This window comes from Gymnoscopelus braueri (assembly GCF_963280865.1).
Source record: "Gymnoscopelus braueri genome assembly, chromosome: 14".
In the NCBI taxonomy this organism is placed as follows: Eukaryota; Metazoa; Chordata; class Actinopteri; order Myctophiformes; family Myctophidae; genus Gymnoscopelus; species Gymnoscopelus braueri.
Window position 1 is genome coordinate 43,039,713 of NC_137619.1, and position 72,089 is coordinate 43,111,801.

Consider the following 72,089-nt stretch of genomic DNA (forward strand, 5'->3'; position numbering starts at 1 on the left):
TGAAAGAAGATTATTTGAACTCTTATTCTGGGGTCTGTTTAAACGCAGCACGTAATAGCTGAAGACCGCCTCTGTTGACCGCTGTGTAAAGTATAGCCTATAAAAGGTATAATGGCATCAGTGAGTCTGCAGTACACATTTCAGTTCATATTGACATCATAACCGTTCACAGTGCATATTCCAGTCGGTGTAACTTGACATGGTGTGTATCATATCATGTGTCACTTTAGGTGCTCCAAAAAGGCTGTATAGAAATTGCTGATTAGACAGGAAAGCGGAACTGATCCCGGGTCAGCAGGAGAACAGCACAGCTAATTTCTCTGTTTGACCTCTGACCCCTCGGAGCTGTTGTGCAACCAGTGTGTGTGCTTTACAATGTGTTTTAACTGCGTGGCACCTAGGGGTTTGAGTACAGTAGTAGTACAGTCATTCTCAACCTTCTTTTTATTTCAAGGACCCCCATTTTGATACGCATGAGGCCACGGACCCCCATTTGACAACTTGTTATTTTGTGTTTTAATCTCTACGACACCAATCTACACCGTTAAATCCTTGATGCTAATTAAACTATGTGTAGAACCAGTGGTATTGTTTACAGACCCCCAGGCTCTTAACTATCAATCCTTTAGCTGCACGAGGCCACTAGGAGTCCCAAGACCCCACGTTGACAACCACGGGTCTAGTAGAGGGTCTGTGTGTAATGTAATGTCTGTCCGTGGCTAATCTCACAAACCACTCGACTGTCTGATCATCAGTGCCACATTTCTTGTGCATGCTGGCCAGTATAGGCCAAGGAAGTAACTCCAAGCATTTTGTTTCCCCCACATGTTTTATATATATATATTGTTTTATATATATATATACATATATTAAATAAACTTGTATGTGTGTGTGCAGGATGTCCAGTGTGGAGCAGCAGGGCTCCTGTCTGAAGCAGTGCCAGGCTGCCAGGGACCAGCTGGATGAGGCCATCAGCGGGGTGCAGAGAGCAGAGAGCCAGCTCAGAGACAACACCAGAGAGGTGAGACCCCTGATCCAGACCCCCCCCCCCCCCTGGATATCAGTCACACCAGACACTAGTTTTTTCACTAGTTTGGGTCCCGGGGAGATGTCAAATTTCTCTTTTGTGTCTCGAGCAAAACATTTGGGAACCGTTGCACTAGGATGTCACCGGACCTTTTTCTGATTACTGTGTCCAGGGTTCAGGGTAAAAAAACAAACAGAAATGGGACATTTTGTGAACGGCCTAAGCCCTATAAACGTTGTCTCAGGTCAAATGGCAAAAATAGGCGATTAACAGTGGTGCCAGTGTGTTATGTACTGTACTGTACTGGGAATGCCCCCGCGGCCAGCTGATCTAACATGTGAACCAGAAAGATAGTGAATTTGTCTTTAGCCCCCTGAACCCTCACCCCTGGTTACTGGAATCCTGGAGTTTCCCAGATGGTGTTACACTGTGTGCACCTGTAGACTGCACCACTGCCAGATGTTTGGGTCTGGTGACAAGCCCGATCCTTGCCAGTGTTGGACCACCGTTTACTGATATTTTGTCAAAAGAAAAGTGCAAAATTTGGAAATCAATTTGCGAAAACTCTGATTTGTTTCTGTTCGAGAACATTTAACTCATAAGCAAACAAATATAGGTTCAGTACACACTGCACACTGGGAGGCAAACTGCAGGTTGCAGATCCTGTACGGAGACTGTAGTTTAATGCTTGGGGTGTCAGCCGTGGAATACATTGGAGTCAATGAGAGCCAGGTGGACCAGCTTATGAACGGACACTTATTTCTGAGCGACTGCCACCTTTGTGAAATACTCGGCCCAGAAGTAAGCTTCTGAACGTCCCAAAGTATCGCGAGACTGTCCATCATCGACAGCCTGACAACCAAATCTTGCGATTCTGCCGAGCCAGAAACGATACCTGCCACTGTTTTTAGATGCCTCAATAAAATTATACAGTGTGCACGTCGAAAAACAAGTGATTGGAAAACAACCTGTGCTATGTCTTCTGTTATAGTCCTGAACTGATTAACCGACAGAGGCTCCACTCGTTCAGAAATGGTGTTTGTTCACTAGCTGGTCGAGCTCTCATTGACTCCAATGTATTTCAACTTCCGGATCCAGTTTTGCCTCCCAATGGCGCCTGACTGGGCCGTGGAACGTCCCTACCTTCTTCTATCATAGCCTTGGTTTTACATACGGTTGAAGAAGAAAGGTTGTGGACAGTTTGGTCATGGTCATGACCAGTATGGTTTTAAAAGACAGCAGGAACATGAGGTCAGGTGTCCGCCCGCTGTGGATAATGTCCTTTTATAGGACAGCTGATGTAGATGATGCACAATGAGGTCAGTTATACACAGGATAGCTCCTAATATAGCTGGCACCGATCAATACGAAGATGATTTGATCCGCTCCGGACATCCTGTTTCTTTCCATTTTTATGTCCGCCTCTCTCAAACCTTCGACCCACACACGCACACACACTCTTGCAGGGAATGAGCACAATTGCAAGCTTGCGCGAGGATTTGGTGTATTGCTTGACGTGGCGTTAATTCTTGTGAGAACAAGTTCACAAAATCCTGGAGGGATTGTACGCTTAGCCCAGAACACAAAGGTCTCTGAAAGTCACTGAAAAAACAATGGAGTGTGTGTGTAGGAAGAATCAAGAGGGTTTATCTGTCACTATTCATACAGCTACAAGCAGCAAAATGCAAGTGTGGTTAAGGTCCACAATGCTGTGTTAGCAGCAACACAAAACCATAACAACAACAATAAAGATATAAAAAATAATAAAGATAAAGATATAATAAAGATTATGTGAGGAATTTCTATAGCAGCAACAGGGAGGGGGGTGCGGGTAGCTTCGTGTCTTGATTGTATATGTGTATGTATGCGTGTGTGTTATGTCTTTGTTTTGTGTGTGTGTGTGTGTGTGTGTGATATGTAGGCAAACTGGTGACAATTTTTTAATTTGTGATTAAATCGCAATTTGAATCGTGATGCAAACAGCAGAGGGTGCGTAAAAAAGAAAATACAGGATCTTTGTAAGGGAATTGATAAAAAAAACTTTTGCTACTGTATTGAAAAGAGGATAAGAAGAAAATTAAAAGAGACAGAAAATACAGAATTTGTGTACGAGAAAAAAATCAATAAAATCGGTCAGTATTTTGTCTGGTAAATTTTCGTGAACCTAGTATCTTCAATCGTATTGTGAGTTGAGTGAATCGTTACATGCCTACATGATATGTGCTCATGTCCACACACGTGCACAGCTGTGTGTGACACACATACACACACATTATGAGTGTTCATCCTCCACCACAACAGACTATAAAGCCTGATTTATACTTAGTTGCGCGCTGGCGTTGCATGCCGTAAGTAGCAGATCTACAAGCTCACAACGCGGCACATTCGTGACGCGTTGTGAGCTTGTAGATCTGCCATTTACTGAGCACGACACCAGCGCGCAACTAAGTATAACTGAGGCTTAAAGCTGGGTTTACTGTCCAAACCACAGCACACCACAGCAGCTTGAGTCACAGCCTGGACCTGTATTATAGGATATTGTTATGAGCAGAGGATCGTGACCTAAGGAGTGGCGTGTGTGTGTGTGTGTCTTGTCGGCCGTATAAAGACTGCAGATGAGACTGGCTGCTCAGTCAGTGCGAACAGAGCAGTGTGTGGACTACTCTACTGTAGTGTGGTGGTGATGTGATGCGACGCTGTGGGATTAGCTGACAACAACTCTTAGGGACTAAATATAAACTCAATGGACTCTACTGTAGTCTAGTAGTGGACTGTGCTGCTGTAGCTTTATTCTGTTGTGAACTCGGTTGCCTTGCTGCTTCTCTTCACTCTGATCCAACTAGCGTCAGGTAAAGGTGTGTGTGTGTGGTCCTAAATGTAACATTTCTAGACGATTACAAACCTCATCCTATAATTATACTCTCCTCTGTCTCTCTCTCTCTCTCTCTGTGCCTCTCTCTCTGTCTCGCTCTCTCTCTGTGTCTCTCTTTCTTTGTCTCTGTCTCTCTCTCTCTGTGTCTCTCTTTCTTTGTCTCTGTCTCTCTCTCTCTGTCTCTCTCTCTCTCTCTCTCTCTCTCTCTGTCTCTGTCTCTGTCTCTGTCTCTGTCTCTGTGTCTGTGTCTCTTTGTCTGCCTCTCTCTGTCTTGCTGTCTCTCTGTCTGTCTCTCTAGGTGAGGGGTCAGCTACAGACGTGTGTGAGTCGTCAGTTGGAGACCCTTCGGTCCAGAGAGGTGTGGCTGTTGGAACAGATCAACCTGCATGAGACCCTGAAACAAGAAACTCTACAGCAGCAACTCACACAGTTACACTGGGTATGACTGCTTTATGACTGTTTAACTGACTGTTCGTGTCTGTCTGACTGACTGACTGAAATAAGAAACTCTACAGCAGCAACTCAAACAGTTACACTGGGTATGACTGCTTTATGACTGTTTAACTGACTGTTCGTGTCTGTCTGACTGACTGACTGAAATAAGAAACTCTACAGCAGCAACTCAAACAGTTACACTGGGTATGACTGCTTAATGACTGTTTAACTGACTGTTACTGTTTCTGACCGACTGAAACAAGAAACTATACAGCAGCAACTCACACAGTTGCACTGCTTTATGACTGTTGACTGACTGACTCACTGTTTATTCATTGACTGACTGGTTTACTGACTGACTGAATGACTGCTTACTGCCTGTGTGTAATAAACAGTTCTTCTGTGAAATCTAAGTTTAACCTTTGTAACAGCTGTACTTCAACAGGTTAACCTCACTGACCTGCCTGTCTGTCTGTCTCTCTAGTTGCGAGGACAATTTGACGTTATTGCTCATCAGTTGGAGTACAATAGCTCAAACCACCTGACCAATCAGCTCACAGCCTGCATGGAGAGGTACATACTGTGTGTGTGTGTGTGTGCGTGTGTGTGTGTGCGTGCGTGCGTGCGGTTAATTGTGTTGCATCAGCAGGTCTCAGTAAACCCTCTGAATACAATTACTGTTTTAAGGTGCTTTTGTTTCATAATGTCTGAGAGGTTTTATCCCTCTGCTTAACTGTCGGCTCACTGTGTGTGTGTACATACACAAACACACGCACACACATAATGCTGTGTGTTGTTGTGTGTCCAGGCTGTCATCTCTCAACCTGAGCCCAGAAGAGACTCCAGAAATGAGCTTCAGCGCCGACACACGATCGCTCAGACATGCTATTACCACCTTTGGATGTATTAACACACAGGTATATACACACACACACACACACACACACACTTGCGCCCACCACACACACACACACACACACGCCTGACACCGTCTTATCCAGAAGAGAAGATTTGTGTTAAAAAATAAATCAAAATTATTCAAAATCTTCCTTTTTTTTTTTCTCAAACATTTTCAAACATTGCAGATGTTTGGGGAAGGTCCCAAAAAAGTGAAGCAACATGGATAATGGCGTTCATCAGCTTACAGAAGTGAACAAAACTCTTTTCGGACGCTATTATCCACGATCGTGTACTTTTTGTTTCATGACCTTTAATATCCACTTCAGTAGTAGGTCCATTGTCATCATTGTTAGACTGCTTCCCATGTAGGATTATAATATAATATTTGCACTTTCACTTCTCTCACTTCTGCTTCTAATACTTCTTCCCTGTCCGTATGTTTCCTGTCAGTGGCTTCTCAGTCCTTCCTGTTCTTCTTGTTTTTCTTGGCTTGTTTTGATTAAAGACACAGACATATCCGGTTGTCTTTTCCTCTTTTTAGATGGCGCCATGCCGAGATCAGCTGACCAAAAAATCTTTAAAGGATCCCTGGCTAATAAGCCTTTATATGCCTTAATATATTGTAATTTCACAAAAAAACACCTTAAATATTTTAGACAAATGGACAAATGACATCATCAACTTGTGACGTGCGTTATCCCCCTTGAGTAAAAGATGAACAATTTATTTTTCTGTTTTTAATTTTTAGTTAGATAGGGAAATTATAATATATGATATATTATATAAGGCTTATTAGCCAGGGATGCCTTTAACCCATTTAGACCTGAGTCTGATTCTAAAAACGCCTTCTAAATCCTGACCTAAGTTTTCTGAAAAACTTCAAATATTTATTGAAGAATACAAAAATAAAAGGTATGTCGCTATATACTGTACAACAACTACACACAAAGGGGTTCCTGGATTAAAAGTAATGACGTATAATAACGTATAGGTGTTCCAGGGAAAATCTTTGTATGTTTTTCAAGATCAGCTCCATATTGTCGCTGTTGGGCAGAAATGTGAACAGTTTTTTTCCCCCTAACTAATGTTATATTTTGTTGCATGACAGTGATGTGCGAAAATAGCAGATCTACACATTTACAAGGCGGCTTATCATGACGTGGTGTGCGCTTGTAGATCTGTTAATTTGTGAAACATTTTAAAAAAAAATACCAGTTTGCATGGTAAAAAAAGAGCTAAATAATAACTACATGGATCCATTGGAACACAGGTTATTACTTTCCATATCCTGAAAGTCACGGCTTTGAACAAGGTTTCCACCTGACTGTGACTATATTATACTTACTAATGCTCACAATGGAACAGTGTCATTTCTGTCTGCACGCTCTGTCGTCTCAGTGGAGGACTGGTTGGTTTGAAAATGTTCCCACTGATGACATCATCAGGGGAGAATTTCAAACACGATTTGAAACTAAATATTTCCTTTTTTTTATTCATGCAAGAACAATGGCTTCTATTTCAGCCTGCTACTTTCCAGGAAGAGAAGGTTAATTTTTTTTCTATTACCTTGGAATCCCCATCGATGATGTCAGTGGTAGGCAGGTTTCTGAACTGTCCACAGCGCACCAATGAGAGACAGAAAAGGTTCCATGTGTACACTCAGAGTTACACACCTCCATTTGGTTCCATGTGTATATGGAATGGTGTATGTATACCATTTCATACTATTGGTGAGGTGTGTGGAGTGAAGTATCTTTTCTATGGAGGATCTTGGTGTTTTCCTGTCACATGGTCCAAACCTCTCCTGTTCCTGTTTCTTGTAGGCCATGGAGGTAAGCTCCGCCCCCTCCCAGAGAACCTGGCTCCAGCAGAGCTGCCCCGTGGTTGCTAAGAAACAGGTGGGGGTGCACGCACGAACACACACACACACGCACACACACACACTCTCTCTCAAGCAAACCTACAACATGCACATGTGAACAACAGGTGTGTTTTTTCTTGTCCTTTCTAGAAGATGGAGACAGGTCCTCTATCTGATTGGCTCGCTGGAAGCCGTACAGTAACAGCTGCTCCCATTGGATTCCAGTCCAGCAAGGACCCACAGGATTGGCTGATCGCCTACAGGGAGGACAAGGTCTGTCTGTTGTATTGTTGACCTGTCTGTGTGTCTGTCTGTATCAAGGTCATCTTTTTTTTTTATTATTATTATTTTATCACCATTTTACCCAAAAAGCTGGTGGACGCACCAAACGAAAGCCCCACAACAGCTGCAGTTTTTCAAGAAGGATTAAAAACAATCAAAGAGATAAAAACAAAATAGCAGATCTACAAGCTCACAATGCGCCGCAACGACGCATTGTGAGCTTGTACATCCTATTTTTTTGGTGAAGAGATTTGGTGTAGAGGGGGAAAAAGTGGTCCAAGTACAGAGACAACTCAGGTGCAGTTTACTAGTGCAAGTCTAGAGCAGGGGTCTTCAACAGGGGGTTCCGGGACCCCTAGGGGGTCCTCAAAGAACTACAGGTGTGATAGGAACCTTTTTTTTAAACATTAATCCCTTGAACCAATACCATCCCTATTCTGAGGGAAACATTAGCCGAAAATAACCGAGGCGGTTGTGAGCTTGTACAGTAGATCGGCAAAGTGGTTTGATGTAGAGGGGAAAATAAGTAAACCAAGTACAGAGCCAAACTTCATTTATTTAAGTGGTTAAATGTCTGGAATAAATAAAAAACGTTAATTGACACTGATGACAGTGCTGTCAAACAAGTCTATGAAAAAGTTTAATCTGCCACACGATTTTGTACAAGATGTAGTGGGGGGTCCCTGCTTCATCTCTCTCTCAGCTAAGGGGTCCTTGGCCTGAAAAACGTTGAAGACCCCTGAGGTAGAGGGTTTAAGTCGTTAAAGCTCTCAGTATGTCTGTTTTGATATTTATATCGGTCTGTGTGTTTGTACTGGTCGGTCTGTCTGTCTGTGTGTGTGGTGATGTTCTCTCTCACTGTGTGTCTGTACTGATATTCTGTATGTCTGTCAGCAGCAGCCTGTCTGTCCTCTGTTGGACTTCTACGCGTCGTGGGGCCAGCTGAAGGACCTGGAGGCGTGGCTCCTGAAGGAAACCACTCCGCCCCCCGCCGTCGTCACCAGAGAGCGAGCCGCCAGCAGCGCTTCCACCGCTAGCTCCTCCTCCTTCTCCATCGAGAAGATCGACGAATCAGAGTTCACCATGACCCACGACGACGAAGAGGAGGAGGAGGAGGGCGACTGGCTGGTCACCCCGGCGACCGGCGCCACGGAGACGCTCTCGGACGCAGACCGCTGGAAGCTGGTGTTCAAACCCTTCCAGGAGAGCTGGGCCTCCTCTGATTGGCTGCAGAGGAACACCGACTCCGCCCCCTCCAACAAGGTAATTCTAAATTATTTTAAATAAAATAGAATTATTTAATATAATTATTTATGAAATCCACCTGACAATAATGTTTTGGGCCGGTCACCGATTTCATCCAATCAGGAGAGAGAACGCGTTTATCAGCTTCACTTTTACATTGTTCCAGTTCCAATTTTGAATAATACATTTTTATTTGTATCCTGTATGAGTTCTCTCTCCTGATTTGTTGAAATTGTTATCCCATCAGAAAATGTATTTTCTGTTTACTAAAGAGCTGCAGAGACGGGGTGACCCCCTGTTACTGAACAAACACTAAAGCAATGATTACTATTAGAATATAGAGCTAATTAATACTAATTTTAACAAAACTATAATAAAAAAACGTAACTGTTAAAAAGCTTTCGCACACCTGACTGAATAAAAACATCTTTGTGCACGCAAGGCAACTGAGAAATAACCGCACATTTCAAGTTGGGCAGTTTGTGGGTATTTCTGTTTTTTGTTATCATTTCTTTAACTAAAATGTTGTTGTAATTTTATTCTAGTTTGTTATTGGTTAGTTTTTGTGTAGTATGATAACCCTGCCTTCCTCCTCCTCAGGCTGACTGCTCCTCCTGCTGTCAGACTCAAACCACCAACTCTTTCGAGATCGAAAACCTGGGCAAGCTCATGTGCCTCAAGACCCCGCCCCCAGGCTCTAGCCCCGCCTCCTCCTCTCCTCCCGGCTCCGCCCCTCAGACTCCCTCCCCCTCCCCGTCATCTCTTTCCTCCTCCTCCACCCCCTCCGCATCGGCCCTAGAGGCGTGGCTCCAGAAGACCGTTCCCATTGGGCAGAGCTGCAGGGCCAACGAGTGCTGCTCCAGCTACTCTCAGTGCGTGTGCGACGAGAACTGTGGCCGCCAGGCGCTGTCCGCCTGGCTGCTGAGACACGACGGACGCGACAAGAACGGAGTCTCCAGCAGCAGCAGTAGCAAGCCTCCCAGCATGCACCGCCAACAGCAGGAACAGAAGGTAGTCAATCATCTGCAACTGCAAGACATTAATGGAGCACCAAAGTCTGACATCATTTACGCATCCTACCTGGGTCGTGTTTTTTCCCCACATTTTGAATTCCCATAGTAGACATCTCTAATATCGCGGCATATAAGAACTGTGTTCCAAAAAGAAACAAATTAGCCAGGCGGTTTGACTCTTATGGATATGAAGCAAAAAAACGCCAAATTAATTACATTTTCGCCAGAAACAGACTGTATCAAATATGAGTGACTGACTATCGTAAACGACACAGAGCCACCTCCCTGACAATATCGCCGGGACAGTTTGTTTATTTTTGGACCACAATTCTTATATGAGACGAGATGACCCAATGTTATTCTCCATAGAGAATTACTTGCTTGACCCAGGGGATGAGCGAGTGACGTTAGGTCTTCGGTACTAGAATTAGAAAGTAATTGCAATTATAGCTAACCACTTGAGCCATGGATTAAAGTTCTCAGTCGCCACGACTGATTTCAGTAATTTCGATTCTATTGAAGTGGGTATGTCTTCTATGGAAGCAATGTCATTTACCGAACATTTTCCGTTATTCGTTATTTTAAGTTTAAATAGTATTTGATGGGGTCGAACCAGCAAAAGAATGCACGTTCAATCTCCCAGAAAACAATAATGATCTCAGGTATTACATAAAAGCTAAGGTTAAATCTGCAGTTTCTTCAACTGTGTGTACTGCATGGCTACCAAAACATCATAATTCTACACATTGTGCTAATCGTTTATGAAACGCAGCGTTAACAACAGTTACAACATGATGAAACGGAGGAATAAAACGCAAAACGATGCAATGAAACAGTCCAGATAATAATGAAATGAACTTTGGATGTGTTGCTTCAGGTTCAGGCCATCCTGGAGGCCTGGCTTCATCCCAACAAGACCTCCTGCTCCACTCCCATCCTGCGCCTCCTGCCTCCCTCCTCTCTCTCCACCTGGGTGGCCGCTGCTCCTCCCCTCCTGGAGGAGGAGAAGGCCAGCAGGGAGGAGCATCACGACGCCACCTCCCCCAAGGAGAACCCCTTCCAGAGCTCCCTGGAGGTGGACCGCTGGGTCCTACCAGCACCACCTCCTCCTCCCCAGGAGGAGGTGCAGGAGGTGGAGGAGGACAAGTGGCTCCTGAAGAAGAGGACCGATGCTCAGGTTAGAGGAGGTTCTTCTGCTCTTTACGGGGATGCAAACTACTTGTATGGCGCTTTTTAAAACGTCTTATCTGGTGACATATGTGAATTGTCGAGATCGGATGTATTTTTAAAGCGTGGTTCCTGGGGGGCGGCAAACTAGAAGTCTATCGTTGCTGTCGGGTGGTATTTCAATACAAAAAGAACATTTGTAAATTAATGCCTTATTTCATCAAACAAGATTATCACACAAAATTAGTGAAAATAGCTGATACGATGCCTTGTGAGCTTGGAGATGTGTTTTTAAAAGAACAATAAAAAGGCAATGCTTTTGGACATGCAAGGTTTCCACCCGACAGCATCGATATGTTACAGTGAATGTGAGAAAAGGATTTCTATTCTAATTTCTAATCTTAACAACTAAATTGGGGAGAAAAAGGGGTAAAAATAAATGAATGCATTAAAGATGAATGCATTAACAACCGTGTGTTTGTGTGTGTGCAGGGGTGTCTTGCTGTGCCAACAGTGTGCGATTTATTTTCCTGCATGAAGATTGGAGGAGACAAGGACAAATGGCTTCACCAGGCTCCTATACAGGTACAGGTACCACACCTTCAGTTCAACTCGAAAATATTAGGGTGAAGTGAAGACAATTTATTGAAGAAGATTGGAGCATAAAAACAGCATTAGAGCACCATAGCCCAGTTCCACGTCCCCCTAACCCCAGCAGGGCAAAAGAACCCAGCGCACCTCTGGGTGCCTCAGCATCGCAGACCATTCTTACAGCTGTCCACTCTAGCAGAGATGCTGTCCTTGAATGGTCATATTGTATGTACAGGCATGTGACACTTATAGACCACATCAATGGTATTGCTGAAACAGCCAAAAACAGAATAGTGAAGTGGAAAAAAATATACCTTGGAACAACTGTTGACCAGGTCCTAATGACAGCAACAGGAGCTTGTGACAAGACTCCCTGCTGTGAAGTTAAAACACTCTACGGTCCCAAATACAATTAGATACAACAGAAACGATTTTTGAACAGATTGGCATTCTATAAACTCTATAAACAATGTTGTGATGTTGTTGTGTCCACAGTTGTGAATGCTTGGAAGCCTGGAAGATGATTCCCTGCTGATCAGCGCACACATACCCGACCCTAGATGACCTTTTACTCTGGTGATCAACTGGGATCCGGTCCTCTCGTCCAATCAGAATCAGCAGGATGATGCCTTTAGAGTTAGTCACGTTTTTCACTGCATGGTAGCGGCTCGACTCGACTCGCTTTACTTGGTGTTTTCCCATGCACTTTTAGGACCGACAGTCCTCATGGCAACGTCCATACAGTAGGAGAGTGCTAAACGATGCTAAAGCTAACCACATTGAACCCTAGCATCCCTATTCTGACCATGTCGTAATAGGTGGAACATGCAGCGAAAATAGCAGATCTACAAGATCACAATCAGATTGTGAGCTTGTAGATCGGCTAATTTCACAATTAGCCATAAAACCATACCACAACGTAGTATAGTGTTAAAGCTAATGTAAATGCTAATGCTGTCTGTAAACGATCTCTACGCTTAACCATACAGTCCAGTTTCTGTTGACATTTTAGGTCAGAAATAGGCTCAATATTGGTTATTTTTCACATCTACAACGTCTAGTTTAAACGTTTGTTTACAGAATGCGGGAGCTGCCATGCAGTATGGGGGAAGACCGTCGGGACCCAATGACACTAGTGACCATTCTCTCTAACCAATCCCCCCCCCAAAAAAAGGACAATGTAGAGTCCGGTTGAGTCAAGCCTTTAGCATGCAGTGGGAAAAGCTCCATAATAGAGATATTATTTATTTTAATCAAACATATTTTAACTAACGCATGTTTCTAAAGAGGAGGTGAAGCTTCTTCTCCAGGTAGAGGATCCAAGCTTTTTTTATTTGTTAATCAGTTTTTATTTCTCTTTTTATGAAATAATCATTTGGCTCTATAACGTTTGAAAACTGCTTTTCCCGACACTTGATTTGTACTCAGCCGTACGACGGTGTCTCGCTCACGATAATGAGTATAAAACAAGCTTGACTATTACCACGAGTTGTAGGGTATGTGCCTCTCATTTGCTTCGTTGTGTTTAGCTGATGTTTGATGGTTTGTTTGATGGTATGTTTGATGGTTTGTTTGATAGGGTTGGGTATCGTTTGGGTTGTAGCCAATACCGGTGCTAATTAACCAGTACTTTGAAAACGGTGCCCGTGCCTAAACTGATACATGGATACTAATAAAAGGCACAAAATGATGGATTTGGAATTGCATTCAACATGACATTACATTGACAAACAAATTTCACGGCTGTAGTACTGGTAGAAATACATAGGAGGGAAGAACCTTTGGTATGACCTGCAGTGGCTGTACTAGCGACTCCTTAACGGTTGGTTATTATAAACGTCATAGCAACCAACATTAAGCAGACCTAAAAGCACACAATGCATCCTAAAGGATCCCAACCCTAGCAGCCACACAGTTTAGAGTTTAGACCGTTAATAGCTTCATATTAGGCATGTTTAACCATGTTTAAGCTAACGGTGGCCTACATGCTGCTGTCAGGCACGTGTTGTGACGCTTCTATTGCCTGTAATGTTCGTTTTGGAACACCAGGGGGCAAAATGACAGCTCACATTAAGTGGCACTGAATTCAAGCACCCACATCTGCATTGTGATTGGGTCCCGGTAGGTATATATATCGGACATGTAGGAGTTTCGGTACCCAGCCCTAAATGTTTGATAGGAATGTCTGCTGGTATGCTTGATGGTATATTATTGTCCCATCGTTTGAATTTCTTTTGTTTTATGTTCCTTTATCGCTCATCTCTCAATGAACTGTCTGAGAAATAATAATAAAAAATAAAAAAACTGATCGTTTCAACTTCATCAAAAATATGTATCCTGTCAGTGATTAGTCAGGTGGAAACCTTGTATGTTCAAAAAAAACGTTAACTTTTCCAGGAAATGGAACGTTTTCGGAAATAGTGAAAAAGCTGATCTACAAGCTCACTGTGTGTCACGACTTTAGCTTGACTCTCTTGTATGAGGAAGTAGGGCAATTAAATAATGACAAAAAAAACTACAAAAGTTGACATTTGGCGATGCGAGGTTTCTGCCCGGCAGCGACGATAAATAGTTAAAACATTTAGTACTTAATGAATTACTAAGCAGATAACCACTCGCCTCTAAGCAGGTTGACCAAAGACACATCCTTGTTCTGTCACACAAGGTGCTCTGCTGTCATTGGTGGAGGGAAGATTGTTCAATGTTTTCAACTGGTGCTACCTGCAGCGTATGATTGGTGGGGTGATAAGAAGTGGAGGTGATCTGTGTGTGAGTTGTCTGTTGATATGACCTGTCTATAACTTGCTCTGAGGCCTGTATCTTTATGTAACTCAATAAAAAACAAGGTAAACGCATATCATATCTGGTTGCTGTTTCTTATACTTGTTTTGGTGCTTTTTAATACTTTTCATAGGTTCAATATTTGTAAAACCCACACAGACGTTCAATAGCACTGATATATATATAGAAAAACATAAAAGTTGAAAATTGGAGATGGTTGCCCGACAGCGACGATATGTGAAATGTTTTGAAGCTTTTGACAAAATGGCAAATAATAGCTGATCTACAAGTGCGACACCATCATGCCACAAGATAGAATAGAGCTATACTTGAGGACTTGTGAAAGTGGATAATTGCTAGCCACAGACTCTCCCTACGGCATCTGAAAGGTGAAGAGAGAAACGCTGGAGCAGTGCGGACAGTTTAAGCCTTTTATTATTTAGGTGCAAGTACAAAAAGTGACTTATTATTTAGGTGCAAGTACAAAAAGTGACTTATTATTTAGGTGCAAGTACAAGAAGTGACTTATTATTTAGGTGCAAGTACAAAAAGTGACGTGACGCCAGTCACTTTTTGTACTTGCACCTAAATAATAAAAGGCTTAAACTGTCCGTGCTGCTCCAGCGTTTCTCTCTTCTGTATCTGTGGTCCCCGCCCCTGTGACGCACCCGACTGGACGTTTTAGGCTGAGGCGCACCGGTAGACTCCCTTTGGCATCTGAATGGTGTCTTAATGAGCCCTCTGTGTCTATAACAACATTGTGACCTTGTTTGTTGTGACCTGGTTATTTCCAGTGAAGACAGTTGGCTTAGGTTATGTATAGCAGTGGTTTTCAACCCTTTTCATGTCAAGGTCCATTATTTATTCAGCATTTGAGCCACGGAACCACCGTTTGATGAGATTTAGACTATCAGACCCAAGACTTCGAACATTTTGTTATCGTTGGATACGATTTTGTCCACAATTCCATGCTGTATTGATGTTGGTTGGTACCATAGGAGAGATAACAGGTACACGTTGATCAAAATAACAATTATTTCAGTAATGCAGATGTTTAACAATAATCTAACTCTTGAGAGCGTAAAATGAAACCAAATGGACCCGTAAGTTCATTTTACACTCAAGAGTTAAAGATTTATAAGGGTCCATTTGGTTACCAACTCCATCATTTAGCTGGGGACCACCTGGAACCCCCTCAAGGACCACTGACTGGTGGTCCCCGGACCACTGGTTGAGAACCTGATGTATAGGATAGGTTACTTTGCAATGCAACCTGTTGAGCTTGTATATAGGATGTTTTTCTGGGTGAATGTTTGCCAATTGTCACAGAATGCCCAGGATAGGAATTGATTCATTGAATACTTAATTAGACAGAAATGCAAAACAGTACGGGGTACAGTCATACACTTGGGCTAAAAGGATAACAAAAAAATCCACAAGGACTTGTTGCCTTTGCGGCCCTATGTATTCAATTCATCAACATAGCAAAATAATTACACCAAAATACACTATAAGTACAGAGTAGAAAAAAAGGTGAAGGCAGTGAATGCCATCACCTTTCTATTGGAGAAGTGAGATTTTATCTCCCCATGCTAGGGTTCATGTGGGGATCTGCACATGCTTGTGTGTGTGTGTGTGTGTGTGTGCGTGTGTGTGTGTGTGTGTGTGTGTGTGTGTGTGTGTGTGTGTGTGTGTGTGTGTGTTTGAGAGAGAGAGAGAGAGAGCTATCAGTGTTGTGTGTTGCTAACCCCTTTAATTTATCTGACCCCCCATTCCTCCTATTGGAAATTTCTCTCTCTCTCTCTCGCTCGCTTGCTCGCTCTCTCTCTCTCTCTCGCTCTCTCTCTCTGCCCCCCCCCCCCCCTGCTTTCTAAGAACCTCCCTGACAAGGTAGCAATGACGTCTTCTGGCAGCTGTGTGTGTGTGTGTGTGTGTGTGTGTGTGTGTGTGTGTGTGTGTGTGTGTGTGTGTGTGTGTGTGTGTGTGTGTGTGTGTGTGTGAGAGAGAGATAAGAGTTGCCTGCTGCACAGTCACTCCCTACAAACTTGCTCAACCTACAAACGTGATCAGACCTCGTTTGACCTCACATGTCATCATGCAGACTTTTACTGTGGAAACTATGGTGATAATAATAATGATAATAACATACATTACTGTTGTGAGCTTTGCACAAAATATATTGTGCTGCCCTAGTGTGCACCAGGAACTTGGCAAAGGCATTTACACGCCATGCTACCAGTGGTAGACATTAAAGCTGCACTATGTAACTTTCCTCCTCTAGCCCGGATTTGTATCAGTTGCTGACATTTTTTACCATTGAGCTAATAGAACCTGCCTGCTTGATCAGGGGTCAATAATAATGGAAAAAATGTGTGTCAGATCCTGTGTCTATAAGTGAGACATGACCTTTAACACGATCTAAATGTCTCAAAAGAATAACAGGGAGACAAAATACAACCACCCCAATTGTATAAGTTATATTGCATTAACATACTCTACCATACAGATTGTATAACTCTGCTGTCCAGCAGCAACCAGCTAACTCCAAAATGTTCAGGAAATGACAAAAACAAAACAAAAAGTGGAGTTAGGAGGTTTTGTTCATCATTGTTAAAGGTTCTATGACATTCATTTTCACTTTTTTTATTTTCAATGTTTTATTTGGGGTTTTATGACCTCAATTACACCCAAAAAACCTGAACTTAGAACATTCAGTGGATTTTCTGTGGTCTGGGGTTTTCTGAATAATTAGGCTGAAAAGTAATCTGAGCTTGGCCCTTCGACAGTGAGGTCACAGTCGATTAATCCCGCCCACTCTCCTCCTCGCCCCTCCCCTCCCCTATCCTTTCCTTTGGGGGGGGCGGAGCAGAGGCGATGATTGACAGGCAAAATCCCTCACCAGCGACACCCGCAGGCAAAGATTTCTTTTTTCATTGCAGTTGAAAAGGCTTTAGAAATGTGAGAGAAAAACACCTGCCATTGATCACTGGAATGGAATTTTCACTTAATTTTTTTTGTACACTTTTGAAGGACCAGGACAAAGACTTTGAATGTGGTGTAAAAGTGAATGTCATTAAACCTTTAAGAACAGCTAAATGGACCTCGAAGCTCTCAATGAGGTTGGAGGTCAAAAGGGGGCGGAGCCTGGAGTCAGCATAACCAACTAACTCCACGCCCCTTTGTTGGACTTAGCTGGTTTAGCAGAAAGTTTGAGGATCCAATGGAGTTAGCTGGTTTTGTCAGAAGCACTTTTGAATACTTTTCATTGGTTCAAATTTTTTTTAATCAACATGTAAATGGCCTCAGCATGTGTTAGAGAGAGTGTGTGTGTGTGTGTGTGTGTGTGTGTGTGTGTGTGTGTGTGTGTGTGTGTGTGTGTGTGTGTGTGTGTGTGTGTGTGTGTGTGTGTGTGTGCGTGCGTGCGTGCGTGTGTGTGTCTGTGTCGGTGTGTGTGGGGGGGTGTGTGTGTGTGTGTGTGTGTGTGTGTGTGTGTGTGTGTGTGTGTATGTGTGTAAAGAAAGTGATTGTAAAATCGTTCCTGAAAGTAAAACGTTTATTTGAAAATAGCATGATCATTAACTTTAAATGATGTCGATGAACTCCATATAGTCAACACAGGTGTTTTCTTTTGTGTGTGCGTGCGTGCGTGTGTGCGTTTGTGTGTGTCTGTGTGTCAGAGAGAGAGAGAGAGAATAACAAAATACTATAAAATAGAGACAGACCCTTTAGGATTATCTACAGCAGGGTTCTTGAACAGGGGGTCCTCAGAGTTACTACGGGGGGGGGGGCGCTAAATCTCTATGTGATGGGATTTTATTTTTGTGTTTTTTTTTGTACGTTTTATTTTATTTTTTTTATCAACCACTTGAATCCTTGCATCCCTATTTTGAGGGGAACGTAAGCCAAAAATAGCAGATATACAAGCTCACAACGCCTCAAGCCGTTGCGAGCTTGATGATCGGCTATTTTTTTTTAGTTGTTGTTGGGTTTTTGCACAAAGATTCTGTTTGAATTAAAGGTAGGGTAAGTAATATATATATTTATTTATTTTGTTAAAAAGGTTAAAGTAGCCTTATTCTGATAGTAATCATTGCTACAGAGCGTTTGTTCGGTCACAAGGGGTCTCTCCAGCTCTTTAGTAAACAGAATATAGAATATTTTCAGGTAGGTGACAACATTTAAGCCAATCAGGAGAGAGCACTGAAAATGCATTTTCTGTTTAAGAAAGAGCTGGAGAGACATGGGAGACTCCTTTTACTGAACAAACACTCTATATCAATGAGTACTATCAGAATATAGAGCTATTTAACACTTATTTTAACTGAAGTAAATCACTTACCCTACCTTTAAGAGCAACAAAACAGGATCTACAAGGTTTCTCTGTAACCTTCAATAGATTTATTTATAAAAGCAAAAGAAAACTCATCACTTATGGGGGTATGGGTGTTATCCTCAGATTTCCCTTGCAGTAGTTTAAAGTGGCCACCGGGCGTAGCTGTTGCCACGCATTTATATAAAGTAACCACAATTCCCCTTATTAATGTTATTAACCCTCTCACATCAACAATAACTCAAGATTATGAACATGTATTACTACTAATTGGTTCAACTCCCTGGTCTGAAAAAGAGTCCTTGAGCAAGGCAGAGCATCATAAACACTAGCCTGTCTTGTCTTGTGCTCAAACTCTGGATCTAGGAGCAGTTTTCCATTTTCTTTGTGAAGCAAAAATATATTTTTCCCGATTAACATTTTGACATTTGATACTTTTAAAAACAGTTACAATGTGCTTCACACAGCATTAAAATTAAACAACTTAAAAATTGTACCAGAAACATAAAAGACAATATAAATAAAAATACAAAACAGATTAATTGGGCATTAATCTGTTTGACCTGTAGATGTTTTGACATTTGGAGCACAATAAAGCTGTAACTGAATAAGAAGATAAATGAAATGAAATGAAATGAAATGATGTGGAATGATCTAAGACAGACTGACAAAAAATAATAACTTAAAAAATATGCATATTTTACATTGTCTGAAATGGACAGAATAAATGCTGGTCTCGACACAAACACCTTTATACAGAGAAGATGTACATGAACAGAAAACATTGTGGTTTGTGTAGAAATCATCTATTTTTGATCATTTCATTCATTTGAAAATCTCACTTTAAACCACACCAGAAAAAACAACCCTACTATATATATTTTAAATAACGACAGCTGATCACATTAATTATATTCACAGCTACTCTGTTCAGAAGCAGGACATTCAGTGTCGCCAGTTCTTATCAAACCACATGCTGTAACTCTCAGGTTGTCCTTGACTTTATTTAGTGTCCTATAACTTTCCACTGGGTACAATGACGTGTCCAATATTTGTTGCCAGTATTCTTCCACTATTTGCGCGTGTGTGCAGTGTGCACATGTGTGTGACAGCTATATGGGTCCATTTGGTTCCATTTGTACATTCTCTGAGTTAAAATCAAATACGTAGGATTTTACAGTGTAGACTGGAGTCCCTGGGATAAACATATTGTTAAATGGGGGGTCTGTGGTCTTATGCATATCAAACTGAGGGTCCTTGAAATTCAAAGGGTTGAGAATGTTGTAGAATATGTTGAATCCCAGACAAAACAAGTTTAACCAGACACGTATTAAGACTTGACCTCAAGTTAGTTGGATGAAGACATTACTAGCTGTACTGCTGTGAAGTCAGTAGAGATGAAGTTGGTTTTATGTTGTGTACATCTGTTCCCTCTGGCAACGTTTGTACGTTGGGTTGATGAAGTTAGTTTGCAGGGTTTATCCTCTAGTTTTGTGCCTTCGCTTAAACCTACTGTAGTCTGTATACAACACTGTGAAAAACTACAATCCTTTTTCTGTTGAAGCCTCACAATCTGTGTGATTCCATGGAAAATGAATCAACTAAACAAGACTGAATGCTATTTTAATGTGTTTGGTTGACATTGTCCATCGTATCAAAGTCAACATTCTAACATGAAATGTAAATGATTTTCTCAGCAAAGTTATATTCCTCAATGATGGAATTTGTGAGTCAAAGGTTTTAATTCAAACTGGTTTTCTTGTTTGTATTAAGATTCTGTTTAAATAAAAAAACTCTACAAGCAACAGAACAAAAAATATAAAGTTTTTATGTAACCTTAATTGGTTTTATATTTATAAAAGCAAAGGAAAACTTATGGAGGTATGGATGTTATCCTCAGATTACCCTTGCAGTGTGTTAAAGTGGCCATTTAAAAAGTAACCACAGAATAAACTCTGAGGACACAAACATGGGATTAGACGTCCTTTTATTAATGTTATTAATGCATGCCTGGACAGACGCCCATTTAAAGGTTTAATGACATTCACTTTTACACCACATTCAAAGTCTTTGTCCTGGTCCTTCAAAAGTGTACAAAAAAAATTAAGTGAAAATTCCATTCCAGTGATCAATGGCAGGTGTTTTTCTCTCACATTTCTAAAGCCTTTTCAACTGCAATGAAAAAAGAAATCTTTGCCTGCGGGTGTCGCTGGTGAGGGATTTTGCCTGTCAATCATCGCCTCTGCTCCGCCCCCCCCAAAGGAAAGGATAGGGGAGGGGAGGGGCGAGGAGGAGAGTGGGCGGGATTAATCGACTGTGACCTCACTGTCGAAGGGCCAAGCTCAGATTACTTTTCAGCCTAATTATTCAGAAAACCCCAGACCACAGAAAATCCACTGAATGTTCTAAGTTCAGGTTTTTTGGGTGTAATTGAGGTCATAAAACCCCAAATAAAACATTGAAAATAAAAAAAGTGAAAATGAATGTCATAGAACCTTTAAAGAAACTGCTAATCACATGATACTGCACTACTTTCTTGGCTTTACATACATAGCTATTATGATTAGGGCATGCTTCCTGACAGAGATTCAACATTTTATTTGTCATACTCATACTGTAGGCTACATTTATTGTGAAATGTCGGTGTGGAATCTAATAATATAATAAACCAAAACACAATATGTAATAAAAACAGGTACAACTAGAAAAAGTGCTCCTCGGAGCACAGGTCTCCGCCAGGTTAGGTAGGTTATTGTGGCCTCCTGGTGGCGCTATAATAGGCCAATGTGAAAAGGGTGCCATCTCTTCTTGGGCCTTTCACGGCAATCGGACCTTGCATTCATGATTTGAGGCATTTTGTTCCAAAAATGTGTTTTGCTAAACTAGACCTGCTGGTGGCGCTATAACAGGCCAATGTGAAAAGGGTGGCATTTCTTCCTCGGTCTAGTGCAATGTGCGTGTGAAATTGCACGGAAAGCGTAAGCTGCGTTCATGATTTGAGGCATTTTGTTCAAAACGGACCAATCCTTAGCCAATGAGGATGGAATATGGAAAATCGGTCCGTGTTGATCACATGACTATAGAGATACTGTGTACCGATTTGCATGACGTTTGGATAAAATCTGTAGGAGTAAATGGGTGTTGCACAAATCGGCCTCCTGGTGGCGCTATAACAGGCCCATGTGAAAAGTTTGGGGCAGAGGTTCTGAATTGGCATCCAGGGAGTGTGTGTGCACAGTTTCGGAGCGACCGGGCCAACGGTGCCTGAGATTAGCTGTTCACAGACAGATGGACGGACGGACACAAACAGACAAGTGTGAAGTGTGTCTATTGTAAAAGTGTAACTTTGAATAAATGTGTTTAACTGTGTGTAAAATGCAACATAAAAACAGAGATATTAGGATAGTCAGAATATACCGGATCTAAAAACATGCAGCAGAAGGCTGGTCATTCGCTCTCTACTGAACCCACCTTTAAATATAACATGTTATAGTCAAGCTCATTGAGTCTCTACCTGTTGTATGAAATGTGTTATATAAATATAATATATAAATAAACTTATCTTGTCTTATAGAGGGATCCATCATATTGTTGTATGAAAGGTGTTACATTATATAAATAACTTGTCTTATAGTGGCATCATTCCATCAAACAACGTGCCTCTTTCACCACTGACGACTTTCCTTCCTGAAGCATTGATTTAACAATTGATGATTTTCAACACACAGATATGGCCTCTCTTTCTCTCTCTCTCTCTCTCTCTCTCTCTCTCTCTCTCTCTCTCTCTCTCTCTCTCTCTCTGTGTCTCTCTCTCTCTCTGTCTCTGTCTCTGTCTCTGTCTCTGTCTCTCTCTCTCTCTCTCTCTCTGTCTCTGTCTCTCTCTCTGTCTGTCTGTCTGTCTGTCTGTCTGTCTGTCTGTCTGTCTGTCTGTCTGTCTGTCTGTCTGTCTGTCTGTCTGTCTGTCTGTCTGTCTGTCTGTCTGTCTGTCTGTCTGTCTGTCTGTCTGTCTGTCTGTCTGTCTGTCTGTCTCTCTCTCTCTCTCTCTCTCTCTCTCTCTCTCTTCTCTCTCTCTCTCTCTCTCTCTCTCTCTCTCTCTCTCTCTCTCTCTCTCTCTCTCTCTCTCTCTCTCGCTCCTCTCTCTCTCTCTCTCTCTCTCACACACACACACACACACACACACACACACACACACACACACACACACACACACACACACACACACACACACACACACACACACACACACACACACACACACACACACACACACACACACACACACACATGGTTTAAGGGTTATTTTCCTCTGAGGGCAGATAGTGTCCATTAGCCTGGTAAACCCTCCCTCCGGAAATCTAATTTCTATTTGATTCCTCACTCCTGAAATGAAATGGAATTGAGATTTCCGGAGGGAGGGTTTACCAGGCTAAGTGTCCATAAGTCAATCATTGATCTGCATTGGAAACAAGTCCGCAAGGACTTTTATGAACGGACCTGTTAGACAAAGTATTTTAAATGTAACTGTGCTGTTTTACATTTTTTGCCTAATAAAATATTCAATCAATCAATCAATGCAGATCTTTTGACATGGGAACACAAAGCAAGAAATACACTTGAACTGAAACATATATGGAATGATCTGACACACACTGACACACTCTCAGTAACATAAAGTGGGAAAAGATCAGCGGAGAGAATAAATGCTGGTCTCGACACAAACATCTTTAGACAGAGAAGATGTACTGTACATGAACACAAAACATTTGTGGATTATATCTGTTGAAGAAATAATCTATTTTTATTTGATCATTTCAGTAATATAATATCTCAAGGAAGGCACAATTTAAACTCAGTGGGGTACATCACACCATAAAACAACACTATTGCTATTACTTTATTTTTTGTAACAACAGCTGATTACATTTAATATATTCACAGCCACTCTTTTCAGAATCAAGACATTCATCCTTGCCAAATCTTATCAAACCACATGTTGGAGTTCTCAGGTGGTCCTTGACACTATTTAGTGTCCAGTACACTAACTGTCCACTGCTGGGTATAATCATGTGTCCAGTGTTCGTGTATGAGGAGGGAGAGTATAAAAGGCAGCTGCACAATATCAATAATGACTCTGTTTCAGGATGAAGGGCTGTGGGGCTTTGCTTGTTTTACTGTTCTGTCTGTCTGGGGCCGGGGCTCAGGGAGAGAATGGTCTGGTCAATGAGAGAGAGAGCAATGTTGAACCAGGTGCCCTCTTAACTCCTGACCTTTGGGCAGCGCTGATGGCGGTGAGAGACATGGTGGTGGTGCAACAAGAGAAGATGAGGAACATGGAGAAAGAAGTTGAAGGCCTCCAGACCAGACTTAGTGCTAGTGAGAGACAAGTTGAAAGCCTCCAGACCAGACTTAGTACTAGTGAGGTCCACGTTGAAGGCCTCCAGATCAGAATGAGTACCGGTGAGGCCCAGGTTGAAGACTTGAAGGAAGAAAGTGAAGGTAATTTGAACAGGATGGTGTTCAGTGAATGCAAGTACAAGGGTAGTGTTGAAAATGTACTTACTTTGGGGTTAAAGGAGTAGTTCACCCAAAGAATTACTTTTATCAATTATACAACCTATGTAGCCTTGAATTCATGCAGATTTTTTGTCGCATCCCTGAGCCAATGATTTGATGACTCCATCGGCCATCAAATTATTGCCTTAGGAATGTGACAAAAACAAAAAAAAACTCCATGAATTCAAAGCTTCATGGGGTGTGCTCATCCCTGAGCCAATGATTTGATGACTCCATCGGCCATCAAATTATTGCCTTAGGAATGTGACAAAAACAAAAAAAAACTCCATGAATTCAAAGCTTCATGGGGTGTGTAATTAAGTCATTTTGGGTGAACTACTCCTGAACTACTCCTTTAATTACTTTTATTGATCTCAGAGAATAGATACCTTTTTTGATAATGTAATTTACTGTATATAATTTACTGATCCATATAATCCACCTGGGAAAGCTTACCCACTCAACACTGAAACTGCATGAGTATTTACTGTATAATTGACTTAATGCTAATTTTGTACTGATTTCAGCCCATCTGGCTCAGCTAGAAACCAGGCTGATTGCTGCTGAAAGCCAAGTGAAGGAACTGTGGAGTAAGTATTTTAAGATGTAAAAATACTTAAAAGTTGTAAAAATGAGTAAAAAATACTTTAAAGTTAATAAAGCGATTAAAAATACTTTAAAGTAAATGAATTGAGTAACAATACTTAAGAGTACTTAAATTGAGTAAAAATACTCAATAGTACTTCAAATGAGTAAAAATACTTTAAAGGTTGTTAAAATGAGTAAAAATACTTAAACATAGTTAAAATGAGTAAAAATACTTAAAAGTTGATAAAAAACAGTACAAATACTCTTGTAGTACCGGCTCAATACAAGCACCCACACATCAAATAGAGTAGTACCGTCTGAATGCCAGCGCCCACTCATCAAACAGAGTAGGCACCGCTTACTCACACTGGGTGTGATTTTTTATGTTTATATAATAATATACTATAAGTATTTTTTTATCCCATTTAAACCTGAGGCCGATTCTAAAAACGCCTTATAAATCCTGCCTAAGTTTTCTGAAAATGTTTGCTAGCTATATATCTCAGCTAATGTTACACAAAGGTATTCCCGGATCGAAAGGTATAACAACAACGTATAGATGTCCAGGTTTAAATGGGTTCAATACTAATATAAATGTTTATATACTAATATACTATACGTATGCTTAGGAAACATTATGTTCTATACTGAAGACTGAATAATGAGCATTATATTCCCCACATAGGCATAGAAAACAAACTTTTCTGAAACTAGAATCTGTGAATTTATAATCAGTGCACAGAGAAGATTGTGTGGCCGGTTTGAGATCAGCCCCAACCGCGGCAGCCAAGCGGGGCCATCAGCAGCACCAGCAGAGGAGAACCCTCTAACCATCTCGGAGAGAGAAGTGCGTACAGCCTTCGCACGGGTCAACATCCACAAGGCAGCCGGACCTGATGGGATTCCAGGCCGGGTCCTTAAGGCATGTGCAGACCAGCTGGCGGGTGTCTTCGCTGACATCTTTAACCTCTCCCTCTCCCAGGCTGTGGTCCCTGCAGGGTTCAAAATGTCAACCATTGTGCCCATTCCCAAAAAGGCCAAAGTGACATGCCTGAACGACTGGAGACCTGTCGCTCTCACCCCGATCGTCAGCAAGTGCTTCGAGAAACTGGTGAGGGAATACATCAGCTCCACGCTACCTGCCTCGCTGGATCCGTGGCAGTATGCATACCGCAAAAACAGATCCACCGACGACGCTATTGCCATGGCTCTCCACACCGTCCTCTCGCACATGGACAACAAGCTGCTGAAGGACAAATATGTACGTATGCTGTTCGTGGACTACAGCTCAGCATTCAACACCATTGTCCCAGCAATACTTGACAAAAAGCTCAGAGACCTAGGGCTACACCCAAGCATGTGCGACTGGATACAGGACTTCTTGTCCAACCGACATCAGGTGGTGAGAATGGGCAGCATCACATCCGACCCCCTGACCCTCAACACCGGAGCACCCCAGGGATGCGTGCTGAGCCCTCTCCTCTACTCCCTGTACACGTATGACTGCATAGCCACACATGTCTCCAACACCATCATAAAGTACGCGGACGACACGACAGTGATAGGCCGAATCGTCAACAACGACGAGTCTGACTATAGAGAGGAGATCAACTCACTGGCACTCTGGTGCCGGGAGAACAACCTCTCTCTTAACGTCGACAAGACCAAAGAACTGATCGTGGACTTCAGGAGGCCGCGGAGAGACCATGTGCCCATCCTCATCGACGGTGCTGCAGTGGAAAGGGTCAGCGAGTTCAGGTTCCTCGGAGTACACATCTAGGAGGACCTCAAATGGGAGACGCACACCACACACGTGAGGAAAAAGGCTCAGCAGCGACTGTACTGGCTCCGCCGCCTGAAGAAGCTCGGAGTAGGACATCGCATCCTCAGGCTGTATTACAACAGTTCTGTTGAAGGCATCCTAACAGGCTGTGTCACGGCCTGGTACGGGAACTGCACTGTCCGAGAAAAGATCAGCCTACAGCGAGTAGTGCGATCGGCAGAGCGGATAATGGGAATCGAGCTCCCAGCGCTCCAGGAACTGTACAAAAAGCGGTGCGTGGTCAAAGCCAAGCGCATCATCAAGGACAAGCACCACCCAAGTCACAGACTGTTCAAACCCCTACAACGACCGCGACCGGGCAAGGGGCTCTACCGCAGTATCAAGAGTTCCACCACCAGGTACTGGTGCAGTTTTAATCCGGCTGCTGTCAGAATGCTGAATGGAGCATAAGCCTGAATGAGGCATAGGCCTTGTTCAGCAGCCTGACAACAGGCAGTGCAGACTTTTCTGGCTCTTCCTGAACACACCTGTGGATTATACCAGGGACAATGACTTGGACTTAGCTCCCCCTCGGACACACCTGTGGACTACACCAGGTACAAATTACTTTTTGTTGCACTCCCTCATGGAGCTACTTGCGGATTATACTAGGGTCAGTCCACCCTAGGTGGACACGCACTGACCTTTTGCACCTTAATCCCATGTATAACGCACTGACTTTTTTTGTTTTTTATTGTGCTCTTTTCCTCTAAGCACCTTAACGTCCATATGTATATCATGCACAGTATAAGTATAACATGCACAGTATACATACATTGCTGCTATGCTCAGGCACCTTAGTTTTTTCTTTTTTTTTTTTTTTTATTATCTCAGGTACTTTGTAAATATGTAGATAACTTGTCTGGCCTTCTGTTGCTCTCTTGTTTTGATCTCCTTCCCACTTGCCCCCCACCCCCTCTTCCTCCCCCCCCCCCTCTTCTTTCTATGGAAACTAACGTTGCGATGGGAACGATGTACAAAAACGAATTTCACCCACTTTTTTACATTGTAAACCTGTGATGTGACAATAAAACTGATTCTGATTCTGATTCTGATTCTGTGTGCACATCTTATGCCTGTATTTAGGCCAGGTGCTGGACATCAAGACCAGTGCCCATAGTTAAAAATGACCGTAGCATACAGTACCTATTCTTTGGCACATATTTGGCAAAAATAGCAGATCTTCAAGCTTAGATCATTTAGATTGTGTCAAAGGTCATGTCTCACCTAGACACATGATCTGACACAAATTTTGACCTGATGGTCAAGATTCAATGTATCCCCTGAGCAAGCAGGCAGGCTCTATTAGCTCACTGGTAAAAAAAAAAATCAGGGTTCAAAACCGGGTTCAAATCTGGGGTAGAAGAGGAAAGTTACATTGCGCAGCTTTAATAATAATAATAAATCTGTATTTAATTTAAACCCAACTTTGTTTTCTGGATCCCCCAACAGCTCTAAACTAGGACCCCTCCTTTTTTTGTTAATTAATTATCTTCGCTGAAAATAGCAGATCGACAAGCGCACAACATGGTCCAGTGCATTGCGTTGCAAGCTTGTAGATCTGTTATTTTTGCTCCAGAACGGGGGCACTAGGGTTCAAGTAATTCATAAATAATGATAAATCCTGCCTCTACATTTGGTAGACGGTAATATTCTATTAAGTATTGTTAGTGACGGTTTAGTTTTAATATCCTACTTTGTCTTGTTGGAGCTGATAAGCTGCTATACAGCAAGATTGGCTTAATAGTACAATATATGCTTTCATAATATTTAAACAATTTGATAATGCTTCTGTGTTGACAGACAAACCAAAGGTGGCCTTCTCTGCTGGTTTCGGTAATTCTGGACAAGTTGGACCGTTTGGTTCTTCCACCATTCTGGTCTACAAGAAGGTCTTCACTAACATCGGCAACTCATACAATCCATCTACAGGTAGGTGGTGATTAAATCATGTTACAGATAGATTAGCACTCATCAACTAATTACACAACTTTAGACATTAGACAATAGGCATATATAAATTACATTAAATAATGCTTCAGTGTTGTGTTTCACATTGAAATCAATAGTCATGAGGGGATTAGGAAAGTGACAACTTAAGCACAAATATATTTATGAAGAAGCCACAACTTGTAGATCTACCTTTTTATAAAGTTTTTTTTTTAAATATAATTAAATATAAATGTATTTTTCTCTCATGTGTCTCAGGAGTCTTCTCTGCACCAGTGAAAGGAGTCTATCACTTCACATTTGCTGTACTTAACATTTGGGATCATTTCTGTGTCGGCATGAATAAAAATAATCAGCGACTCTTAGGTAACTGTCAATCCAATAGTGGAGGTAATGAACAGTCATCTGGTGGAACGACCATAGATCTGGAGGAGGGGGACACAGTTTACATGGAATTAACTGGAGGGGACAGGCTCTATGATAACCAATACGATCACAGTGTGTTCAGTGGTGTTCTGGTCTATTCTATATAACACTGCTACTGGATTATTTTCTTTAAAGCAGTGGTTCTCAAAGTGGGGTCCTTGAAGAGTTCCCAGGGGTTCCCCAGCAAAATGAGGAACATTTAACCATATATTTTATAGTTGATCTATTAAAAAAATAGCGGATCTACAACCTCACAATGCATTTTGTGAGCTCATAGATCTACTATCTTAGGAATTAGGAAAATTATAAATGATTTTGAAACAGACAACATAATAATACAAATCTTATGGGGTCCATGGCACAAAGTCCTTTTCAGATGGGGGTCCACAGCCAAATACATCAGTTTCGGAATGAAATAGTTTGAGAACCACTACTTTAAAGAGCCCCCATAATGCTTCATGGCATATCCATCATTTCAATAAACACATTGAAAAGTACTGTTGTCTAATGTATATTTTACTGTATGTTTATTATTATTAAGACTGTAATACATCTAGAAGACCAATGATGATGTGTTTATGTCCATATATGACACATGAGAAAGACAACATTCATGAGTATCACAGAATATTAACGTGGATTATTGAAGAAACATTTAGGTCGTGTTGACTCATCCAGCTGATGCACTTATCACATGATATAATTGATATAATTATATTTATTTTACTATAGATAAAAATAAGTAATCACACACAAAAAGGAGCGGGGTAAAAAAGAGAAATGAAAGACAACAACAAACGGCCAGTAGGCAGAGTTCAATACAACAAATGCTACTTTCAGCCCGTATATAGCTCTAATATTAATATTAATAATAATAAATAAGTGAATGATCAAAGGGCATGTTGTGTGAGCTTGTACTGCAGATCTGCTACTTTTGCTAATTGGAAAATTCAGAGTTTTTTCCCCTCACCTGCGGTATAAAGTGGTTGAAAAAACAAATATGGGTGGAGAGTCTGGAGACCTTCCATTCTGTAAGAAAGATTTTCTTTACCACCAACATACCAAACATAAGGGTCTCATGTGGGCTACTGTATCCAATCCAATTTATTCATAGAGTACAGTTAAAACAACAGCATTGAACCCAAAGTGCTGTACACTCAGTAAACATACTAGCCTATACAATCAGACTAAAGCTGAGCTAAAGTAAAACTATAAAAAAGGGTAAAAACATGGGAAAAGGTTAAAAGGATCCCTGCCTAATAAGCTTTACATGCCTTAATACATTATAATTGCCCTATATAACAAAATTTAAAAACACTGTAAATATTGTATTTATTTTAGAAATAGTTATAATCATTCAATATAGGGAACACTCCCATCGCAAGTTGATGATGTCATTTGTCCATGTGTGGTCAATGTGCTAATAAAAAACAACTTAATACTTCCTAGGGTTAATATGAGCATCAAAACAATATTTGAAATATTTTTTATTGCTTAAATTAGACTCTATGGTGCAGGCCAGTCTCCGAACCTGCAGGGGGAGTGACAACACTCTTCTCGAGGAAGAGAGAGCGGGCGACGATCTCGCGTGTCGCGAGATTTCACACCCCGACGTGACGTGTCTGCGTCAGTGTACGTGGAATGTGACGCAGAAGCGTTGCCATGTCTGCTTTTTATCAGTCTTGTAAATCCTTGTAAATATTGCCTTGTGGTTTTTGGGGCCTTGTGCGGTTGCTTATTTGGGGCTTGTTTCCAATTTTGTATAGTGGTTCTCAAAGATTTTATTTCATGGACCCTCAAATGAATTAGGCTAATATGTAGGCCTATGTGTCCATAAGCCCCATCTGAAAATGTTGTCCCAGGGAGCCCCCTTACTAGATTTGTGTTGTTGGAATGTTTCAAAAATCTCCCAAATATTCCACTTTTTTTCCCCTTTTTTTCTTTTTGAAAATAGCAGAACTACAAGCCCACAACAAGTCACGGTGCGACGCGTTGTGAGCTCGTAGATTTAAAAATATATATATTTTTAGCCGATGTACATTATATAGGCTACATGAGCACTTTAAACCTATAGAATGTATGTATAATAAGCGACTAATAGTATTAGTCGCTTATTTTGGTCTTGTTTTCTTATACCTAGTTTTCTTATTTCTCTCGCAAGACCTGGCAACGCTGACGCAGCCACGTCGTGGCGTGACGTGGAACGTGACGCAGACAACAGAAAGACTACAGACCAGAGCAGAACGAATGTCTTCCTGTTAGTGTACATTAATGTAATGAATAGATGTGTATTAATACAAACACCTCACTCTGCTGTTTATTAATCACGTCCGTCTGTTAGTGTAAGGTGTACAGTATAGTATAGTATAGTATAGTGTATAACCTGAAGGTTGTTGTTGTGTAAAAACACCAACATTAACAACAACAACATGTCTGCTGCTGCTGGGGGAGAGAAACTCTCCACCACTGTGACTGAGCCATGGGGAGGCTTTGATGACAACATCATTCAGGTAACCTTTTAACCAAATACACCACTTACCCTACCTTTAGTGGTGTGTGTGTGTGTGTGTGTGTGTGTGTGTGTGTGTGTGTGTGTGTGTGTGTGTGTGTGTGTGTGTGTGTGTGTGTGTGTGTGTGTGTGTGTGTGTGTGTGTGTGTGTGCGCGCGTGCGTGCGTGTGCGTGAATCGAATGTAATGCACATGGTATAAAGGTGCTTTAAATCAGTGGTTCTCCAATTTCTCATGTCAAGGACCCCCAAAATTATATTTATTTGGCTGCGGACCCCCCCATCTAAAAAAAATGTGCCAGGGATTTTTCATAAATAGCAGATCTACAAGCTTGTAGATATTCTGTTTTTGAATAGCCAAAGTGTAAAATTGTTGAAGTGGTAAAAATCATTGTGATCGCTCAGTTAACTAATTTTGCCGGGGACCCCCTGGTACCCGCCCAAGGACCCCTGGGGGTCCCCGGACCCCACTTTGAGAACCCATGCTTTAAATGGACACAGGAAGAGTAGGCACCTGAGAAGTCTGGGAAGCTCAATGTGAAATTGGCTATTTTTTAAAAATGGCAATGGAGTGATGCAGTTGAAGTAGCAGCAGATACAGTGACAGATATATGATGTGGCAATAGAATAGTAACATGATAGAGAACCTTGACTTTGTGCATAATAGGTGGCGGTTTGAATACAGCTGCAGCCCCTACAGTCATAGAAACTACATTTTCAGGTCGGGATACCAATTTGATCCAGTCAGGAGAGAGAACTCATACTCATACTCATTGCCTATGAATTAAATACCAAGGCCCTCATTGGAAACAAGTCCGCAAGGACTTTTATGAACGGACCTGTTAGACAAAGTATTTTAAATGTAACTGTGCTGTTTTACATTTTTTGCCTAATAAAATATTCAATCAATCAATCACAGGATGAACAAGTCAAACTGGAAGTGAAGAAAAAGAGCAAAAAAAAAAACAAAAAAGAGCAGACAATTATGGAACTGAAACTCAAGTTGATAACTTATATTTGTGTTTTTTTCTCTCTTGATTGGATAAAACTGGTATCCCGACCTAAAAATGTAGTTTCTGTTTAATAAAGAGCTGTGGAGAGCTGTGTTATTGAACACACTATAGCAGTGATTACTGTCAGAATATAGAGCTTTAACTTTTCACCATTTTCTGTTTCTGTTTTACTTACACCCCCTTTAAATAGACACAAAAATGGGGCACAATACAAAAGTTTAGAAAATTCGTCCCTGTAAAGAAAGTGTTTTGTTGTTGTTGCTCCGCACCCCACAGGGGAGTGGCTCGGCTGTGATTGACATGGAGAACATGGACGACACGTCGGGGTCCAGCTTCGAGGACATGGGGGACATCCACCAGAGGATGAAGGAGGAAGAGGAGGTGGCGGCCGAGGCTGCCGCCACCGAGGAGGAGGAAGAGGAGGGCATCCCCGAGGACGGAGAGTTCCTGGGCATGAAGGGCATCAAGGGACAGCTGGGGAAACAGATGGCTGACGAGGTAAGGAAACCACCGTTAAAGCCATAGTATGTAACTTTGCCCTGTGTTTACATAACAAAACAATAAATACATTTTTACTGCATAATTTTCCTCTATACCAGCCGTTATCAGACACTGCAGTAGTGTGTTACTGTTTACCTATAGAAACACACTACAGTGTGGTGGGTGTTTACCTATAGAAACACACTACAGTAGTGTGGTGGTGTTTACCACTGTATTTTGGTGTTTTCACTGTTTGTATTGGTAGACAGAGACGTTTTTGGGCTAAAAGATGTTGCACACTGAACATAGCAGATTTGCAAGCCCAGAATGCAACACGGATGCCATGCGCTGTGGTTTTGTAGATCTTCAGCTGTGTTTGGTGCGTGACTGTTGTACCGTCAAAGTATAAAGTGCAGGAGGCAGCTGCAGCCAGGGAGACTAGTGAGACAGTCAGGCAGTGAGACAGACAGTCAGGGGAAGAGAGAGAGACAGAGAGATTACAGAGTAAAAGGCCTTTCACACTGAGCACTATTACTGTCTATAACTATAAAAATATAGTTTAAAAAAATTGTTCCAAGTCAAGTGGAGTTAACACCAACTATAAATAAATACAATGGTGAATGATATAGTCACAATTATCGTTATAGTTATAGTGCTCCGTGTGAACGGCGCTTAAAGCTAGGCTTGTGGTGTGAAGACAAGGATTTAACTTTATTTTGTGTGCAACTATGTTTTGTATTAACAATTGGACATGTGAAGTTGCCAACTTTATACAGTAAGTCTGCTCTCACACTCACTCTCTGCTATAATTTGAGCCACTAGTGCTGCCTACTGGTGATCCTTTCTTTGGGGGGGGGGGGGGGGCTAACAGGCCGGTCTCGGTCCTAAAATTATGGTAATTGTTTGAGCCGTGCCTTAATTTTCAGGCCCGTTGAGAACTGTATGTGTGTCATTGCTGCAGGTCTGGCAGGCTGGGAAGCGGCAGGCGTCCAAAGCCTTCAACCTGTACGCCAACATCGACATCCTGAGACCCTACTTCGATGTGGAGCCGGTGCAGGTTAGGAACCGGTGAGTCAGTCTACTGGTGGTTGACCCAAGCCCCAACTATCATCTGACAAGATTGATCTACATTGCAATAAAACTCTCAGCGTTCATCGCTAGGGATGTGGATCAAAACCCGGCTCTATAATTTCTCAAAACCCAAACATAAATAAGATCAGAGTCGGGAGACAATCATGTATTTTAAAAACCACATGGATCTCTTTAACTACCTTAAACGTCCCTATGCTGGGGTGAACACTGGGTGAAAATAGCTAATCTGCAAGCTCACAACATGTCACATTGTGACACTAATACTACAGAGAATATAATTAGGCTTTTACGTTGTATGTGATGTGCATCATTGTTTGACATTAATGTTGTGTTCAACTGAATTCAAAGACTTAACCCATTAACACATTGAGTGCCAGTTTTTTTTAAAAACAGGGTACAGTCAGTGCCTGGATTTTAACCATTTTTTAACCTTTTTCAAGTAGTCACAAAATATTTTCAGTGATCACCGTCCTCACGGTGATCTCCTCATTACACACACAGGGGTCTCGTACAAAAAAAACATTAGGTAATCCGTTCCATAGTTGCAGCCAGTTGAAAATAGTCGAAAATAGTCAAAAATACATAATTTAAAAAGAAATTACACAGGTGGCGAGATACAGGCTTTTGAAGTCATAAGTTAACCAGGAAGTGGATAGTCTAAATCTTTAAATCGTTTGGATTATGAAAAACGGTCCGGACCGTTTTGGGCACTCAATGTGTTAAGACCTGAGGCTACAAATGCCTTCTAAGTGTAGTTCTCACACTTTCAAGATAATTATTTTATATTTAAAAAAATAGCAGCTGTACAAGCTCACAGTGCGGCACAAAGTGGCGCACTGTGAGCTTGTACACCTGCTATTTTTTAATAGCCAACGCTAAAATCTAAATTGACACAGATGCTTTCCCGGTTTTATTGGTGTGCAAATGGTGTGGTCCATTGTGTAATTAACAAGACTCTTAATGTGTCATTTCAGGTTGATAGAGTCTATGATTCCTGTACGGATGATCAACTTCCCACAGGTACGTACAACATAGATTATTATCAATTCTATTATTATAATGTATTACAAGGCACATCCAGATGTGCCTGTGAAACCTGAGAGGGAGACAGTGTAGGAGAGACAGACAGCAGGAAAGCTGAGAGGGAGACAGTGTAGGAGAGAGAGACAGCAGGAAAGCTGAGAGGGAGACCGTGTAGGAGAGACAGACCGTTGGACAACTAAGAGGGAGACTTTTGATTGATTGAATACTTATTTTTTTTAGAAGTTTGCAGAAAAAAAGACAGTGTAGGAGAGACCTACAGTAGGACAGCTGAGAGGGAGACAGTGTAGGAGAGACACATGGTGGATTGTAGTGGGATCTGATTCAAGACCAGTAGCTGTGTACGTAATGTTCTCATTTCGTTCGTGTGTGTGTGTGTGTGTGTGTGTGTGTGTGTGTGTGTGTGTGTGTGTGTGTGTGTGTGTGTGTGTGTGTGTGTGTGTGTGTGTGTGTGTGTGTGTGTGTGTGTGTGTGTGTGTGTGTGTGTGTGTGTGTGTGTGTGTGTGTGTGTGTGTGTGTGTGTGTGTGTGTGTGTGTGTAGAAGGTAGCAGGGGAGCTGTATGGACCAATGATGTTGGTGTTCACTCTGGTGGCCATTCTCCTGCACGGCATGAAGACATCTGGGACGGTCATTGTAAGTCATGACTTTCTGTCCCACTGAGACACACCTGTCTGTCCTACTGACACACACCTGTCTGTCCTACTGAGACAGAGCCAACACCGCACACTGTATTATACTCTCCGTTTAGACTTTAGACCATGGGGGGTCCGAGACCCCTAGGGCAGTGGTTCTCAACCTTTTCAGGCAGCGGAGACATTACTAGGAGTTATTATTAGGAGTTGAGACATTACATTTAGGCCACTTTTAGACGACAACGCTCTCTAGTGAAAACGTCCAAGTGCTGCGTTCTTTATTTTGCCTTTTAGACGGTGACGCACCACTGATTGAAAACACTGTAGTGTGCACAGCTGATCTGTGGGTTGCCATGTTATTATAAGCGACTTTGGGCATGTTTTTCCTGTAAAGTTGCTTGTAAATATTGGTTGTTGCGTGTTGAGGTTTTTTGGGCTTGTTTTTAAAGTGTGTGAACGCTGTTCCCGTCTAAACGGCCGGCACATCTGATATTTTATTTTTCTCTAGAGACCGTTGTCGTGTAAAGGGGGCCTTAGGTTGACTCGGTTTCACAGACAAATATTGTGAACATAGCTGATGCTTGTATCTGTCTGCATATGTCCAAAACTGTTACTTGATCTACAGGCTCAAAACGCGTCGCTTCGCGCTGCGTTTCAAGCTTGTAGATCTGCTACTTGTGATGCTTTTGTGTGACGCTGTAGTATGAAGTAGGGCGTTAATTTAAGAGTAAACAAAAAGTTAAAATATGGAGATAAGAGGCTTCTGCTAGACAGCAACGATATATAGGATTTAAATGGTTAACTGTCTGTGTGTGTGTGTTACAGAGAGAGGGGACCCTGATGGGGACGGCCATAGGGACATGTTTCGGGTACTGGCTGGGCGTGTCATCGCTCATCTACTTCCTGGCCTATTTGGTCAACTCCCAGATCACCATGTTACAGATGATGTCCCTACTGGTCAGTTCTACACACTATACCTTATGTTATGTTGTGTTGTGTTGTTCATCCTGTATCCTGTGTGAGTTCTCTCTCCTGAATGAATAACATTGGAATACTGACATGAAAATGCATTTTCTGTTTAACACATACAGTGCCAAGATCGCATCGATGCGTTCTTTCAAATCCAACACTTGAGTGCCAGGATTCCAAAGAACGCATTGATGCGTTCTTTTGAATTTTCCTTGTTTAATCTGTGATCGCACGGTCCTGTTTATTTCTCATCAACACTTTCGTTTTCCACTTACGTCACACTCACCCGGAGCCGAATGTAAAAAAAAAATATCATTTCCGGGTCACATTGTTTTTCTCCAGTGATTTTCGGCCAGAATAAGGAAAAACACGGTTTTTCACACGGTATAAAAAACGAACGGACAGCTCAACTTCTATTTTCTTTGGTCCGGGTGACTAACAGTCATCGTCGTAGTGTATCACATCGTTTTCAGGCCGATCAGCGGGCCAGAGATTGTCGAAAACGTCACATCCTTTGAATGACCGGATATGACGTGGGCCTGTTTGGGAGGGGGCGAGCGAGGTGATCAATGTGTGGACTTGCTGCTCTCTACTGGTGGAACTGTCGTAGGTGCTTGACATCACAATCAGAGAATGTATTTGAATGAAAAATTACAAAACAAAAAAAATAAAAAACACGCAAATTGCTGGCACAGAGGTGAGTACATTATGAATAAACTCTGGCAGTCAATGTGTTAATAAACAGCTGGAGAGTTCTGTCAGAATATAGAGCTATTTAACACTTATTTTAACCGAAGAAAATCTTTTTACTGCCAGAGTAAATATATAAATAAATCAGCCCTTGCCAGCGATTTTGAGCGTTTTTACTAACCTTTCAAGAGCCACCGAATATTTCACTCCTGGACGATCGACACACAGAGAGTTGCAAAAGATGGAGGAGTGCTTCCATCGGGGGGGGGAAGCGTGTCACCGCGACCCTCCGTTCTTTAGTTATTGGCTGTTGAATTGTTCTCGCCAAAAACAAGAAAGCAGAGTACATTTCCTAAATCCTTTAACATTACTGTAGATCGGACAGGGCTGGGTTTGTTGTGATCACATTATTACCGGGTCTACTCTTCTCCGGAAGTCATAGGATCACTCATAGGTTGTTGAAGAGCTCACTCTAGCGTAAACACTGAAAACACCAGCATACGCCAAAATACGTCAATGGCGGTGTTCTCAGACCCGTCTGCTTGTTTCTCTCGCAAAACCTGATAATGTGTATTGTGTTGTTGTGGTTGCAGGGTTATGGTCTGTTTGGCCACTGTGCGGTTCTCTTCATCACCTACAACGTGCACTTCCACTCTCTGTTCTACCTGCTGTGGCTGCTGGTGGGGGGGCTGTCCACGCTACGCATGGTAAGAGAACTATGTTACCCAGCAGCCACCCTGGGCAACAACACACGATGATGCAATGGTTTTTTTTTGTAGTTCAAAGATTTGGATAACACACTACTCATTTTATGTAAACTCAGAGTTGTAAGCTTGTAAATCTGCTATTTTCGGCACTCAGCTAATTATAATTCAGGCATTATGACACCATCACGGCACGCCAAAAAGGCATTTTTGTCAACTAAATCAACTGTAGATTTAGTTGACTAAAATTGTATGATAAAAGTTAACTAAAACTAGACTAAAAGTAAAACATTCCAGATTACTAAAATATGACTAACTAAATGGAATTGTGTTCAAAGAGTCTATGACAAAAAAAATCTAAATTTGCTGTAAAAATTAACACTGATGTTGAATAAAAGAACGTCTCCTTTCCGGTCCTCCCGGCCTCCAGGTGGCGGTGATGCTGTCTCGTACCGTGGGCCAGACGCCCCGTCTGGTCATCTGTGGCTCGTTGGCAGCTCTCCACATGCTGTTCCTGCTCTACCTGCACTTTGCCTACCACAAGATAGTAGAAGGTATTGTGTTACTACTACTATAGTACAGTAGTATCCTTAATGGGGCATATCATTACACCCTAATGGCCACTGGGGGAATAGTTGGCGCTGTTGCGCACATTTCTATTTATATTAATCTATATATATATATCTATTAATATATACATAAAAATAGCCTTTCTATTAATAACATCATTATAAATAGATTTAATCCGAATAGGTATATTTAGAATTTAATCCAATTATTTAATTCGTTCATTAATTAATGCATTCTTAAAATCGGTTTTGTCACAATAAGACCCATTTATCATTCTATATTCCTATGTATCTCTGTGCTGTGCTGTGCTGGGATGTGTTGTGTGTGTGCGACAACTTCGTATGGGTGATCCGTGATTGTGTGATGATCATAGAGTGAACCCCTCCGTTCTTATGACAGCTACTGGACGTAGGGGGGTCGTAATTAATCTCTGGGATGGATAATGGTAAATAGTGGTACTGCAGAATTTAAATCATTAGGGGATAAATACAAAATATAATGATATGGGGACTAAATGGTCATCACTGGTACTGCAGGCATGCATATGTCTATCAGAATTTACCACGCTAGAGTGTAAATACAAAATACCATGATATAGGGACTAAATGGTCATCAGTGGTACTGCAGGCATACATAGGTCTATCAGAATTTACCATACATACTTCACTTGTCATATCATAGGCTTATTTTTTACTATTCTACTATTCTAAACTATTTAAGAACATTAAGAACATTAATAACATTAAAACAACTGCCGTAGCGATGAGAGTGATTAAAGTTGGAGTCTGACTGATCCCCGCCACAGGGGGATTCTAAGCACAGGACTCAAGGTGAGATAATTGGAAGAGAGGATACGGTTAGACACTATGCGCAAACATTATACCCCATGGTTTTAAAAATAATATACCAAAATTTACCACATTATCACTCTTCTAATGTTTTGTTACGTTAGATAAAACCTTAATGGGACACCATACATTATCCTAAACAATATATTTGTTTTCAAAACTAACTTATTAAGCCCAAACATGCCCAAAGTTCACAAATGCATGCTGGGTGATTATATCCAACCAATGGTTGGAAGTACCTAGGGACATGGTCTGTGGTTCCTCTGACAGAGGCATTTTCACACCTGAGGTGTTTTTTGAGCATTGTTCTCTCAGAGGCCCACAACTGCAAACAGGGAGACAGTGTATTTGATTTAATCATTAACTCTATGTAACACATTTCATGAACACATTTCATGAAACCTATGTTATAATGGTTATAATTATACAAAAATGTAAAAATTATATGAAAATAGCAAATCTACAAGCTCAATGAGACAAGGGTTTTTGTAATAAAAACTATGAAAGGGGGATTCCATTACCCCCCTCCCTCCCTCCATCATTGTTCTCACCCCATCCATTGGGTTTTCACACCTACTGGCAAAGGAGTTGCCCCAACATGTCATCAGCACAGCAGTCACCCGTTTCTCAATTCAATTCAATTCAAAGGGGCATTATTGGCATGAGAAAACATACGTTTACATTGCCAAAGTAGAAAGCTGTATGCCTGGGTGTACATGTGTACAAGGATGCATGTGTGTATGCTTGTGAGTTGTGATCTCGTTCTGGACTTTATTACTTTATGACCTACAGCTGGTGTTTTGTCAATGTATTTTGAGCTCAAGTGGTGTTAGTAAAGACAGAACTAGTATTTTATGGTCCACAGGTCCGGGGCCTATGGCCCATGTATTCTCAATGTGTGACAAGTTCCCACGCTAGCATCTATCTATCTATCTATCTATCTATCTATCTATCTATCTATCTATCTATCTATCTATCTGTCTATCTGTCTATCTCTCTCTCTCTCTACCGCTATGTCCGACCCGTCGAATCACCATGTGATGATGGGATTATGGGATTATGTTTAGGGTTATGTTTGATCAAAAAAATAAATAATGTTTTTTTAATCCAATTATTATTTAATTTATTCATTAATTAATGTATTAATTAATGTACTCTTTCTCTTTTATCTATCTAATTCTCTTTTTTCTCCCTTCTCTGTCTAATCTGCCATTATGATATTAACCAATTCAACCTTCCATTATACATTTCAGACCAAAAAATAGCCTATCTACAAGGGTTAGGGTTAAGGTTGATCAAAATAACAATTCTTTAATGAAGTAATGTAGATGTAGAACAATAATTTAACTATTGAGAGTGTAAAATGATTAAAGATCCATCCGGGGGTACATGAGGGGTGAGGGGGTTCCAGGGGGTCCACAGTTAAATGATGGAGAGTTGGTAACGGGGGATGGTGACATATGGTTAATTTGCGATCTGTCCTTCTATCTAGCTATCTGTCTATCTGTCTATCCGTCTATAGGTCTATCTGTCTATCCGTCTATAGGTCTATCGGTCTATCTATCTGTCTATCTGTCTGTCCTTCTATCTGTCTGTCTGTCTGTCTGTCTGTCTGTCTATCTGTCTATCTGTCTGTCTGTTTGATCTAGTTATATGGCTATCAAGTATATTTACTCAAGTACTGTACCTACGTACAGTTTTGAGGGGTTTTTACTCTGTATTTCCACACAAATGTTGTACAATTTGTACCCCCAAAGCCTCATAACAACTTTAAACTGTTATACCGTTATTATAAGCACATAGATACATTAAAATCATTTTTGAACACTAATGCCGGCTTGTAAAAGATATTCTGTTCACACCCAATTCTCCCCATTATATAGTACGTTTTCTATGTCAATTTGAACATGTCTTTGTTCATTATGGGGGACATCTAGCATAACTTTAATTCTGACATTACATTAACTTTCACATGACTGAACTCTAACAATACCCATGTGATTCCAGGGTGATGAAAAAATAAACAGGGTGCTCTAATGCCTACCATTCTGGGTGTCATACCAGGTGTGAGCTGTACATTTCTATCGTCATGATATAATGTGCAGATAGGGGTGCCAAATAGTATGATATGAAATGCTAGTGATCAAATCCCCCTTCCCTTAATGGTTTAGACAAATGTTATAGTGGAGCTGTAGGTATTGTAGAGCTGATCCATCTAGTGATTTCTTTTACAAAACTATAATTATTTGAGTTTGAGAGAGAGTGTAGATAGAGTGGAGTGTACACCACTATAGCATTATTGAAAACACTTGGTTATTTGAAAAATAACCTTTTAGAAAATAATGTACTTACGACTTCGGGTGACTAGTTTTCGTTCCCTGCCTATGTTGAATGCACTTATTGTAAGGCATTCTAATGTAGTGTCCAAGAATGATTTCACTAGGTATGGCTAACCCCCAGGTTTCACCTTATTTCTGAGGTGCTGGGGGCTTAATAAATTAGATTAGATTAGATTCCTAATTGTATGGCCATGGTAAGCAAAGCAAAGCAAAGTTTGTTGTTTACCCAGGGTGTTGGACTAAGTTAACACTTATTTACAGCCAGGCCCTGCATGGAAGCCTTGCTCAAGGGCTATTCAGCGGTGATTCATGATTGATGTGATGAATTGGGGAATCGAACTAGGGACCTTCCGGTATCAAGGCCGCCCCTCTAACCACTAGGCCACCGCTGCCACTTACGGTTTTCCAGTTCACTCTACCCTGCTACTCTACCCCTGAGCCACTGCCGCCTCTTAAAGAAATGACCTCGACGGGGTCCATTACAAGTCCAAAGTCAATTACAAAGGAAAGCATAGCATTAAATAGTGGATAAATAGACAGAAATGATCTGTTAGTCTAAAACTCTGTCTAGAATTTAACTTCTAATAATGGTAGGGTTAAACAACTAATGTATATCGATGTATTTTGATATCATCCTAGAAAAAAAAAAAATCTACCTTGTTATAGGCTACTTATTGGGGAAAGTTACCCTCCTTGTAAAGAACTTGTGATTACTCACCCCGGAGTATGTTAAATCGTCATGATGTAAAAACTGTTTTATGCTTTTTTTCTAAGTAATTTAGTTATTTAATCTCTCTAACTGTATTATACCGTCCAAGATCGACACAGCAACCAAAACATCAATACCACTATAGCATATACAATTTTAAACCCAAAAACAAAATACACGATGCCATGACTAAACCATAACAAAACAATGTCAATACTACTGTACATTGCCAGACCAGCTACACGTTTTGCAGAACACAGCTTTACATCCCCAGTACACCATCAAAAACAAATCAACCACACAAAATGTCCCAATATCATGTAGATAATGTTAATTATTAGTGACAATATAGTATAGAAGGGTTTGTATTTTACAGTAGTCACCATTTTGTATCATTAGAGATATTTGCTAGTTTATTAAAACACGGATATAAGCTATAAGCATTCAATCATGTAGATGTACATATCATAGTTAAAAATAAATAAATAAACTGTTTTTTCCGCACACAAATACTGCTTCGGTGTAAATCTCTGACAAAAACTATTGACAACAACAACAACACAGTATGTTAGTAAAATGACCTTAACCCTTTCGCCTCTCACCCATCCCCCTCAATCTTTCCTCTTTCCTCTCCTCTCTCCAATCCTCTGTCAATCTTTCTCCTCTCTCACCCCTTCACACATAATCTATCTCACCTCTCGCTCACATTATCTTCTCACATAATTTCTCTATTTTCTAAGTCATAACATGTACACTCGTACCTGTCAAAATACTTCAAAAACGTACTGATCATGTCACACCAGATTTGGCATATAATAGCTGGGGTATGTACACTATATAATGTGCATACTAGTTTAAAACCTGTAAGACTGATCAGCCAAGGATTTGAAAACCTATGTTTTTTAGCAACTATAGATTTACAATTACATTAAATCCTACAACCAATTAGAATTGGCTAGGTCAGTATATGGTGTACAGGTTGTTGTTTTACTGTGATCCTCTGGATTTGTAGATATTTGATCAAAAACATCTATTTCTAATGGTCACCGATGGCCAGTAAAGTGGCTTCTCTTAACATCTCATTCCAATCCTCTGTCAATCTTTCTCCTCTCTTGCCCCTTCACACATAATCTCTCTCACCTATCGCTCACATTATCTTCTCACATAATTTCTCTATTTTCTAAGTCATAACACGTACACTCGTACCTGTCAAAATACTTCAAAAAAAAAAACATACTGATCATGTCCACACCAGATTTGGTACAAACAAAGGGTTTGAACTCGTTCTCATGCTATGCAACAAAATGTGGAAACCCCCTACCAGAAGGAGTAAAGGAGTGTAAAACCCTATACTCACTTTTCAAAACTGCCCTAAAAGAAATAACCTTCAGGAGGTTGCAATTCCAAAACTGGTCCCTGTCAAAGCCTTAACCTAATAATAATAGTGATCATTGGATGCTATACCATAAATAATGGTCATTTATACGTTGTAAAACGTAAAAGGTTAGTAAAGTAATGGTTAATATTCACTATATGTATACTACTTGTGAACTTAGTTTGAGAACATTCTGAATGTGTCCGAAAAAAAACAACAACTTGAATTGTAACTTTAATAACCATGCATACACCGAATGAAATAGAAATAAGGGGTTATAATCAGTGTCTAACAATTGGACGCTAGACAATATCTGCAAAAGCTGTTTATTATTATTATTATTATTGCTATTAGGTAGAATACATGCAACTATCTCTACAATGTCTTCTAAATATATATAATAATATAGTAAAACCCAATGTAGGTTACCCTGTAAACAGATGACAGGCTGGTCATTACTCAGCCATGTACTCTTTTAATCCATGGTTTTCAAAAATTTAAAATTATAATTTTTAAGTTTAGGTTAGATAAAGCTTAATGTTACACCAGAACATCTCCTAATAAATATATATTCTATTACATGACTTTAACTCTGACAAAAACTCTAACAATACTGTAACTCTAACATACTGTGAGTCTAACATGTTTTATCAAACTACTTTTGTGTGCATGCCTGCGCACACTCAGGGGTTGATGATACACTCATTTGAAAATATATATATATATTATGTTATGCACCTTGTTGTTTTACTGTAATCCTATGTATTTTTTTTTTAGATATTTTATCAAAAAACATATTTCTAGTGGTCAGTGTTGGCTTCTCTTAACACCTGTCTCTCACACCCATTCTCTTTTCCTCTCATCCCTCTAACCCTAACCCTCTTTTTTCCTCTCATCCCTCTAACCCTAACCCTCTTTTTTCCTCTCTCCCCTTTAACCTTAACCCTCTCGCCTCTAACCCTTTCCTTTTTTCCTCTCACCCCTCTAACCCTAACCCTCTTTTTTCCTCTCTCCCCTTTAACCTTAACCCTCTCGCCTCTAACCCTTTCCTCTTTTCCTCTCTTTCATTGCTAACCATTCTCTTTTCCTCTCTTTCATTGCTATCCCATTCTCTTTTCCTCTCTTTCATTGCTAACCCATTCTCTTTTCCTCTCTTTCATTGCTAACCCATTCTCTTTTCCTCTCTTCCCTCTAACCTTAACCCTCTTAGTCTCTTCCCCAAAACCCTTTCTCTTACCACCCTTCTCTCTTTAGCCCTTCTCTCACACAATTTTTTCATTTTTTTTTTTTTTTTTTTTTTCACACCGCATATAATCTATGTTTTGTGTGTATAATCTCTATCTAACCTATATTGAGGAAAATATATTACACTGATGTATAACAAATTCTTGAATACGTACGAATATGTGTAACATAATTTTGTACTACATGTATTCTTCTGAACACTTTGTGAAATAAATGTCCAATAATTGTCAATTCAAAATGATTTTCTAGTTAGAAGACAGATAGTTAGAAGATATACCATGATGATAGTATCAATATGGATTTGTTTAGATCCATCCATATGGTATTGGTATGTTTTAACATTGTACTAGTATCATGTATGACATTAATACTGTCTGATTCTGAGGCAATGTTTTTAACATTATACTAGTATCATGTGTGACATTTAGAATCTAACCTATTTTTACCAAAATCTGTAACTATATTTCACTTTTATAATCCAACCAGACTTTTAAAGTGCTATACATGTGTATATCTGAAAATGTATTACTTAAGAATTTAGATTGAACACCTTGTGAAAACAGCTGAATTGTAACTTTTTTCCTCTCTCGCCTCGAACCCTTTCTCTTTCTCATCTCTTCCTTGCTAACCCTTTTCTTCTCCCTTTCCTGCCTCTAATCCATTCACCCACAATCTTTGTCTCTTTCTCTTTCTCTCTCCCTTCTCTCACCCATTCCCAGCAATCTTTCCTCTTTCCTCTCTTCTCTAACATCCTTTCTCGTTCTCTCTCCCTTCTCTCACCCCATTCCCAACAATCTTTCCTCTTTTCCTCTCTTAGTCTATTCCATCTCACACACCCCATTCTCACACAAACCATAATGTACGTATTTTCTCTCTTTTTTTCTCCCTCAAAACCATAACCAGTAAACCCTCCAGTAATGGCTGATACGATATTGGTCAAGTAATACACCATATGACAATAAAGTTGATTATGATTCTATATACATTTACCAGTACTAACGGTAAATGCCTGAAACACCTTCAAACTAATGCACTCCAGATCACCCCATGGATACAGTATTATATACCTATGAACCAATAATTACCGCTACTCTATGTCTAAAACTCAAGTAAGATGTTTCTGCTCTAACAGACTGCTAAGTGTTAGGGGTGTTTTTAGTTCATTATTGAAGTTTCAACATTGACATGTGAATCTTGCATACCTGCATACCCTAAGATGAAAATTGTTAATAAAAGATTTTCCTTATTCTAAAACAAAACTATTTGTCTATAGTATTTTATATCCGTGTGTAACATCAATACTGTCATTTAGAAATCTTACCTATTTTTTACCAAATAACTGTAACTTGTGACAATAATAATAATACATTCATAGAAGTTATAATCCAACCAAACTTCTAAAGTTCTACTATTAATATTGGTCAGTTGTTGGTATACATATGCTATAGATATATGCAGTAAAAGGAAATATTGATACATTTTTCAGATATACAAATGTATCACTCGTGAACTTAGTATGAAGAAAATATTTTTTATCTCACAAGTAAGTGTACACAGTCATATATTTCATATTTCACATATTGTTACAAATAACCAGCATAATAAAAACATGTTCATGAATATATGTTCAATAATATTTAATATATTTCACAATAATATACTATATAGTTGGATTTATAGATCTCTAGGTACTCCAAAATGTGATGAGTTCAGTCAACGCATCATTTTCATTCTTGTCATAATAAGTATTAGTGGCTTCTCGGATCTTTACTGAAATATCTTCAGTGTCTTTCAATTCATGAATAATGGCTTCACAAATCCCTTGGATTCTTGAATGACTGGTTACAAAACCCTGAGTTTCCACCACACGTATGACCCCCGGGATAAATTTGTCATTCCATAGTCTTTTCACTATTTCTTTAAAATGTATGAAGACATAATATCTGGGTAGTGAACCAAGATATTATGTCTTCATACATTTTAAAGAAATAGTGAAAAGACTATGGAATGACAAATTTATCCCGGGGGTCATACGTGTGGTGGAAACTCAGGGTTTTGTAACCAGTCATTCAAGAATCCAAGGGATTTGTGAAGCCATTATTCATGAATTGAAAGACACTGAAGATATTTCAGTAAAGATCCGAGAAGCCACTAATACTTATTATGACAAGAATGAAAATGATGCGTTGACTGAACTCATCACATTTTGGAGTACCTAGAGATCTATAAATCCAACTATATAGTATATTATTGTGAAATATATTAAATATTATTGAACATATATTCATGAACATGTTTTTATTATGCTGGTTATTTGTAACAATATGTGAAATATGAAATATATGACTGTGTACACTTACTTGTGAGATAAAAAATATTTTCTTCATACTAAGTTCACGAGTGATACATTTGTATATCTGAAAAATGTATCAATATTTCCTTTTACTGCATATATCTATAGCATATGTATACCAACAACTGACCAATATTAATAGTAGAACTTTAGAAGTTTGGTTGGATTATAACTTCTATGAATGTATTATTATTATTGTCACAAGTTACAGTTATTTGGTAAAAAATAGGTAAGATTTCTAAATGACAGTATTGATGTTACACACGGATATAAAATACTATAGACAAATAGTTTTGTTTTAGAATAAGGAAAATCTTTTATTAACAATTTTCATCTTAGGGTATGCAGGTATGCAAGATTCACATGTCAATGTTGAAACTTCAATAATGAACTAAAAACACCCCTAACACTTAGCAGTCTGTTAGAGCAGAAACATCTTACTTGAGTTTTAGACATAGAGTAGCGGTAATTATTGGTTCATAGGTATATAATACTGTATCCATGGGGTGATCTGGAGTGCATTAGTTTGAAGGTGTTTCAGGCATTTACCGTTAGTACTGGTAAATGTATATAGAATCATAATCAACTTTATTGTCATATGGTGTATTACTTGACCAATATCGTATCAGCCATTACTGGAGGGTTTACTGGTTATGGTTTTGAGGGAGAAAAAAAGAGAGAAAATACGTACATTATGGTTTGTGTGAGAATGGGGTGTGTGAGATGGAATAGACTAAGAGAGGAAAAGAGGAAAGATTGTTGGGAATGGGGTGAGAGAAGGGAGAGAGAACGAGAAAGGATGTTAGAGAAGAGAGGAAAGAGGAAAGATTGCTGGGAATGGGTGAGAGAAGGGAGAGAGAAAGAGAAAGAGACAAAGATTGTGGGTGAATGGATTAGAGGCAGGAAAGGGAGAAGAAAAGGGTTAGCAAGGAAGAGATGAGAAAGAGAAAGGGTTCGAGGCGAGAGAGGAAAAAAGTTACAATTCAGCTGTTTTCACAAGGTGTTCAATCTAAATTCTTAAGTAATACATTTTCAGATATACACATGTATAGCACTTTAAAAGTCTGGTTGGATTATAAAAGTGAAATATAGTTACAGATTTTGGTAAAAATAGGTTAGATTCTAAATGTCACACATGATACTAGTATAATGTTAAAAACATTGCCTCAGAATCAGACAGTATTAATGTCATACATGATACTAGTACAATGTTAAAACATACCAATACCATATGGATGGATCTAAACAAATCCATATTGATACTATCATCATGGTATATCTTCTAACTATCTGTCTTCTAACTAGAAAATCATTTTGAATTGACAATTATTGGACATTTATTTCACAAAGTGTTCAGAAGAATACATGTAGTACAAAATTATGTTACACATATTCGTACGTATTCAAGAATTTGTTATACATCAGTGTAATATATTTTCCTCAATATAGGTTAGATAGAGATTATACACACAAAACATAGATTATATGCGGTGTGAAAAAAAAAAAAAAAAAAAAAATGAAAAAATTGTGTGAGAGAAGGGCTAAAGAGAGAAGGGTGGTAAGAGAAAGGGTTTTGGGGAAGAGACTAAGAGGGTTAAGGTTAGAGGGAAGAGAGGAAAAGAGAATGGGTTAGCAATGAAAGAGAGGAAAAGAGAATGGGTTAGCAATGAAAGAGAGGAAAAGAGAATGGGATAGCAATGAAAGAGAGGAAAAGAGAATGGTTAGCAATGAAAGAGAGGAAAAGAGGAAAGGGTTAGAGGCGAGAGGGTTAAGGTTAAAGGGGAGAGAGGAAAAAAGAGGGTTAGGGTTAGAGGGGTGAGAGGAAAAAAGGAAAGGGTTAGAGGCGAGAGGGTTAAGGTTAAAGGGGAGAGAGGAAAAAAGAGGGTTAGGGTTAGAGGGATGAGAGGAAAAAAGAGGGTTAGGGTTAGAGGGATGAGAGGAAAAGAGAATGGGTGTGAGAGACAGGTGTTAAGAGAAGCCAACACTGACCACTAGAAATATGTTTTTTGATAAAATATCTAAAAAAAAAATACATAGGATTACAGTAAAACAACAAGGTGCATAACATAATATATATATATATTTTCAAATGAGTGTATCATCAACCCCTGAGTGTGCGCAGGCATGCACACAAAAGTAGTTTGATAAAACATGTTAGACTCACAGTATGTTAGAGTTACAGTATTGTTAGAGTTTTTGTCAGAGTTAAAGTCATGTAATAGAATATATATTTATTAGGAGATGTTCTGGTGTAACATTAAGCTTTATCTAACCTAAACTTAAAAATTATAATTTTAAATTTTTGAAAACCATGGATTAAAAGAGTACATGGCTGAGTAATGACCAGCCTGTCATCTGTTTACAGGGTAACCTACATTGGGTTTTACTATATTATTATATATATTTAGAAGACATTGTAGAGATAGTTGCATGTATTCTACCTAATAGCAATAATAATAATAATAATAAACAGCTTTTGCAGATATTGTCTAGCGTCCAATTGTTAGACACTGATTATAACCCCTTATTTCTATTTCATTCGGTGTATGCATGGTTATTAAAGTTACAATTCAAGTTGTTGTTTTTTTTCGGACACATTCAGAATGTTCTCAAACTAAGTTCACAAGTAGTATACATATAGTGAATATTAACCATTACTTTACTAACCTTTTACGTTTTACAACGTATAAATGACCATTATTTATGGTATAGCATCCAATGATCACTATTATTATTAGGTTAAGGCTTTGACAGGGACCAGTTTTGGAATTGCAACCTCCTGAAGGTTATTTCTTTTAGGGCAGTTTTGAAAAGTGAGTATAGGGTTTTACACTCCTTTACTCCTTCTGGTAGGGGGTTTCCACATTTTGTTGCATAGCATGAGAACGAGTTCAAACCCTTTGTTTGTACCAAATCTGGTGTGGACATGATCAGTATGTTTTTTTTTTGAAGTATTTTGACAGGTACGAGTGTACGTGTTATGACTTAGAAAATAGAGAAATTATGTGAGAAGATAATGTGAGCGATAGGTGAGAGAGATTATGTGTGAAGGGGCAAGAGAGGAGAAAGATTGACAGAGGATTGGAATGAGATGTTAAGAGAAGCCACTTTACTGGCCATCGGTGACCATTAGAAATAGATGTTTTTGATCAAATATCTACAAATCCAGAGGATCACAGTAAAACAACAACCTGTACACCATATACTGACCTAGCCAATTCTAATTGGTTGTAGGATTTAATGTAATTGTAAATCTATAGTTGCTAAAAAACATAGGTTTTCAAATCCTTGGCTGATCAGTCTTACAGGTTTTAAACTAGTATGCACATTATATAGTGTACATACCCCAGCTATTATATGCCAAATCTGGTGTGACATGATCAGTACGTTTTTGAAGTATTTTGACAGGTACGAGTGTACATGTTATGACTTAGAAAATAGAGAAATTATGTGAGAAGATAATGTGAGCGAGAGGTGAGATAGATTATGTGTGAAGGGGTGAGAGAGGAGAAAGATTGACAGAGGATTGGAGAGAGGAGAGGAAAGAGGAAAGATTGAGGGGGATGGGTGAGAGGCGAAAGGGTTAAGGTCATTTTACTAACATACTGTGTTGTTGTTGTTGTCAATAGTTTTTGTCAGAGATTTACACCGAAGCAGTATTTGTGTGCGGAAAAAACAGTTTATTTATTTATTTTTAACTATGATATGTACATCTACATGATTGAATGCTTATAGCTTATATCCGTGTTTTAATAAACTAGCAAATATCTCTAATGATACAAAATGGTGACTACTGTAAAATACAAACCCTTCTATACTATATTGTCACTAATAATTAACATTATCTACATGATATTGGGACATTTTGTGTGGTTGATTTGTTTTTGATGGTGTACTGGGGATGTAAAGCTGTGTTCTGCAAAACGTGTAGCTGGTCTGGCAATGTACAGTAGTATTGACATTGTTTTGTTATGGTTTAGTCATGGCATCGTGTATTTTGTTTTTGGGTTTAAAATTGTATATGCTATAGTGGTATTGATGTTTTGGTTGCTGTGTCGATCTTGGACGGTATAATACAGTTAGAGAGATTAAATAACTAAATTACTTAGAAAAAAAGCATAAAACAGTTTTTACATCATGACGATTTAACATACTCCGGGGTGAGTAATCACAAGTTCTTTACAAGGAGGGTAACTTTCCCCAATAAGTAGCCTATAACAAGGTAGATTTTTTTTTTTTCTAGGATGATATCAAAATACATCGATATACATTAGTTGTTTAACCCTACCATTATTAGAAGTTAAATTCTAGACAGAGTTTTAGACTAACAGATCATTTCTGTCTATTTATCCACTATTTAATGCTATGCTTTCCTTTGTAATTGACTTTGGACTTGTAATGGACCCCGTCGAGGTCATTTCTTTAAGAGGCGGCAGTGGCTCAGGGGTAGAGTAGCAGGGTAGAGTGAACTGGAAAACCGTAAGTGGCAGCGGTGGCCTAGTGGTTAGAGGGGCGGCCTTGATACCGGAAGGTCCCTAGTTCGATTCCCCAATTCATCACATCAATCATGAATCACCGCTGAATAGCCCTTGAGCAAGGCTTCCATGCAGGGCCTGGCTGTAAATAAGTGTTAACTTAGTCCAACACCCTGGGTAAACAACAAACTTTGCTTTGCTTTGCTTACCATGGCCATACAATTAGGAATCTAATCTAATCTAATTTATTAAGCCCCCAGCACCTCAGAAATAAGGTGAAACCTGGGGGTTAGCCATACCTAGTGAAATCATTCTTGGACACTACATTAGAATGCCTTACAATAAGTGCATTCAACATAGGCAGGGAACGAAAACTACTAGTCACCCGAAGTCGTAAGTACATTATTTTCTAAAAGGTTATTTTTCAAATAACCAAGTGTTTTCAATAATGCTATAGTGGTGTACACTCCACTCTATCTACACTCTCTCTCAAACTCAAATAATTATAGTTTTGTAAAAGAAATCACTAGATGGATCAGCTCTACAATACCTACAGCTCCACTATAACATTTGTCTAAACCATTAAGGGAAGGGGGATTTGATCACTAGCATTTCATATCATACTATTTGGCACCCCTATCTGCACATTATATCATGACGATAGAAATGTACAGCTCACACCTGGTATGACACCCAGAATGGTAGGCATTAGAGCACCCTGTTTATTTTTTCATCACCCTGGAATCACATGGGTATTGTTAGAGTTCAGTCATGTGAAAGTTAATGTAATGTCAGAATTAAAGTTATGCTAGATGTCCCCCATAATGAACAAAGACATGTTCAAATTGACATAGAAAACGTACTATATAATGGGGAGAATTGGGTGTGAACAGAATATCTTTTACAAGCCGGCATTAGTGTTCAAAAATGATTTTAATGTATCTATGTGCTTATAATAACGGTATAACAGTTTAAAGTTGTTATGAGGCTTTGGGGGTACAAATTGTACAACATTTGTGTGGAAATACAGAGTAAAAACCCCTCAAAACTGTACGTAGGTACAGTACTTGAGTAAATATACTTGATAGCCATATAACTAGATCAAACAGACAGACAGATAGACAGATAGACAGACAGACAGACAGACAGACAGACAGATAGAAGGACAGACAGATAGACAGATAGATAGACCGATAGACCTATAGACGGATAGACAGATAGACCTATAGACGGATAGACAGATAGACAGATAGCTAGATAGAAGGACAGATCGCAAATTAACCATATGTCACCATCCCCCGTTACCAACTCTCCATCATTTAACTGTGGACCCCCTGGAACCCCCTCACCCCTCATGTACCCCCGGATGGATCTTTAATCATTTTACACTCTCAATAGTTAAATTATTGTTCTACATCTACATTACTTCATTAAAGAATTGTTATTTTGATCAACCTTAACCCTAACCCTTGTAGATAGGCTATTTTTTGGTCTGAAATGTATAATGGAAGGTTGAATTGGTTAATATCATAATGGCAGATTAGACAGAGAAGGGAGAAAAAAGAGAATTAGATAGATAAAAGAGAAAGAGTACATTAATTAATACATTAATTAATGAATAAATTAAATAATAATTGGATTAAAAAAACATTATTTATTTTTTTGATCAAACATAACCCTAAACATAATCCCATAATCCCATCATCACATGGTGATTCGACGGGTCGGACATAGCGGTAGAGAGAGAGAGAGATAGACAGATAGACAGATAGATAGATAGATAGATAGATAGATAGATAGATAGATAGATAGATAGATAGATAGATAGATGCTAGCGTGGGAACTTGTCACACATTGAGAATACATGGGCCATAGGCCCCGGACCTGTGGACCATAAAATACTAGTTCTGTCTTTACTAACACCACTTGAGCTCAAAATACATTGACAAAACACCAGCTGTAGGTCATAAAGTAATAAAGTCCAGAACGAGATCACAACTCACAAGCATACACACATGCATCCTTGTACACATGTACACCCAGGCATACAGCTTTCTACTTTGGCAATGTAAACGTATGTTTTCTCATGCCAATAATGCCCCTTTGAATTGAATTGAATTGAGAAACGGGTGACTGCTGTGCTGATGACATGTTGGGGCAACTCCTTTGCCAGTAGGTGTGAAAACCCAATGGATGGGGTGAGAACAATGATGGAGGGAGGGAGGGGGGTAATGGAATCCCCCTTTCATAGTTTTTATTACAAAAACCCTTGTCTCATTGAGCTTGTAGATTTGCTATTTTCATATAATTTTTACATTTTTGTATAATTATAACCATTATAACATAGGTTTCATGAAATGTGTTCATGAAATGTGTTACATAGAGTTAATGATTAAATCAAATACACTGTCTCCCTGTTTGCAGTTGTGGGCCTCTGAGAGAACAATGCTCAAAAAACACCTCAGGTGTGAAAATGCCTCTGTCAGAGGAACCACAGACCATGTCCCTAGGTACTTCCAACCATTGGTTGGATATAATCACCCAGCATGCATTTGTGAACTTTGGGCATGTTTGGGCTTAATAAGTTAGTTTTGAAAACAAATATATTGTTTAGGATAATGTATGGTGTCCCATTAAGGTTTTATCTAACGTAACAAAACATTAGAAGAGTGATAATGTGGTAAATTTTGGTATATTATTTTTAAAACCATGGGGTATAATGTTTGCGCATAGTGTCTAACCGTATCCTCTCTTCCAATTATCTCACCTTGAGTCCTGTGCTTAGAATCCCCCTGTGGCGGGGATCAGTCAGACTCCAACTTTAATCACTCTCATCGCTACGGCAGTTGTTTTAATGTTATTAATGTTCTTAATGTTCTTAAATAGTTTAGAATAGTAGAATAGTAAAAAATAAGCCTATGATATGACAAGTGAAGTATGTATGGTAAATTCTGATAGACCTATGTATGCCTGCAGTACCACTGATGACCATTTAGTCCCTATATCATGGTATTTTGTATTTACACTCTAGCGTGGTAAATTCTGATAGACATATGCATGCCTGCAGTACCAGTGATGACCATTTAGTCCCCATATCATTATATTTTGTATTTATCCCCTAATGATTTAAATTCTGCAGTACCACTATTTACCATTATCCATCCCAGAGATTAATTACGACCCCCCTACGTCCAGTAGCTGTCATAAGAACGGAGGGGTTCACTCTATGATCATCACACAATCACGGATCACCCATACGAAGTTGTCGCACACACACAACACATCCCAGCACAGCACAGCACAGAGATACATAGGAATATAGAATGATAAATGGGTCTTATTGTGACAAAACCGATTTTAAGAATGCATTAATTAATGAACGAATTAAATAATTGGATTAAATTCTAAATATACCTATTCGGATTAAATCTATTTATAATGATGTTATTAATAGAAAGGCTATTTTTATGTATATATTAATAGATATATATATATAGATTAATATAAATAGAAATGTGCGCAACAGCGCCAACTATTCCCCCAGTGGCCATTAGGGTGTAATGATATGCCCCATTAAGGATACTACTTAGTACTACCAGCATTACTAACCCTACCGCAAGATAGTAGAGGGTATTGTTACTACTACTATAGTACTACCAGCATTACTGACTGGGGCGGCAGTGGCTCAGGGGTAGAGTGGCCGGGTAGAAAGAACTGGAAACCGCAAGGTTCCCAGTTCGATCCCGGGCTCCCCCAGAGTTAGTGTCGAAGTGTCCTTGAGCAAGACATTGAACCCCTAATTGCTCCCGATGAGCAGGTTGGTGCCTTGCATGGTTTCCTCCGCCATCGGTGTGTGAATGGGTGAATGAAATGCACAATCTATGTAAAGCGCTTTGGATAAAATCACTATATAAATGCACCGTTTACCATTTACTGACCCTACCGCAAGATAGTAGAAGGTATTGTTACTACTACTATAGGTCGTTGGTCTGAGTTTGTTCCCCCCCACTTTAAAAAATCCATCTCCGCCCTTGAAACAAACAACTCACCTTCTATCATGTATAAACATGACCCACGTGTCTGTGTATAACGCATGACCGCACAGTGCACGAGCAGACAGGCATGGAGCTCACCAAAGCTTCATTCACTGCTAGTTCCTGCAAAGCCACGGCCATTCAGACAAAAGAGTCAAAGATAGTGTCACGTCACTTGCATGACTGAGCAAGGACACAGAGAACTATATTAAAATAGGGCTCAAGTGGTCAATTCATAATTTATGTTTTTGTTTGAGTCCCAATAGGCTCAATGCACAGCCATATTGGAAAGAAACTGGGCCTGTTCCTTACTTCCTTGTTACCAATGATGCTAATTAAGGTTGTGTTCCATTCTGGTCAAACAGAGTCAAGGTGCTGATATTGTTCATGTTGGCTCACTGGAAACACTCTGCTATACCAGTGGGTCTGAAAGTGTGGTCCAGGGACCCTCATGGTTCCTTAAGGGGGGTTCCAAATGGCGCCTTACAAGAGTGTAACTCTGAGAGTGTACAAATGGAACCAAATGGACCTGTAAGTGTCCATTTGGTTCCATGTGTACACTCTCAGAGTTGCGGGGGTCCTTGAAATGAATAATGTTTGAGAACCACTGTGCTAAATGGAACAGAGCCTTCCTTAGAATCATTGGTAACACCTGTTACCATTACCAATGATCGCAAAAGTGACGCGTTGTGAGCTTGATGATCGGCTACTTTCCCCACAATAACAGAAAACAGAAAAGACACTTGCATGGAGCACTGAGGGACTCTGGTCAACCATATAGAGCGTGCCAAAAATCCTGAAGGGGGCGTCAACAAGTGTCTTTTGGTAGCTGCGGACATCTTTGAGGGGTAAAAACCAGGTTGACTTAACATTGCCCAATGCCACGCCCAATGCCTCGCCCCCACAGCCTGATTTGCCCCTTCTGCTGGTGACGACACGTTGGCACGCTTAATAGGGTTTTTAGTGGTTTTAAAAGTGTTGTGTGTTTTGTTCCTCAGGACTGCTAGACACTCTGGAAGGACCCAACGTTCCGCCCTTCCAGCGGGTGGCCAGAGATGTGCCTGAAGTGGCCGTCACCATCGTCAACGCCACCATCAGAACGCTGGGGGTCACTCTTCTGCAGTCCCACTGAGCATGACAGGAAGTGACATCATGTGTGTGTTTCCTGGTGAAGGTGTACAGCTAGACCCCATCACTCACCTGAGGTCGATTGTACAAATGCCTTCTAAATCCTAACGGTTTTCTGGAAAACCTATGTCAGTGGTTCTCCAAACTTTTCATGTCAAGGACCCCCTAAATTATATGTATTCGGCCGCCGACCCCCATCTCAAAGTATTGTAAGGGTCCATTTGGTTCCATTTGTCCACTCTCAGAGTTACAGACCTGTAAGGGTCCATTTGGTTCCATTTGTACACTCTCAGAGTTACAGACCTGTAAGGGTCCATTTAGAACCACTGTTTTGTAGAGGTCTTCCGATATGGACTTTCCAAGGCCGATAACCAATTCAGGTATTTTTCTTTTTTGAACAAGAAGGCCGATTAATGTAATTAATACAACATAATTAAAGCTGCAATCCATACATTTTTTGGAAACCGGGTCCCTGACACAAGTGCTGAAATTTCTACTGCTGAGCTGATAACAGAAAGTCAATTTGAATAGAGCTAGAAATAGTTTTGAGCTTAATGCAGTACCACTTGTCAAACAGTAGGTGTCATACCAGACCACATGATCTAAATATCTCAATAGAAGCGCAAGGAGACCATCTATAACCTCTGCAGTGATGTTTAATGATTGATTGATATAATTGATATTAATATACTAATTGATAACATTTTATGCATTCAGAACTACACCGGATAATAATATCTTCAGCAGTATAAGTTCATAATCTATTTTGAAATAAAACAAAAACGTAACAAATTTTGAAAGCAACGAAGTTAATGTGCCGTATCGGCATCTTTAAGCCACCGAAATAATGGCACAAAGTGCAAATATTGGCCCCATATATCGGAATTCCTTTACTGTTTTGTGTTGTCGTCTTAAACGTTTGGTGTTTTTTTGTTGTTGTTGTCATGTGGTGACATTTAACATAGAGAATAGTTTTCAGTCAAGTCTATCCATACCATAGATTGTTTAATTCCCTAGTTCTCAAACACTTTCATGTCAAGGACCCCCAAAATGATATGTAATTGGCCGCGGACCCCCATCTGAAAATGTGTCGTACCAGGGACCCCCAGAAGGGAGGAAATTCAAAATTATTCAAAAATGTCCAAACATTTTTGAGAATTTTACTTCTTTTAATTTCTTTTAGCAGATGTACAAGCTCACAGTGTGGCATGAAGTGACACACTCTGAGCTTGTAGATCTGCTATTTTTGAATAGCCAGCATAGAAATGGATAAAGTGGTTAAAATGATTGTGATGCTGTATTAATTACTTTTGCTGGAACCCCCGCCCCCAGAAGACCCCTGGGGGTCCTCATAGCCCACTTTCAGAACCAATCCTTTAGTTGTTTTTTAGTTGTTGTTTTTTTAAGTTGTTGGTCACCAGGAGATGTTTGTACATTTATTTGTTTTTATCTGTCTATATTGTTATTTGTTTTGGGGCTTTTTTCATTTGTATTTATAGGGTTATTGTACAGAAAGGTACAACAGAAAATAAACTTTATGGACCATTATAGTGGTGGTGTTATGATCATTATGAAATAAACTGTGGTTGTTTTGGGAGGTTTTTAAACTGTATATACTGGTGTAACATACTGGTGTAACTGTAACCAAAACGCCACAAGTTTGATTCCTATAGTGTAGTGGTTCTCAAACATTTTCATGTCAAGGACTCCAAATTAATATGTACTGTATTTAGCCACGGACCTCACATCTGAAAATATTCGGTGCCTGGGACCACCATACAAGATTTGTGTTCTTAAAATGTAAAAAAGAAATTCAAGATGTTTTGAAAATAGCTAATCACAAGCTTGTAGATCGGCTGTTTTCAAATAGCTGATGTGGTATAGGGTTAAAATTGTCAAAATGATTTTGATATGCTAACCTATTTTGCTGGGGACCCACTGGAACCCCCCTCAAGGACACCTGGGGGTCCCCAGACCCCACTTTGAGAACCACTGCTACAGTGTATCCGGTTGAAATGAACCCCCTACTGCTGACAAGTGTTGAGAAGCAACCAATTTACTCAAGTACTGTAGGCTATTTTTTAACCCCGCTTTTACCAGTTGTAACGTTAAAGTGATTAACACATTAATGCACTACAATACAGTAATATGATTGTATAATTAGTACTTTTACATTTAGTCTCTGTCGGGTGGAAACCTCATATTGATTGATTGATGTACTTTATTTAGTAAGACATGAGAACATCAGTACATGGAAGTACAAATTCACAATACAAGGTCTACTAAACTGGGAGACTCATTAAGCACTGAGCTTGTTTAAGATGAGATCCCCATGCACACAAATCATGATGACATATAAGAGACAGACAGATATACACACTACTATACAGAATGTCATACAATCAGCTTACAGGTTACTGGTATGAAGAGTGAAAAAAACATGTACAAAAGAAATAGGTAGGGGGGTAGGTTAAGACTTAGACAGGGGCCATTTTCGAATTGCAGCCTCTTGAAGGTGTATCTTTAAGGCAGTTTTGAAAGTGAGTAGGGTTTTACACTCCTTTACTCCTTTTGGCATTCCACATTTTTGATGAATAGCATGAGAACGAGTTCATTCCCTTTGTTGAGCCAAATCTGGGTTTAACATGATTCGTGGAGCTGCCTCTGGTGTTATGATCGTGGACTTCATTAACATTTTGGAAGTATTTAGACAAATACAGGGGGATCCCAATGTTGTGGTGTATCTTGAAGACCAGGCCCATAGCAAGTTGTTGTACTCTGTCCTCAAACCTAAGCCATCCAATCCTAGCAAAATGAGCAGGGGTTAGATGGGTTTTGTGATTGAGGCCAAGAAGTAGCCTTACTAGTTTGTTTTGGGATGTTTGGAGCCTTGTTTTTAATGCCTTGCGTTGTGATGTGATACCATGAAGTGCATGCATAATCATAATAACCTTGTATGAGGGCCCCTGCAAGAATCTTCAGAGTATCTGTTACTTTTCATGATTCAAATTCCAAAACAGCAAACGTATCAGATCTACAAGCTCAAAATGCAACCTTGTAGATCTGCTACTTTTGATGCTTTTGTGTGACGCTGCAGTATGATCAAGTAGGATGTTAATTTAGGAGAAAACACAAAAAGTTAGAATATGGAGATAAGAGGTTTCTCCCCGTCAGCAACGAAATATTGATCATTATGATTGATTCATTCTAAATGAATAAGATTATCCTCAGGTGTGAACCGGGATCGAACACGTGACCACTGACTGGGGGGGGGCGACCGAAAAAGAGGTGGATTTCCTTTCATAATAAAATCAGGTTTTTAAAGGTAGGCTACTGCTGCTTTCCACAATATCAGCGTGTTAAAATGCATTACATTAAAAGTTGTGTTTTCATAACCACTGAAGTCACCTTCAAACATTTTCATTCTAAATGTTTGTTCTTAAATCGCCGACCTACAAGCTCTTGTGAGCTGGTAGGCTAGATCTATTTTCAAAAATATTTCAAAAATGTTTTCACATTTATTTTGCTCAAAATTAAGGGATAATAATAATAATGATTATTATTATCATTATAAAATCTAGAATTCTAGATGATACATTCATTATAAAACAGAAGCCTGGCCAAAGCAGGTGATTCGTTTTATTTTGAAGTCAGTGACCGGAAATCACAAGGTATTTGAACGGCTGACTTGACGGTCTCGCCAGTTGACACCTCAGAGCTCAGCCTCTTCTACCGACACACCGCGGACCCTCTGAGCCCAGCGGGATCCACCGGCCGGGGATCGAACCGAACCAAGGGGACAACATCATCACCACCATCATGGACCCTGTCCTGCCCGGACCTCTTTGAATGAAACACGCCACGTCCCGTACCGTCCGGACCGCGACATGATGGCGCGTGACACCGGCTCGTTCTGTGTGTCCCGGTGACAGAGGAGCGTGACCATAGCAACCGACAACAACCGACCGACCGACGGCCCGTGGCGTCCTGACCAGTCGAGACAGGACAGACGATCACCTTACCGGACGACCCGTCCCGTTAAACCGACCCGATCGGTTTCATTCATTGATCCTAGAAGAAGAACCGATAATCCATTGAAAGTGACCGCCGCGCCGCGCGTGCACGCATGGCTACTTTGTATCCTTATGATCGGAGGCGCGTGGCCGCGGCCTGCTAACCGAAGGAGGATTAATGACGTCTTTCAGTGCGTGCGCGGAGGACTCGAGCTTTATCAATAACTTATGTCAATGATCAATTAACTGATCAATTAACACGCACTATGCACCTTTAATATGACCGTTTAATAATGTGTCATTATGGAATGTAATGCAGACTACCTCAATCGGACCATATATTAATTATTAGGATAATATAATCAATCAATCAACCATATTGTATTTATATGATAGTGCCAATAACAAGTTGTTGCAAGACACACTTTACATGTAGAGCAGATCGAGAGTTTATTATTAGTTATTGTATTATTACAGACATGCAGTCCATAGCTACCTACAGATAATGGGAGATATTGATCATTAGTTAACTGGTCATAAGGTTATTGATTGTTTATCGGCTTGGTATTGGCTGTACCACCACCATGCTGCCTGGGTCCATCCAGATCACAGGAGAGACCCTGTCTGGAGCAGAGGTCAAGGACATCTGTGACAGTCTGAGGGACCACAGTGTCAGGTCAGTGGGGGACTGGAAGTAGTGTACTTACTTAACTAATACCATTTTGAGTTACGTTTACTTGAAATATTGACATGTATACGTTATGCTTACGATATCAGTCACCAGAACCAAGGACACGTGTGTTTTAAATGGGTCTTACTACATGGTTTATATAGGAAGGGGGCGTGTCTGATAAAATGAATATCAAATATCTAAATACTGAATCAGACAACTTAAAAACTGTCTGGGGTGAAACACAAAAGCCAGAGCAGATGTTACAATGACCCCAAACATGTTTGAAAGTGAAATATCCCTTTAGGTCAGTGGTTCTCAACCATTTCAGGCCGCGACCCCCCAAAAATAATCATATTTGAACTGTGGATCCCCCATTTTGTTTGACTCCGTTCCACAGTTAAATATTGTGAAAATTACAGATCTACAAGCTCACAACGCCTCGCAACGCGAGGCGCTGTGAGCTTGTAGATCGGCTATTTTCAAAATGTTTGCCTCTTTCTTATAGTATTTGACAATGTGGCCAATGTTTTATAGTATAGTTTGTCGATTACTTTTGTTGCAGTAATGGTCTTTCTTTTCTTTCGTTTTTGTTTATTTTTCTTTGTTTTAGGTATTAAAAAGGTCTTAAAAGTCCTTAAATTGTCACTTCACTATCACCTGGGGACCCCCCCCCCCCCCCCAAAAAAAAGAAAAGAAAAATCATGTGGGGACCCCCCTGGGGGTCCCGACCCACAGGTTGTAAACCACTGCTCTAGACAAAACATGTTCCTCCTTGTCGGTCAGGTTGCTGTCGGTGCGTGGCTGCCAGCTGTCGGACAGGGACTTCGGCAGGGTGTGTCGGGGCGTGGCAGAGTGCCAGAGCCTGGTGCAACTTAACCTCAACCTGGGGGTGGTGTCCAACATCAGCAGAACCAAACACCTGGCGGACGCTCTGCAGGCCAATAGGTCACTGCAGACCTTGTTGTAAGTACGATGTAGATAGCATGTTATTTTTAGACGTTGCTACGTTCATTTATATACCTGGCATCCTATAGTTTCAATGTACAGATCATCATTTTTTTAATGTTATTATTGCTTAGACTGATTTCCTGGTTAACCTATGATCCTAGATTACTGAGGCACTACACTGTCTCTGTGCATTTTTCATTTGATGTACTGTAGTATGTTGTAAGTTGCTCTGGATAAAGAGAGTCTGCAAAAAATTGTACATTAATATTATGACAAATCACTACAGTCTCAATCTAAATCGTCTTATAAAAACAGTGTGAAAAAACGGTTATGACAAAAGCTAGTGATGCACTTTAATTTGGGCCTTTATGGTTTGATAGTTGTTGGGGATTTTAGGTCGTTTTTTCAATGCATTTTGTATTTTGTAATGTGTCATGTGACGTGCTGCGTGCTGCTAAAATGTATTTGGTGCTATGTAATCTATTGGTGCTATGTAATCTATTGGTGTTATGTAATCTATTGGTTTTATGTAATTTATTGGACGATTTATTTTTAGTTATGCTGCAGGACCACATTTGAAGTGTTTCTTTACGCTTTAATGTGTTATACTGGGTTTAAGTTATATTGTGTCTTTTACCAAAATCAAATCAAATATCAAATATAGACGTTTAATTTAACGTTTCTCTTTCTCTCCTGCTCTCTCTTCCTCTGTATCTTGTGGTTCTCTCTCTCTCTCTCTCTCTCTCTCTCTCTCTCTCTCTCTCTCTCTCTCTCTCTCTCTCTCTCTCTCTCTCTCTCTCTCTCTCTCTCCAGTCTGCATGGCAGTCCTCTGCTGGACGAAGGTCTGGTCAGCCTCAACGTGTCCCTGTCCTCCCATCCGTCCCTGGTCAGCCTGGACCTGGGAGACTGCATGCTGGGAGACCAGGCCCTCAGCCTCATCTGTGGGATGCTCCCGCCTGACGGAGCCAAGTCTGGTACGGCAAGACAAGATAGAAAAAACACTGTTGCATGGATTAAAGTTCTACTCAGCATCATTCTATATGGCTTTTTGACAATAATTGGCAGACATCTTGGATCGATGCCAATTAAGCATATTTCCGCAACTAGGATTTCTTAGGACTTTTATATATGTTTTTCTGGTGACTTCATAGAAATTATCTGTGAAGAAAACAATTCTGTTACCATCATTTCATATGTATTTTTTGCAATAATTGGCGGCCATTTTGGATCGATGCCAATTAAATGTATTCCACGACTAGGATATCTTGGGGCTTTTAGTATGTTGTTCTGGACACCTCATAGAAATGATGTACATTGAAAAGATTTCAGTCATTTGGATTCCATACAAGGCAGCATGTCTTCTAATGGAAGCACACCGAAAATAGCTGATCTACAAGCTCAAATGTCACGCTGCGACACGTTGTGAGCTTGTAGATCAGCTATTTTTGGTTGTTCGTTATTTTAAGATTGAAGAGTATTTGAAATGATCACACTAGCAGTAGAATACCTGTGTCAGAGGCATCTTAAATAAAACCCCTAATGGTCTCAGATATTTCACGAAACGCGGTGCGTTTTGAGCTTGTGGATGCTCTTGACGCTTTTGTGTGACACTGTAGTGTGATCAAGTAGGGCGTTAATTTACGAAGAAAACCAGTGGTGGAAAGTAACTAAGTACATTTACTTAAGTACAATTTTGAGGTTTTTACTTGAGTACTTCCAATTTCCAATACTTTTACTTCTACTCCACTACATCTCGGATCCAAATACTGTGCTTTTACTCCACTACATTTATTTGAAAACTTTAGTTACGAGTTACTTTGTAGATTTAGATTATTATCACAAAACATACATTAACCACTTCAGCCCTATATACATTTCGACCATTTCAAAATAGCAGATCTACAAGCTACAAGCTTGTAGATCTGTTGTTTTCAAAATATGTTTATACATTTTAAAACTTGAAATAGGACATTCTGCCTAACGAGTACTTTTACTTTTGGTACTTTATTACATTTTGATGCCAATACTTTTGTACGTTTTACTCAAATACATTTTGAATTCCGGGCTTTTACTTGTAACAGAGTATTTCTATATTGCAGTACTGATACTTTTACTTAAGTAAAACATTTGAGTACTTTTCCACCACTGGAAAAAACCAAAAAAGTTAAAGTATGGAGATAAGAGGTTTCTCTGTGTCCTCTGTGTTCCAGGGCTGAGGGAGCTGACTCTCAGTGCTAACCCAGGAATCAGTAGCAAGGCCTGGGCCCGCCTCGCCATCGCTGTGGCTCACAGCTCCCAGCTCCGAGTCCTCAACCTAGACTACAACCCCCTGGGTAACACTGTCCCTGTGTGTGTGTGTGTGTGTGTGTGTGTGTGTGTGTGTGTGTGTGTGTGTGTGTGTGCGCGTGTGCGTGTGCGTGTGCGTGTGCGTGTGCGTGAGTGTGTGTGTGTGTGTGTGTGTGTGTGTCAGTGATGTGCGCACCAGAAAATAGCTTTTTACCAGGTCACAACATGACGCGTTGTGAGCTTGTAGATCTGCTATTTTGGGGGGTATTTTTCTGGCTATTTTCGATGTTTTTCTAATATCTTTATGTCCTCACACTTTTACGTGGGGTTTGGTTTGATCGTTGTGGTGTCTCTGGTTGCTAGGAGACCAGATAGCAGGGATGCTGGCGGTTGCCGTGGCGTCCAGCAGAACCCTGGAGGTGTTGGACCTGGAGGGGACCGGACTCACCAACCAGTCAGCCCAGGTACCCCCCCTAGCAACCACCTAGCAACCACCACATCACCACCACCTAGAACCCACCCCATCACAACCACCTAGCAACCACCACATCACCACCACCTAGAACCCACCCCATCACAACCACCTAGAATCCACCCCATCACAACCACCTAGCAACCACCACATCACCACCACCTAGAACCCACCCCATCACAACCACCACATCACAACCACCTAGCAACCACCACATCACCACCACCTAGAACCCACCCCATCACAACCACCTAGAATCCACCCCATCACAACCACCTAGAATCCACCCCATCACAACCTGTTATTCTTTGGCGTAACACAATTTATCATTATATTCTATCTCATTATTAATCAGGCAACCTTATCTTAAATGGTCCTCACTAATGCTCATTATAGGATGGCCCAATTTCCGTCTACTCACTCTGCCTGTCATTGGAGGGCTGTGGACAGTTGAGAAACCTGCCTACCAGTGACATCATCGAAATCATCGAATCCAAGCTAATAGAAACTGCAGCCTCTTCCTGGAATGTTAGCATGATGGAATAGAAGCAATTGTTCTTGCATCGATAAAAGTTTTGAAATGACCAAACCTGCCTAAAGGAGAAAAAGGAAAAACGGCGGCAGTGAATGACACCTCCTTTCCATGGGAATTCAAATCTAGTACCTCCCCTTGTGGCTTCTGATACAGTAGCTATTTTTTCAGGCCAGATTTGAAAGAAACCAGTGTTACACAATCCTTTAATGGATGGTGTCAGGGCATTCCACATGGTAGTGGCAGAGTAGTAGAAAGAGAATTTTTCAATGTTTGTTCAAGATGATGATGTCACTAGTAGGCTGGTTTCTGAACTGTCCACAGCCCTCCTCTCAGACACAGAGTGAGTTAGATGGAAATAGATACTCCAATCAAATAAGTATATGGGGCCATGCCCACAGAAAGCATTTTATGAGTGGAGGAGCGCTCTGGAAATCTTGACCCCTAAAACATTCAAAGTCAACCGTCAACAATTGCTGTGCTCAAGGAGACCATATTTTGAAATATAAAAATACCTTGTCATATCTCTTGTCATACTGTACCTTTGGACCATAACAAAAGTCACATAGAAATGCATTGCTTTGCAACAATTTTATTCAATGTTTTTTTGTAGGCAGTGTAGGCAATTTTTTCACATGCATGCATGTATTGCTATTATATTTACACTCCAATAATTAGTATTTTGTTCAAATTGCAGTGTAGCCAAATGTAACCAGGTGTGGAAAAAGTCAAATATTTTAATAAAATAAAAATACCTTTTCTTTCACATCTTAAGAATGTAACAAGCAATTCCTTACAAATTCTACTCTCAAATTCTGCCCCCGTTTATTTAAAAACACCAACATTTCAATGGTCCACAAATAATAAATTACATTTATTACTTTCACACTGTTTTCACAAATTGCACATTAGGACTTGGTCAAACATTTTTCATTGTGAGGAGATTTTATTTTTGCTTTAGTCCGTGGGTATAAGTCAGTGGTTCTCAAACGTCTTTATTTATGGGTCCAATTGTCCACTCTCAGAGTTACAGACCTCTAAGGGTCCATTTGGAACCCCCTCAAGGAACCCTGAGGGACCCTGGACCCCACTTTGAGCACTGAGCAGCTGTCGTACAATCCCTGAGGGAAGAAATGGCTTTAGCTGGTGTCGATTGGTTAGATGCCTTATCAGTACTTCGGGTTAGACGGCAGCTGATCAATCAGCACAAGCTTATCCCTCTCCCTGTCCTTTTCTCACTCCTCTTCCCCAGGTCAAATAAAGGCTGAGCAGCAGTATGTTAGTCTGGCCACAAGATGGCACTGTGGCTCCTTAAAATAATGTACTACTACTTCTAATCCTACCACTAATACTTCTAACTAATACTACTACTATTACTACTACTACTTCTAAAACTACTTCTAATACCAAAGATGGTGGATATAGAAAGATAGGCCACCACAACTGGAGCCACTAGAGGCTAAATGGTTCACAAATGTCAAGTGCTTCTCAACAAACGGTCTCCTAAGTGGACGCCGTTTGATAGCAGATCTCGTGAACGTCCTATGTTTACTGGTGCTAGATCCCTCGAGAGTGTGTTGCCGGGACAGAGAAAGGTTGATAGTAAAGCCATTTTAGTGTCAAAATGTTCGGAATATTGTGTGGCTTTTGGCGATTGGGTCCAATATTTAGTTCAGTGAGCATGGAGCTAAAGAATGGTTCAGAAGCTGTGTTCACGTTCACTTCTTCCATCGGAATTAATAGACTCCCACCTATAATTCCGGTCTTCTAAAAAGGCAGCCACCTAATACTTCTAATACCACTAATAATTCAAATACTACTGCTACTACTACTATTAGCTCTACTACCGTAACCAGTGCCAGAGGATGGATGTCTTGCGTGTATGTTGATTCAGAACAGAAAGTGTTCTCTACATTCTAAATGTAGAGAACATTCTACATTCTAAATGTAGAGAACATTCTACATTCTAAATGTATAAAACAGCAGGGGCAGGATGTTGAAACCAGAGCCCTTTTTCTCATCAAATGTTGAAAAAAACTGCGAAAACCCATTTTCTATTGAATCTTTAAGCACTTAAAACCTTTAAGCACTATAAACCTTTAATCTCTGCCATCCTTGCTGTTATAGAGCGGAGGCACTCGGCACAACCTCGGCTCCAAGGTGAAAGTGTAAACCCACTTTACAAAGCCTTTCTCCTCTAATCCAATCCCAGGAGAAGTGATGTTATGATTATATTGTTATTGCAGTCTGGAAGGTTGAGGAGGTTCACTGAGATCTTTGTGGCAGCATCAGTGGTGCTCAAAGTGGGGTACTTGAGGGGGTTACAGGGGGTCCCCCAGCAGAATTGGTTTATAGAATAGATAAAAAATGGCAGTTAGCATACACTCTATTATTATTATCACAATATAGCGCTTTAACTTTTTCACAAAAAACCTACCCTACCATATCACTTCCCCTATCTTTAACATCATTGCTGTCTGACTACTTCAAAACAGTGAGTCACAGCCACAATACCAGAGGGAGCTCTACTGATCTCATTCCCCCCAGATTCGGCACAAACATGGGGATTCATTCTACTATGATGCCACTAAAATGTGGAATGCCCTACGAACAGACATCAAAAAGTGTGACTCCCCTCCTTCAAAACTGCCATAAAAGAGCACCTGCAATTTACAACTAGACCTAGACAAGTGTTCTAGCTTACCCCCCACACACACACACTGCTTTTCTGTAAATATACATTTACTGCTTGTATAGTATTATATGTCTTTATATGTCTTGATGAATTGAATACACAGGACCTCAATGGAAACATGCCCCCAGGACAAGCCCTTTGTGTTATCCTTTTAGCATTATTGTATAACTGTACCTCTGTACTTTTTGCAAACTGTTAATTAAGTATTCAATCAATCAATCAATCAATCAAATGCTGTCGGCACAACAGCAATGATGTTAAAGGTAGGGTTTTGGACATGAAACCTCATATGTTCAAAACTGTTACTTTTCAGGATAAAAAAAAAATTAAATGAAAAAAGAAAAACGATATGTTAATGTGTGTTGGCATCAGGTGGAGAACTAAACACAAACCTTTTAGCTTGAGAACTAAAAGAGAAATGTGAGTGTCTCCCGGAACCCAAACTAGTGAAAATAGCAGATCTAACAAGCTCACAACGTGTTGCGAGTCGCAACCCATAAAAAGTGTGTCCCAGACGCTAAAATGGGTCCCACAACCCACAGTTTGGTAAACAGTGCTCTATTGCAATGATAACACTTTATTTATTCATGTATTGAATTCACGTGGTGAAATGAAAAATACGTTTTTCACACCTTTAGAGCATACCTGCAGTCATAATGAGGATATAGCTATCATTAGTTGCCATTTTTCTGTATTCTTACGTCATTAGCCCCTAAAAGTCGATCTTTAATTACTTAAACGGAAACGCACTGCGTGATGTTATGAATAAATATGAATCTTGATTTCATTCGCCTGTTTGATTCCTATAGCTCACGTTCCTGCTCCACTCGCACCTGATTTTAATTAGGGAGACACTCTTGGGCTGCTACGTTCTCTATTTAACTCAAGATGACGGCCAGACAGAGCATTACTCGTTTTAAACTTAAACAGTACGCTAAAATGTGTATCTGAAAACATTTTAGGATAGAAATAACCAACGTAGTAACATATATATATATATATATATATATATGCTTCACAATGCCCCTCTCTTTCTCCCTCGGGCTGCGTGAGGTGCAGGCTTCAAACATAGCCTTCTCTGGCTAATGCCTGCCATAGCCCAAGGGGGTGGGACCTTCAGACTGAAACTTCTAAATAAAATGACAGAAAAAGCCATTTCACCAGGATTTCAAGTGGTTAATGTGTGTTGTTATCTTACCAGGTGTTCCTAGACATGGTAGACAACTACCCCAAGTGTCATCATGTAATCATGTTAATGTGTGTTGTTACCAGGTATTTCTAAACATGGTGGAGAGCTACCCCACGTGTCTTCATGTAATAATGTTAATGTGTTGTTACGTTATCAGGTGTTCCTAGACATGGTGGAGAACTACCCCACGTGTCTTCGTGTTCTGGTGTTGGCGGAGAACGCCATCAGCCCTGAGCTGCAGCAGCAGATCTCAGACCTGCTGTCTTCCGAGGGCGAGGAGGAAGACCACGACAAGGAGGCTCCGCCCCTAAAGCCTAGCCACGCCCACAGCAGCGCCCTGCGGCCAATCAGAGAAAAACACCACCAGCAGGGCCCACTACTAGGCCCCATCTCCTGGCTCCCACACAGCAGTAAGGGCTGACCCCCCCTATCTCAACCCAGCATCCCAAGTTTCCCAAAAACAACTTTCTTTTCTTCTTAAAAGTCATACTGCGTAACTTTTACAAATCTTCACTGGTATAATTTTCGCAATAACCATTCCATATATATATATATATATTTTTTCCAGTATTTTAGTGAAGAGTGTCTGCCCCCGACACACACGCCAAATTTACGCAGACACCGGAAAATATATTGACTTATGTAATTTTATAAAGTTGAAATACGCTATTGTTGCATTCCAAAATATCCCAAGCGCTAGGACCATGCAAAAAATCCTTTTGGAGTGGTAGTTGGTTCTGTGCTTTTGTTTGGAACTAAATTCTGGGAATTGCAGTTCTAACAGACTATAGACAAACGCTGTAATCACAACGAAGCTACCAGATGGGGTCTCCAAAAACACTACTGAATTGAATCTTACACAGTATGGCTTTTTAAAAATAATTTTAATCTAAACCCATGTGAGTCGGAAACAGACAGAGGGGACATTTATGTTTGTTGAATTTGTTTTTGGGAAACCTGAACCTAGTTTTAGACTGTCTTACTTGGATCGATGGATGAGCCTGTGTCCCTGCGGGCCTCAGCCAAGTTGTAGCCTGTGTGTTTCCTGGCCCAGTTTGGCCTAGCTGTGTGTGCTATACTGCTGTGTGTGTGTGTGTGTGTGTGTGTGTGTGTGTGTGTGTGTGTGTGTGTGTGTGTGTGTGTGTGTGTGTGTGTGTGTGTGTGTGTGTGTGTGTGTGTGTGTGTGTGTGTGTGTGTGTGTGTGTGTGTGTGTGTGTGTGTGTGTGTGTGTGTGTGTGTGTGTGTGGTGTGTGTGTGTGTGTGTGTGTGTGTGTGTGTGTGTGTGTGTGTGTGTGTGTGTGTGTGTGTGTGTGTGTGTGTGGTGTGGTGTGGTGTTGTAGTTGTGTAGTATGGGAGTGGAGGTGTGTGTATTTATTTACCTGCCAGATAGTCTACCACAGTGGTTCTCAAAGTGGGGTCCGGGGACCCCCAGGGATCCCTGAGGGGGTTTTCAGGGGGGTCCCCAGTCAAATGATTGATAGTCCGGAACAAAAAGGACCCTTATGGGTTTGTAACTCTGAGAGTGTCCAAATTTCTCAGAGTCAACATTGATGCTACTACAGTGCAGATTGGGGGGTCCCAGAGATAAAACGCCAAAAATGGGGGTCCGTGGTCTAATGCATGTCAAATTGGGGGTCCTTGAAATTGAAATGTTTGAGAATCACCGCTATAGCCATAAGAATCTTCTCTTATGGGTTATATTTTTAAATGGGGGTCCACAGACTAATATGTATCAATTTGGGGGTCCTTGTCCTTGACACGTTTGAGAACCACTGGTCTACTCAAGATGTCTGCCTACTGATCTAAAGTCAATGAATGGGCTAAATCTGGGTGGAAACTATTGAACATTAAAAAAAAGTAACAGCATCATAGAATCAATGCAGAGACGTAGGGGTGGTCCTTGATATTGGGACTAGAATGGGTCTATATGAACATTTTATGTCGCATATTATTGTGGCCAAAATAAATGCGATTAACGATGTTATCGCGATAATCAAAATATGCTTAAAAGCATATTTTGGAGTTCTCTTATAGGCATACCGTATGTAACATAATGTCTATAAGACATATGTTACATGCCTGTGGGTATGTTTCAAAAGCTCTATTCAGATGGAACTGGTTTCCTGAATGACGTCTGAGATATTGTAACTAACTACGACTGTAATATAGTTATACTGTAATATACGTGTGTCATTCATACTGTATTATGGGAATGCAGAACCTCGGCACAGAG

The 72,089-nt window shown here is 40.3% G+C and overlaps 3 protein-coding genes across 6 annotated transcripts in view; all 3 read left to right on the forward strand.

The window, feature by feature from the left end:
- ncoa4 (nuclear receptor coactivator 4) overlaps positions 1-14,248 on the forward strand; it is a 20,539-nt gene extending 6,291 nt beyond the window's left edge. For 2 of the 4 annotated variants that reach the window (XM_080448851.1, XM_080448853.1), the window contains exons 2-11: positions 898-1,021; positions 4,198-4,338; positions 4,819-4,907; positions 5,143-5,251; positions 7,058-7,132; positions 7,246-7,368; positions 8,275-8,640; positions 9,223-9,633; positions 10,513-10,812; positions 11,295-11,433. In XM_080448851.1, the coding sequence (XP_080304977.1) occupies positions 898-1,021; positions 4,198-4,338; positions 4,819-4,907; positions 5,143-5,251; positions 7,058-7,132; positions 7,246-7,368; positions 8,275-8,640; positions 9,223-9,633; positions 10,513-10,812; positions 11,295-11,432 (1,876 nt within the window). In that variant the 3' untranslated portion in view covers position 11,433. Of the gene's footprint in view, positions 1-897; positions 1,022-3,656; positions 3,877-4,197; positions 4,339-4,818; positions 4,908-5,142; positions 5,252-7,057; positions 7,133-7,245; positions 7,369-8,274; positions 8,641-9,222; positions 9,634-10,512; positions 10,813-11,294; positions 11,434-11,888 lie in introns of those variants that run through there. The other 2 variants (XM_080448852.1, XM_080448854.1) reach the window with 2 other exon arrangements.
- Positions 14,249-31,047: 16,799 nt separating this feature from the next.
- On the forward strand, positions 31,048-58,596 carry yipf3 (Yip1 domain family, member 3). Its single transcript, XM_080448736.1, has 9 exons — positions 31,048-31,353; positions 32,640-32,861; positions 33,805-33,911; positions 34,910-34,955; positions 35,518-35,610; positions 36,435-36,566; positions 37,862-37,975; positions 38,403-38,526; positions 56,919-58,596. Exons 1-9 carry the CDS (start codon positions 31,273-31,275, stop codon positions 57,050-57,052), a joined length of 1,053 nt encoding a protein of 350 aa, XP_080304862.1. The 5' UTR covers positions 31,048-31,272; the 3' UTR covers positions 57,053-58,596.
- Positions 58,597-61,520: 2,924 nt separating this feature from the next.
- The window catches only part of lrrc73 (leucine rich repeat containing 73), a gene marked incomplete at its 3' end in the record, with an annotated part of 12,200 nt that continues 1,631 nt past the window's right edge, over positions 61,521-72,089 (forward strand). Inside the window, exons 1-6 of the mRNA XM_080449377.1 lie at positions 61,521-61,737; positions 62,518-62,697; positions 63,496-63,656; positions 64,893-65,015; positions 65,332-65,432; positions 70,014-70,266. Coding sequence (XP_080305503.1) covers positions 61,646-61,737; positions 62,518-62,697; positions 63,496-63,656; positions 64,893-65,015; positions 65,332-65,432; positions 70,014-70,266 — 910 coding nt within the window. The 5' untranslated portion in view covers positions 61,521-61,645. The remainder of the gene's footprint in view (positions 61,738-62,517; positions 62,698-63,495; positions 63,657-64,892; positions 65,016-65,331; positions 65,433-70,013; positions 70,267-72,089) is intronic.

Coding starts and splice junctions, on each gene's coding strand:
- yipf3 (XM_080448736.1), top strand. CDS start 31,273: ATGTCTGCTGCTGCTGGGGGAGAGAAACTCTCCACCACTGTGACTGAG. Junction 33,912..34,909: donor CCGGTGCAGGTTAGGAACCG/GTGAGTCAGTCT, acceptor GTGTCATTTCAG/GTTGATAGAGTCTATGATTC. Junction 37,976..38,402: donor GGCTGTCCACGCTACGCATG/GTAAGAGAACTA, acceptor CCCGGCCTCCAG/GTGGCGGTGATGCTGTCTCG.